The sequence below is a fragment of the Osmerus eperlanus genome, chromosome 1 (assembly GCF_963692335.1).
Source record: "Osmerus eperlanus chromosome 1, fOsmEpe2.1, whole genome shotgun sequence".
Lineage (NCBI taxonomy): Eukaryota > Metazoa > Chordata > Actinopteri > Osmeriformes > Osmeridae > Osmerus > Osmerus eperlanus.
In genome coordinates, this window is record NC_085018.1 from 15249928 (window position 1) to 15318476 (window position 68549).

Below are 68549 nucleotides of genomic sequence, written 5' to 3' on the forward strand. Positions count from 1 at the left end.
CTTCCCATTAATTAAAAAAACTCAAATTATTACTGAATAAACATGTAATTGAAAACTCACACTAGACAGGGATATACATGATAGCAGAGGTCAAGTATCTTACCAAGATGTATGGTGAAACACACATCAATGGGGACAGTATTATGATAAAAAGTAGTTCATTTAGATGGTTCTTTTTATAGAGAAGCTGAACAATGCTGTCATGTGATTACAATTGTAATCAGTCCTGACAAGGTTCATCTAACCAATCTAGGATACATGATTATCAGTAAATAATAAAAGCTCATGCAACAGTGTCACCTCACCTAGCCATCATGTGATGAGGACGAGGTGTATAGAATGGGAGTTGGCAGTGTCTCGGTCACAATCAGGTCAGGTGCATCGGTGGTTGGGTTGGTACTAGACTTTCTGGTTCATTGTTAGACTCGCTAGAGATATCTCGCAGTCAGGTGATAGCCAAGCGCGTCGAGGTTGTCACTGTTTTGACGCTTTAATAAACGGTAAGATGTTCTTCAATACTCAGACTTAATATTCTTCTATAATATTGGATATTTAAATAATTTAGAAAAATGCTGTAAATATATAATTACTAAAGAGGGAACACTTATAAAGGATTTTGGTGAGATTGCGTTTATGAATAAAACTATTCGGTCGAATTCATTATGGGTACAAAACCAGTGGGTCAAGTAATTCATTAATAAACGATGATTCATTAATAAACGATGAACTTGTGTGTTTCATAATCTATTTTTTAGGTTCCTTACAAAGATTCTTCATCAGTTCAGGATTGAGTAGTGTAAAATAGTTTCTAAATGGAGACTAAAGGAGAAGTTAAGGAGACATTTTTCATTGTGACTCGGGGGAAGACTAGGAAAGGTTTCTCCAGAGGATATATTGGCCATGTGGAAGCAGAGACCCAGCACGGGGAGCTGATGGGACTGGTGTATGGAGGTGGCAGCAGTGTCAGCAGCACCAAGAGCCGGGGTGTCGTGAAAAAGGAGGATACTTACCTGCTTTCCCGTCACCAGGCCCAGCTACTGCTGTTTGTGTGTCCCCCCAGCAAGCGCCTAGATCTCCTGTGTAACCCGCAGCTCTTCGCTGCCATCTGTCAGCTGTCACAGGATGACCTGGTGGTACTGAAGCACAAGAAGGCTTACCATCCTGGACTGGTTAAGAACTTGATGCAGATTGGTAGGAAGGAGAACCAAGGAGACCTGCTGATGTTGGGCTTTGAGGTTGAGTTTGTGGTGAGTACTCTAGAAAGCATAATGATATACTGGGTGTCAGGTGAATGCAACATTTACCCCATACATTTATTTACTATAGGAAGAAACAGCATCAGACAGTAATGTGAAGATGCCTCTCTCCCCTCTCCCACTGAAATTGTCCAGATTGTTATCTGTCAAAAAGTTAAACCAAATAGCTTTTCGTAATCCTTGTTCTTGAGAATGCTGCAGGTGATTTTAATACTATACAGTAGTACCCATACTTTTTCAGTGAAACTCCAATCAGCACACCTATTGGGACCTTACACATTTTATTAGAAATTCATGTTTTTAATGCTTCTGAGCAGGACACTGATCAGACGACATCATCTAAGAAGCCTGCCCCTCTACCCCTCTTCAGCGCAGCCGACATTGTCCAGGTTGTTCCTGCCTGTTCCAAAGGGCTTCACTGGAAAGATGTGCCTTTTGATGGTCTGTACATACACATTTATCACCGAGTTATTCAAGTAATGGTTTGTGTCTCTATCAGTAGTCTCTAATCTGTAGAAGTCCCAAATATGTAATGGTATGTTATGTAATTGTTCCCTTCTAGTAAAAATTCATAGAGAGATTATCATCACCTTCTAACAAAACACAGATTGAGAGAGCACCTGTGACTAGATTGCTTGCATACTTGTACAAAAGCACACAAGGGTACATGTACACATCCAGTTAAACTGGCTCATCAAGGATTCATCACATGGTTTAGCGTTTATTGACAGCATGCTCCAAATTCTCATGGGCATAGACTAGTGACAAGAAGACATAGAATCCATATGATGTTTTTCTCTTTTCAACCACTCCTCCCCTCCCCCCCACCCCCAGGTCTGAGCAGAAAGACTGTGTCACGTATCAACTCCATGCCTAACCTAGGGTCTCGTAGGCAACACGTGAAAGAGAGCCAGACAGACCACAAGGTCATGCAAAGCCAAACCCCTAAAGTGTCACATATCCCATTTGAAGTGGGATCCATGGTGGAGGTGATGTCCAACACAGGGATCACTGTGTTTGGGGTGATCCGGTGGATTGGGGCCCCTGAAGGGAAGAAAAGCAATTGGGCAGGTATAGAACTGGTGAGTAAAACCAGTATAAGGGTACTCAACCTGCATTTGTTATTTAACTACTAGTAGTTATAAATTTATATAACATTCAACATTTTGACTTTTTCTTTTCTATAAGGATTATGAGGTGAAAGGATGCTCTGATGGGAAGTATAAGGGACAACAATATTTCTCTTGTAAGGACACCAGTGCTTTGTTTGTACCACTCACAAAGTGCAGCCCTGACAGGAGGTTCTTGTACTCTCCCACTGAAAAGGATATCCTCGGGTCTCCAGATATCTCCCCAGGTTAGGCAGACCTGAGTTCTCGGTCTCTTCTCTTTCACTCTATTTATTTTTCTCCCTTGCTCTTTTGCTTCTCTCTCTCTCTATCTCTCTCTCTCTTTCTCTCATGTTCTCTCCCACACACAAACAGTACACACTGTAAATGTATCTACATTGTAAATACATACAATACCAATTTAGCAGTTCCAAATCAAATTGGTACAGAATAGACAAAGAGGATGGGTTCCTGGATGGGTTCTGCATGTGTTTGTTGCAGTTCCTTCATTGGGGGAAACGGATGCCCCACCTATACCTGAATCTGAGGCCCAATCTTTACTGGTGGGTAAGATGAAGGGGATCCAGGGTCACTTCAACTCCTGCTACCTAGATGTCACTCTTTTCAGGTACACCTGAACCATCCTGAACCGTTCCTCAAATAATACCCAATGAAAGTGGTTATGTTACCACATATAAACAAAACTGAAAGGCTGAAAAAGATATATGGTCTCCCCACAGTCTGTTCAGTTCCTCCAAGACCCTGGACAGTGTCTGCCAAAGTCCAGCTGACACAGAACAACACATATCTCACACTCTCAGGAAAGACATAGTGAACCGTTTACGAAGGTATAGTCCCTTAATGCAAGTGTTGTTTTAAACAGACATTCGGGGATGGGTCTCTCTGTTGAGTGTATTGTGTATTATGTTACGGATCTTTAGTCATAGGGTCTGGGTTTGTGTTATTGTCACCAATATAAGAATGATAATTAAGAGTGGTAACCAACTCTGTCCACAGAGATGGCTTTGTCCCTGCTGATAGCGTGATGAACTTCCGTAAGCAGCTTGGTTGTGACAGCTTTGTAACAGAGGAGAAAGGTACGCTGAGAAATATAACTTATTTAGTTCTTTAACAATTGGTTGTTGTTGTGTATATTTGGCACCAAAGTAGATAATGCTGATTGAACAGTGTTACTTTGACTGCCTCAGACCCTGAAGAGTTCATCACAGTCCTTCTTCAACATGTGCTTTGCATGGAGCCCTTGCTCAAGTTCAGGTCTGAACCCCTCCTCGTTGCTTCTAGTTTTTATTTTCTTCTCTTTCATTGTCTTCCACCTTCTGCCTACCTTTGTCATCTACCTTTTATAAATGGCATAATTAATACATGTGCTTCTCCCTCCTTTTACTGCATTTTAAAAGACTACCTAATGTCTCTCTCTAGACTTTCTACACATTATAAGTTTGCTGTGCAGTTGTTGAACGTGTGCTTTTTTTGGCCTCAGGTCCTGCAGGGGGGTGTCTCAGGATGCTTACACCTTCCAGATAATTCTAGAAAAGGAGCAGGTGGGACAGACACCTACTGTCCAGCAACTTCTGGAGACCTCCTTCCTGTCATGTGATCTTAAATTTGAGGAGGTGGGTGCTACTGGTATTTAAATTCATAGCTCTGTCGACAGAGCTGTATACCTTGTGGACCCCCTAAAAAAATTATTGTGTCATCCTTAACAGTACAGTTACAGTGTCTCCACTTGATGTGCTCCTCAGATCCCATCTTGTCTCATGCTCCAGATGCCAAGGTTTGGAAATAGGTACAAGATGTTTCCCCACATAATCCCCTCAACAGAGCTGGACATCACAGATCTCTTATACAACTGTGAGTTGCACCATTACCCCAGTTTTTTGTCGTTTCTAAATCCAATAGATTTATATAGACACATATCCAATTATTCTTAGGTTGAGAGACTGATATCCTGCGTTTCTTCACAGCACCCAGAGATTGTTTCCTGTGTGGCCGTTTAGCAGAGTATGAGTGTTCCCAGTGTTTACAGGACCGCAGGCTTCAACCAGGAAGAATCAAACAATATTGTGCTACCTGTAAAACACAGGTGGGCAAAATATTTAAACCAGATTTTTACTAACTGTCACATTCAGTGCACACTAACTCATTAAAACACATGAATGACTCTAAGGATGTCCTGTCTCTATACTTATATATTTACTTACATATTTACATTTACTTCAGGTGCACACCCATCCCTCCAGACAAGGTCACTGCCCTAGAGCCCTCACAGTGCCATCAGATGTACCAGCAGATGGCCCTATTCCAAGACATAAGATGCATCTGTTTGCTGTACTTTGCATCCACACGAGCCACTATGTGTCTTTTGTGAAATATGGCCCCAACCCTCGCTCCTGGCTGTTTTTTGACAGCATGGCTGACAGATGTGGTGAGATTGATTGAATTGGCTGTTACAATTTACTATACCAGGGCATTTTAAGAGAAATTATGTATAAGCAAATATATTTTCAACACTGTAAACTCTTCTAATCTTGTGGTTTTATGAAGCAAACAAAAATTGTGCTAATTACAACATACTTACTCTTTAACTGTACCTGACTGTCATATGGCAGTGAGATTGCACTGTGACAAACACGTTGTTTTATCATACCCTATACATATATTTGTTCTTATTTCTCTTTATAGGTGATGACCAGACTGGCTATAACATTCCAGAGATCAGAGCTTGTCCGCAGGTTGGTGATTTCCTGTCTCAGGCAGAGGACAAGCTTGTGTGTGCTGACCCTTCCCAGGCAGGGGAGCCTGTCCGCAGGCTACTTTGTGACTCCTACATGTGTTTATATCAAAGTGAATCCATGGCGCTCCATAGATAAAGCCAGCATAAGAGTGAGACACACAAGTAAGAACTTGGTGTTCTAACAACAGGCCCTAAATAACCTTGTTGGTTGAGTCTGCATGCCTGAAGTAGGTCATCATTACAAGGTTCTGAAAACACTGTTGATAAGCTGGAGAGAGCTAAACTTCCACTGGAAAGGAATGCTTTTATTAATAAAATGAAAATGTCCAGTCATATATTTGACTTGAACATGACTTTGGCAGGACTGAAAGGGTAGTTAGGAGTGATTAGGATATGTTTTCTTTCACATGCCGATACAGATTTTTTCACTGCTAGTATTTTTTATTGTTGCCATATATATTTGATACATTTTTGTACATTCGTTTTATATTGACCGTAATGATTTGTGACAAATTGCTGAAGTGAAATTATCTTTCCATTGAATTAATTAATGAACATGTATGCCTTTATTTTAGATTATTGTAAAGTTAGAGAGGGCTATGTGGAAATCTAAATTGCCTCAAGTTTTATTGTACTCTCTAGATTAATCTTTAATGATCTTTTGGAAAATACAGATTTACAAGAGAAATTTAGATATAGTCAAACAGATTTACACTTAGATATCAATAAAATCTACTTACTGTAAATGGAAGTGGACTCTGAGACTGTGAAGTGAATTTCAACCAAAACCCAAACAATAAAATATATGAGATACTTGTATGGGAGAAGACCTAGTGTTGGCCTACACTACACTGAACGGCAATATTGCACAATACATGGTGAGATTATATTGACTTCCAATCCCCTAGTTTAATATAACAACAGTTCTCTTGCAAAACACACCGACACTTAAGTCACAAAAAAATAGCATATTTTATTGTACAGAACAAATTCACACTTAACAGAAACACACTTTTTTTTTAAAACCTCCTTATTCTGGAGGTTGAAAATGTTTTGAATAACACAACATTGACCACACAATGATCTTCTTTTTTCTCATAAATTCCTAAACATAAAAAGTTGGATCAAGGTCTGTCTATAGGCTTGTAAAAATTGTTGACTGTACATGTATTGCCCTCTTGTGGAAGACGACGTATTCCACTTCCATCACACTCATCCACATTCAAGAATGTCCACTCAGATGTGCGCAGCACCTTGTTTTAATATATAAAACAAAAACACAGAAAATACTTTACTTGAAAATAACTGTAAAATAAAGCATACATTGTAGTATCATCTCATGTTTCTCAACCAATCCTGCTAATCCTCCTAATAAGATTACACAAACACTGATCTGAATGGGTTTTAAAGTGATCTGAACATAGATCTGCCTCCTCATTACTCTAGGACCTGGGACCTATGTACTGCATTGGTTACCTTCACCAAGTAGCCTACTGTAAGACGTTCACAATACAGCTATGCCCCTATCTACCTGTATAGTCAGAGGTGAGAATGATTTGGTAAAAGCCTCAATGTGTTTCATCTTATTTTATCTTGGGAAATACAGATATCCCACATTTAACACATGGGTTTTATGGCAATGAAGAACAGGATAGCCTACAACCCACCTCTATGGGGGTCCCCTCAAGAATAGTAAACAAGGAGTATTTTAACTTGTGGGGATATTTTCTTGATATTTAGAATCAGAATCAGAATCAGAATGGGATTTATTCGCCATGAAAGTTTGCACAGACAAGGAATTTGCTTTGGCAGGAAGGTGCATACAATAAACATATACCTAAAATTTAAATATGTGGACAATCTATACTAAGGGTACATAAACTAGCAGTACTAAGTGGGATTAGAATATAATTAAATATACAATAAAATAAAATATAAGTTGCCGTAAATTACAATATAAAAATACAAATATTACAAAAAATACAAATGTACAAGATACCATTTTGTAATGCAGTGCAAAAAGCAGTGTGTTTTAAGCAAGAAGTCATTAGAGTCAGTGTGGTCCCTTGGCCTTGTTGAAGAGGCCAACAGCGGAAGGGAAGAAACTGTTTTTGTGGCGTGAGGTATTGGTCCTGATGGACCGCAGCCTTCTGCCGGAGGGGAGTGACTGAAACAGGGAGTGTCCAGTGTGGGAGGAGTCGGCCACAATCTTCCTCGCTCGCCTCAGGGTCCTCGAGGTGTGCAGGTCCTCGAGGGTAGGCAGATTGCAGCCAATCACCTTCTCAGCAGTGCGGATGATACACTGCAGTCTGCTCTTGTCCTTGGCAGTGGCAGCAGCGTACCAGACGGTGATGGAGGAGGTGAGGATGGACTCAATGATGGCTGAGTAGAAGTGCACCATCATTGTCTTTGGCAGGTTGAACTTCTTCAGCTGCCAAAGGAAGTACATCCTCTGTTGTGCTTTCTTGATGAGGGAGCTGATGTTCAGTTCCCACTTGAGGTCCTGGGAGAGGATAGTGCCCAGGAAGCGGAAGGACTCCACAGTGTTGACTGGGGAGTCACACAGGGTGATGGGGGTGAGTGGGGCTGTGTTCCTCCTGAAGTCCACAACCATCTCCACTGTCTTAAGAGCATTGAGCTCTAAGTTGTTCTGGCTGCACCAGGTCACCAGGTTGGCCGCTTCCCACCTATAATCAGACTTGTCTCCACCAGAGATGAGCCCAATAAGGGTGGTGTCGTCCGCAAACTTCAGGAGTTTGACGGACGGATGACTGGAGGTGCAACTGTTGGTGTACAGGGAGAAGAGCAGAGGAGAAAGGACGCAGCCCTGAGGTGATCCGGTGCTGATGGACCGGGAGTCAGAGACTTGTGTTCCCAGCTTAACGCACTGCTTCCTGTCAGACAGGAAGTCTGTGATCCACCTGCAGGTGGAATCAGGCACGTTCAGCTGGGAGAGCTTGTCCTGAAGCAGGGCGGGGATGATGGTATTGAAGGCAGAGCTGAAGTCCACAAACAGGATCCTGGCATAGGATGCTGGGGAGTCCAGGTGCTGTAGGGTGAAGTGGAGGGCCATGTTAACTGCATCGTCCACAGACCTGTTGGCTCTGTAGGCAAACTGCAGGGGGTCCAGTAGAGGGTCAGTGATGGATTTAAGGTGTGCCAGCACCAGGCGCTCGAAAGACTTCATTACCACAGAGGTCAGGGCGACGGGTCTGTAGTCATTATGTCCTGTTGGCCTTGGCTTTTTGGGCACAGGGATGATGGTGGAGGACTTGAGACAGGCTGGCACATGACATGTCTCAAGGGAGGTGTTAAAGATGTAGGTAAACACCGGAGACAGCTGGTTTAAAAGGAGTTTAGGAGGATTTAGGGTTAGAGTTAAAAGTATAAAGTGTTGGGATAATGGGATTAGGGTTAGGAGCTAGGATTAGGGTTACATTTTGGGGTTAGGGAAATCTAGATTTTGAATGGGACTGAAGATTTTGTCAGTCCCCACAAGAAGAGCAATAAGCCTAAAACATTCTGTTTGGATTCACAGTGGAAAGAGCTATAGCTTACATTTTGCATAGCCTACGACCATGTCATGTGATTAAGGACTAGCTGTAAGGATAAACCCTGTGGTTGCTGTTAACAATCGAGCTAGATTTTATTTTCAGTAACATTTTCAGATTGTCTGATCTGTTTTTACATAGTAGGCCTATCTTCTGACACGAGTAGTTGGCCTACTGTCCGACGTGGAAAAGCACGTTTTTAAAGGAGGGGTTATGGCGAACTCGTTTTCCCCACCCAGTCACTAACACGAGCATGCGCATTTTGATAAAATTCGGACTTAGTCGGTTACACAATTGTTTCTTTCTTCATTCTGCCTGCATCTCCTCGCCGGCATTTTACCCTACACGTTCCTCACTTTGTTTTTATCAGATACATAATTGGAAATGAGTGGCGATCATTCCCACAACGATAGCCAGGTATAATTTGGAATGGTGTTATGTGATGTTTTTGGCTGTGTAACATAAAACTCTGTGGCTGTTCGATTTGCTATGATAGACTTAGGAAATGTTAGCTAGCTATCGAAGTTAGCAAGAACCAGAACATTAGCTCCGACTACTAGATGGCCATCTCTAGTACCTCGGTTTCCGTTTGACAGTAACTAAATCTAGCTGAGTGACAACCGTATGGATCACGCTAGCTGTATCCTATATTACGGTGACATTTACATGATATGCTTATGTGTTGATATGTTAGCTTTCAAATGCTGTGTACTAGTCTTGCCAGCTTGTGGCGCTATTGTGAGCTAGCCGCTAGCCAATGTTAGAAGTTATCAGTGTCTACAGTAACAAGTGACCAAACATCGTTGTTTGTCCTTGCTTTTGCAGATTGACTACGGCTCTCGGGCGAATGGTAAGAACGTGTGTTAAACTACAAATGTTATTTAAACCAGTTTACAATCTTTCCCAGAACTGACGTGTCTGCACCATTCGTGGTTAGGATAGCATGTGCTAGCTGGCTAGTTCTGTTTAATGCTAACGCTTCTGTTCAGCTAGGACAGAAATGGCGTCCAGAGACTAAGTCCGCTGCCTCCCTCACAAGCGCCTATTGTTCAAAAGACTGGCTCCGAAATTGAATTTAGAAAAAGTATTATGTAGATTTTATTGCAGATTCATAAAGACCCGTAGATGTTTTACATGTATATATACTTCAATTATGCTTGTGGTCGCCTTAACGTGCCACATTCCGGGTCTGAAAGTAAGGGTTTGGGGGTTGAGGACTTAGTCTCTACGCCATTTTCTTTTTCAGTCTAGCGGTCTGAATGTTGAGAATATAGCTGAAGTGCAGATGGCTGTGATATGGAGGCGAAACACGGAGGAGCATTGGTTCAGACATGATTCCCAAGGGTGAAATCAAGATGGCACCTATGCATATTTAGCAATAACTTAAGTTGTTGATATTCATGTGACTGTTACTTACATATTGTAGACATTGTTTGTGTGCAAAAGTGATCAAACATTTTGTTTCCAGATGGAATGTGGTTTTTCATGATTGACGTTTTCTAAATTGCTCATCTTTTAAACTAATTATTCGAATTTGAGCTAGCAAGGTCTTTCCCACATGGCTACTGTGTTAATGCACAACAATGCTAATTTAATTTAAGACTTCACACGATGAAATTTGATCAACTACAACATGCTTACAGACAAAACACAAATTCTCTTTGAGTCCTGTCAAATCAGTTGAAGGTCCAGTGCCTGTTTGGTTGTACTACCGCTGTATTTAGGACACTTGGGAGAGCAGAGATTCTAAATGTATTATTTGTTATTACTTGTTTATTTACTTTTTACATCTTTCTATCCATCACATCTTTGTGTAGTGCTTTCAGATTGCTCAGGTTGGTTCATTTAAGAACTCTATTCCTTCAATGTACAACTATTTGAAATGTTGCTTGTATTGTTGCTTTTTTACTGTAAAATACCTCTGGCCAAGTTGCCCATGCAAACCATTTTGTTAGTGTCAGTGTCACTGTAGCCGAGGCTGTAATAATACAATTTAAATAATAATACAATTTAAATAGATGTAGATTAAGCCTACCTGTTCACATTAAATTATGGCGTTGATGTAAATACCCAGATGAAAATCAAGCTTTTCTCATTGCCATCTAGGTTTCAGGCTTGGGCTACACATATCAGCATTTAAATAATACATAGGCCTATATACTTAAGCTATGCAAAACCGTAGCCTCAACAATATCAAAATAGCCATTATGGCCATCCCAGATATCCCAATTTTAGCTCAAATCAAATTTTAAGTGAGCACTTTCATTGTAGGATGTTACAGCAGAATATTTGAGAGCTCTAATGTTTTATGTCATCTGTTATTTGACGTTGAGACTGCCTAAGACCTAGTTGTTCAGCCCCAGATATACAATTCTAGCATGCACCTTCCAAAATGAGAGGATGGTATAGTATTAAGTTTCTCCAGCCATCATCATTTGACTGTTACATTATGTTAGCAACAATTAAGAGAAATTATTTAGTTATGTCGAGATGGGGATTACTTTCACTAGCTGACAATGTTAAGCTAAGTGGTGACATGGAGAGTGAAGCTTTCTTATATACCACTATCTTTTTATTCCAAGTAATGACCTTTTATACGTGTAATACCTTTTATACAAAACCTTTTATAGGTTTAAGCACTAGGGGGCGTTGTCTTTCAAGTTTTGGGTCATTTAAGTCCAAACCATGAAATGTTTTTGGGGGGTTTTGATAATTAAAAAAAAGGCACATGCATGATAATCCTCAAGTTAATGTAGTTTATTTTGGAACAGGAAAACAATTGTCAATTTTGACACTGCTACACTCAATTACCACTCTGCTTTCCCCCAGATTCTCACAAACATAAAGATAAATATAAGGATAAAGAACACAAACACAAGGACCACAAGAAGGATAAGGAGCGTGAGAAATCCAAGTATGGCAACAGGTATGACTCGACTACCAGGTCTCTTGAGTGGGGGAATGTGGTGAATCAGACTGGTTTGAGTCACCGATGTTTGGGAATACATAATAAATCTCCACATCTATTGGTATAAAGATAAGCTCTTCAACATGGGTATTTTGTGGCCATGTCTCAGAGAAGGGTTGTGTGCATGCCTATCAAAATGCGTATACGGTTGGAGACTGGTATTGCATCGGCATGCGGAAATGGTTATTCATGCGTTTTGACTGGTTTTTAAATGGAATAGTTTCAAACTGATTTCAATTTGTGTTCTTTTCTTTGGGGGGAACTTAGTGACCATAAGGACTCAGACAAGAAACACAAAGAGGAGAGAGTGAAGCACAAAGATGGCAGCACAGACAGACACAAGCACAAGGACAAAGAAAAGAGGAAGGAGGAGAAAGTGAGAGCCCAAATTTTTTTTCATAAGTCATCCCATATTGTGCACGGTGGACTTGGAATGTCAGAACTATCAAGAGTTCCTTTGAGACTTCCTCAAAAGAAAGGTGAATTGGGATCATATGCATTCAGGGTGAACACTTTTGTTCTGAACACATGTTTTGCCTTGCCAGGTAAGGGTTCTTGATGGCAAACCAAAGAAGGAGAAGGAGAATGGCTTTGCCAGGTAAGTTACGTTTCACATGTGTGGCATACAAATTAGTGTCATTTTAGAATTTATGATGAATCCCAATGTTTTGTCATCAGCCCTCCTCGCATTAAATCTGAGCCTGACAGTGATGGCTTCTACCAGTCTCCCAAACATGAAAAGTCTTTGAAGAGAGTGCGGGATGATGACAAGTAAGTAGATCTGAGCATGTCCTCAGTGTTTTATATTCATTCCCCTTTTTAAATGTAATTAGCAGCTCTGTCATTTTTGAGAATGAGGTTTAGAAAGTGATAGTTGAAATCACCAGTGTAATACAATAATCTTAAAGGTTGTCTCTTTTCAGTTCTGAGTTCAAGCCCAAGAAGGTAAAGACTGAAAATGACAGGATGGACAAAAAAGTAAAAAAGAAGAACCAAGAGGATGAGGTTGGTGGAAAACCAGTTGTTCAGAATGCTCAAAACAGAAAGATCTTCAGGCTTTTTTAGATGCTTTGGTCCCCCTTTCATGTCCAGGATATCAAGCCTAAAAAGACAAAAAACAAGAAAGGGGAAGGCGCTAATGGTAAAAAGAAAGCAAAGAAGGAGCCAGAAGAGAAGTGGAAATGGTTAGTTTCAAACATCCTCCAGCTGTCTTGTACAATGGAGCTATTCTCATTGTGTATTTGGTGCCTTTCAGTTCATTTGATGAATGAAATGTGGAGGTTTAGAACACTACTGGACGGACAAAATGATAATTTTCTGTGTTAATTGTCTCCTCACCTCACCCCCTGTGATGGTTCTTTGGAACTATAGGTGGGAGGAAGAGAGATCCACAGATGGCTCCAAGTGGAGGTTTTTGGAACACAAAGGTCCAGTGTTTGCTGCTGCATACGAACCTCTTCCCAGCAAAGTGAAATTTTACTATGATGGTGAGACTAATGTGTTTTTTTCTCCCACTGGTTAAATTTGCTGTTGAGGAGGTTGGAGACTTGCAATGGTGGATGTCAACCATATTTGTCAGCTGCAAATTGGTTTTAATCTTTTTAAATAGGAAAACACATGAAACTTAAGCCAGAGGCAGAGGAGGTAGCTACATTCTTTGCCAAGATGCTGGATCATGAGTATACCACCAAGGATATCTTCAGGAAAAACTTCTTCAAAGACTGGAGAAAGGTATGGTGCACTTAATGACAGTTTTATTAGTCTGAGCACTTTCCAGATCAATTATTTGTCTTTTATTCTTGAATGAATAATTACTGCCATAATGTTAGCTTATCAGGATAACATTTGTCATTGCCACAAGCAGTAATTTACCTCAAGGAATGAATACATGCATTTGAAGACTCTTTTAACCAAATCTGTGTTTCTGTTCCCTCCACAGGAAATGACCTCAGAGGAGAAGTCCAAGATCACAGACCTGAACAAGTGTGAGTTCAATGAAATGGCTGACTACTTCAAGGCTCAATCTGAAGCCAGGAAGCAGATGTCAAAAGAAGAGAAACTAGTAAGTCAAATCATCAACTTTCCTCATACCTTTTTCAAATGTCTGCAATCTTGAAAATGAAATCGGCTCTAATTCTTAAGATACTGTGTATCTTGCAGAAAATCAAAGAGGAAAATGAGCGCCTCCTCCAAGAGTATGGCTTCTGCATCATGGACAACCACAAGGAGAGGATAGCTAACTTCCGCATCGAGCCCCCAGGTCTGTTCCGTGGCCGAGGTGACCACCCCAAGATGGGCATGCTGAAGCGCAGGATCCGACCTCAGGACATAATCATTAACTGTAGCAAGTGAGTTAGATTGTTGAGGCTAAACAGTGTCCTGACAAATCTTTTCTTTCCTGCTTTCACTATGTGCTTGTGGAGAACTGATTTGAGAACATTATCAATGTTTGTCCCCATTAGCCAAGCAGAGGGCAGTAAACCTGGTGAGGAGTAATTATTGGTAGGTTTTGGCCTTTCATTATTCTTTTTCCTCTCCTCCAGGGACTCCAATCATCCCAAACCTCCCCCAGGCACCAAATGGAAGGAACTGCGTCATGATAACAAGGTTACCTGGCTGGTTTCGTGGACAGAGAATATCCAGGGGTCCATCAAGTACATCATGCTGAACCCCAGTTCCAGAATCAAGGTGGGCTGATGGGGCCTTAAGGCATATTGATTCATGTTTAAGGGCCTTATAGACTACATTTGTACTGATCAAACTGAATAATCTACCAGGTTTAGTCATTTCAAGTTCGGAATGTGTTTTCAGTGTTAAAATGTTTGCATTCATGTGTTGGCCTCCAGGGAGAGAAAGACTGGCAGAAATATGAAACAGCCCGTCGGCTGAAGAAATGTGTGGAACGGTTGCGGGCCCAGTACCGTGAGGACTGGAAGTCCAAGGAGATGAGGATTCGACAGAGAGCTGTGGCCCTCTACTTCATTGACAAGGTTTGTTTCCTCCATACAAACATGCGTGCACTGACTGGTTACTTGCTACTTCGTGGTAGATATTTTGAGATCGCTCTAGTTGTAACATGTCGTGTCCTACATTTTCCCAGCTGGCTTTGAGAGCTGGTAACGAGAAGGAGGAAGGAGAGACTGCAGACACGGTGGGCTGCTGCTCCCTCAGGGTAGAGCACATCGTGCTGTCCCCTGAGAAGGACGGACAGGAGTTTGTTGTGGAGTTTGACTTCCTAGGAAAAGACTCCATCCGCTACTACAACAAGGTCCCTGTGGAGAAAAGGGTAAGGAGTTTGGTGGAATAGCTCGACCTTGATTTGCCCATTCTAAATCGGTTCCTGGACAGGTTTAATGTTGTAATTTTTTTAATCCCAGGTTTTCAAAAACCTCCAGCTTTTCATGGAGGGCAAGCAACCAGAAGATGATCTCTTTGACCGCCTTAATGTAAGCTAAACGAGTGCAGTCTCTTAAACACAACCACTCCTAGATATGAAATGGTATTAAAAATATATATCCATAAACATGTCCATCTCAGTGTATATGGCGTTCGATGTTCATTTTATAACTTCCCAGATCCCCATCTGTCCCATTTGACCTTATGAGTGCCATATTTCTATTCTTCCAGACCACAATTCTGAACAAGCACCTTCAGGAATTGATGGATGGACTGACGGCCAAGGTGTTCCGTACCTACAATGCGTCAATCACTCTGCAGCAGCAGCTGAAGGAGCTCACGAGCCGTAAGTCATAGCTGCCATCACTTGACATTCCCAAACATGCATAACTACTAGAGCCCGACCGATAAAGGATTTTTAAGGCTGATACTGATAAAAAATATTTGGTGATTTTTAAAAATCCAATATTCCAGTAGTTATTTGTAGTTTATATTTAGTCACTTTTAGCAGAAGTTCTTATCCTGAGCGACTAAGTACAGGGACATTCCCCGAGGCAAGTAAGGTTAAGTGCCTTCCCAAGGACATAATGTCATTTGATACGGCCGGGAATCGAACCAGCAACCTTCTGATTAATAGCCCGATTCCCTAACTGCTCAGCCATCTGATACTGTTATTATTTCCTCACAAAAATAATATGTAAATGCAGTTTCTGATAAATAAAATGTATAAAAATACAAACTTAATATATGAAACTTAGTCCTTTGAAAAAATAAATAAATGTATCGGCATTTATAATGGCCGATAAATGAATATAAAAAAATATATATATATATATATATATAAAATACAGAGTTTGGAAAATGCCCAATATTGGCCGATAATATCGGCCCGCCGATATATCGGTCAGGCTTTAATGACTACGTATTGCTTACGTTGTCTTGTCCCAAGAATTTCAGTGCCCAGTCTGACTGTGTTGTTCTGTGCACCTGACAATAAAAAAACTGAAAGTTGGATGACAGGACGAATCTGGGTGGGAGAAGAGCAAAACTCGTCTTAAGGGGGGGTAAAAAAAAGTTTAATTAATTTGTTTACCCCCAGCTGATGAGAACGTTCCTGCCAAGATCCTGTCCTATAACAGGGCCAACAGAGCTGTGGCCATCCTTTGTAATCATCAGAGGGCACCACCCAAGACCTTTGAGAAGTCAATGCAGAACCTTCAGACTAAAGTAAGTGTGCTGTGCACATTTGGACTATTCTCTAGGCTCACGATATGTGGACTAAAGTCCCACAATACTTCACTCAAAACATAACGTAGCTTCTCCAGTCTATACAACAGCAATTGACGTTGGTAGCCTGTTTTTTTTTACGTGTGTCTACAGTAACCTAGGTTTTGAATAAACAGTGATGCAGTTGAGTTTGGAGTTTATTTCATGCACTTTTATGAATACTATTCATATACCAGTTATATTCTGATAATATCCATGAATAAAGGATACAACATACTATTGTCTGTGTTGTATTTTAGGATATAAATGCTAAAATAGGCTATAAATGCTAAAATAATTCATAAAATGTAGCCTATGTTCAGTGTTTTTTTTTTTTTTTGTCACATTGCACCCTTTTATTCTCCAATACTGATTTTTTTTTTTTTGGTTCGTTAGATTGATGCCAAGAAGGACCAGCTGTCTGACGCCAAGAGGGAACTGAAGAGCGCCAAGGCCGATGCCAAAGTACGGAGAGACGAGAAGTCCAAAAAGTAAGTAGCAATGGACGATCAAGGGCACCATTATGTATCCTCTGCTGGTGCTACTATAAATGGCTTGTACAGTTAGATGATTCTCCCCTGATGCTCCGCTGCACCTAGATCTGTAGAGACCAAGAAAAAGGCAGTGGAGAGGATAGAGGAACAGCTGATGAAGCTGGAGGTGCAAGCGACGGATCGTGAGGAGAACAAGCAGATTGCCCTGGGTACCTCCAAACTCAACTATCTGGACCCACGGATCTCTGTAGCCTGGTGAGTCAGGACTCAAATCTATCTGGTTCTCCTCCACTTTTATATATTTTGCATGATATGTAAGAAAGTGCAATGGGTGTGTGAAATGTATTTTAATATACCATTAATGAAGTTAAATTCTTCTTGACCTTTAGTAAAACAATTTTATTTAATATTCATCTTCCATTGTCTTCCAAGGTGTAAGAAGTGGGACATCCCAATTGAGAAGATTTACAACAAAACACAGCGTGAGAAGTTTGCCTGGGCTATCGATATGGCAGATGATGACTATGAATTTTAAATCCAGAAGCTGTTTATTTGGTTTCATTGGATACCCATTTTTAGTTTAACAGATTTTACCTGATGGCCAGCCTGATGAGCTGTAGTGAGGAGTGTGAGCTCAAAAAGTGTGGCTGTATAGATGAGTTGAATGCCAGAGGATGATAGTCAGAATGTTCAGGCCATCACAAATGACCTAAGGGGAGGGGGGGGGGGGGGGGTCTGGGCTTAGTCTTAGGATCAGATCTGAAATCAGGTCAGTGATCTATACCCACATAGGAAGGTCAAGCAGTGCTCCAAATGATGACCGACCAGTGGATGATTTTTACCTTTTGGCTCTGCCCCTTCAGACGCAAGATGTCTGAACTTTGAACTTTGTGGTCCTATAGCAACTGTATTCAACAGCAAAAAAATGCTTTGTGTATCATTTGTTCACTTGATCTGTATTTTATCCTCCCATATTAATGAATTCTATATTTTGATAGAAGAAAAAAAAGTAAAATCAATAAATTCCTTAAGTACACCCACGCGCCTTTTGAGGACAAGAAATGTGAGTTTGAGTTGTGGGGAAAAACCATGCAAGCTGTGTTTTTGGGTGAGTGTTTTAAACTGGACTATCGAATTGTAACATGAGGATGCTTGGACTGGCATAGGGAAATAACTTAAACTTCGTCAATAGCCTAAGCAAGCAGAATGTGAATTTCTTGAATTTTCTCTTTTTGTTACAGCTTTCATCAGGGACTTCAGTGTAAATGTGAACCAATCATGATTTGTTTCCCTTGCATTGCCAGCATCCTCTAAATCCTTCTACATAGCATTGTGTCCATCTGGTTTTAACTTAATTATTTCAAATGATTGCTTCATGAGGAAAAAAAATGCCCTTATCTGTTACTTGAAGAAAATGCTTTAAAAAAATGTATTTTAAGTTGGATAATGGAAAATGTTTTTCTTTCAGAAGGTTGTGAGGGATATGAACTTTGCCAAAAAAATAACAATCTGTTACAATTTAGGCAGTTATTTTTAATTGTGTAAAGACTGAGTAAAATGAAACATAACAAGAGTTTTAATGTGAATGATTCATTAATTTTATTCCACTTGTCTAGAAGGGAAGTTGTTCGTAGTGGTAAACTCAACTTCCTGGTCCGTCTCTCCTGTCATAGCCTCCAATCATTTTTGTTTTAGGTTGTATGCTCATTGTAGGTTGAAAATAATAAAATCCTACAACTCGTTTAGAATGTTACGTCTGATTATTTGCTTACTTGACAATGCAAAATTATGCATTTTTTCTTTAATAATTATATTTTGGTAATTTGAAAAATGAATGTTCAGGATAAAACATGTTCTGAAATGTAAAAAAAATATCAAGTCTCATTCCTGAGTTGCAGGCAAATAGAATTCAAACTTTGTTTGGGGTAAGCTTCTACAGGAGAGCCACCAGACTTTGTTTTTGACATTTGCTAGCAGACAGGATTTCTGAAATGGTGCAAAATTCTCAACTTATTTTCATCCAGGCTTTAGGATGAACAGGAACAGGCAAATATGGTCAAAGATAAATAGGCCAAGCAATCCCACCTGAAGCCTATTCATATAATGCTCATGCTCTGCTTGATAAGTGAAGAAATTAGGTCCTTCATACATGAGCACTGGATGTGGGAAATCAGTCAGGAGTGTGTCCAGATTAAACAAGTGTGTAAAGAACATGTTATGCAAAAAAAGTGTTTTACAATTCCAAACTGAGTGTAAAACTGAAAATGTGCTTGCAGTTTTGCAGACTGTGTGCCTCAAGAACCACATTTTGTGTGTAAAAAACAGATCAGTTGATGCAAATCTAGTAATTTGGTATAATTGAATATTGGATAAACACTTGCAAGATGTCAATAAATAAGAAAAACACATCTTGGTTTGTGTTAACTTAGTAAACTTAATGTTTTGCACTGAGCAGTCAAACTGAATACACGTAGGTTAAGCATCTGAAACTGTTCTCTAGCCTGCTGTTTTGCAGGCATTAAATGTTGCACACATCTGAGATTTGTCATAGAAATGAACAGTCACTTATTTGTCATATTGAGTATGTTATATTACAATCTGTATGCATATATTACAAGTATATAGCCAAAGGATGTTTTGTTTTTTAGTACATAAGTGCAAACACAGTTCTCTACCAGCAGATGACAATGTTTCTTACCTAATTTTTTTATAAAATTATTAAATAATTATTACATACATTTTGCTTTTGTCTATGTATGCACTAATTATGCTTAAGTCTATGCTTTTGTGACAATAAAACCAACAGACGTTCTTGATCAGTGAATATTTTGTTTATTCTGTAAAGATTCAGAAGTGTAGAAAGGATGATACAACAGTGCTTTATGATCAAACTATTTCATAAAAGTTAACGTGATCATAACACAGTAAGTCCAGATTCCTTTTTATTTTATTGTCTCAAACCAAAATAAATTGGTAACATTCGACAAGTGCATACACTGCTGGTAGGAGGTCACCTCCAATTTCACTTTGGATGGTATAGCACCGTTCTTAGCTATTTAGCAGCTTCACAAAGATGCAGCTTTGTAGGATTCATGTAGTGACTACGTTTGTACGTTTATATGAACACATGAAAATTCAGTGGAGTGAAACATCTCCACATTTGGCTCTCTAGCTAGCACTGTCAGTGTCCAGGGCTTTAGATCAAATTAACATTTAGATTTTAACAACATTTTCCAGTAATGATATTTAATTTCATTACAGCAAAGTGTTGAACTTTTCCAAGTGTACAGAAGCAGCAAATTCACAGATATAGACCAGCAATAACCATCAATGCACTGGAAACATTGTTGCTCTCAACAGCAAATCAGCTTAAAAAAGCGACGTGAAGGGCGGACTGTCATATCAACACATGGACAAAGCAGAGTAAGGCAACGGTAGCGTGACAGGCTCTCTCTGTTGAGCTTGCAGATGAAGCCAGGGCAGTGTAGAGTATTGATCTTGACAGAACTGTCAATATCTTTACTCGGGCAGTGTGATTTTAGCATTGCTGTCTTCATTAGTGCATTGTATGTATTGTCTCTTGTGAGTAGCTGAACTGTTAAGTGATCACTAACATTTATACAGAGAAGAATAAAAACGTGTATTGATTGCATCTGGACTTACAGTGACTATAGAGGAGTAAATGGAATTGAAAAACCAAATGAAGGAAATAGTAAAATTCAAGGCAGTGCTGAAGTACTGGTTGCTAAAAAAGTCTCACAAAGCCAACAATAACAACTCTATATGACACTTCTTTCTGTCGGGTCAATAAACAAACCGCAATAGTGCATTTTCCATCATATATGTATGTATATCTCCCTCTCCCTAACAGTATCTTCCCTCTACATAATCCCTCAATTCAAGTCAGTTATCCAGTCTGTGTGCATCCTCTTTCTATTTCCGATCCATCTAACTGACCTCATTGTGCACCCACCCCACACAACCAAAAAAGAAGCATGAAGAAAGGCTTTAACATCACAGGACTCAAAGTTGAGAAGTTCTTTCATTTCAGGATGTCAAAAGTAATGCTTGATGGAAGAGGTGGGGATGAGATGGGGGTATTCACAGTTCCAGACGACGGTCCAACGGTTCAGCTACAATCACATCTGCTGTCATAATGAACACACAGACCTTGGCCACAAAGCTGGCCAGCCGAAAACGTCCTGTTCCCACTATATGATTGGATCGCACTGTCACACTTCCAACAGCTCTGTCCTCAGGCGATCCCTTGGGGGGGGGGGAGAAACCAACACATGTGAAACATGTGAAATGGCTGCTCATTATTGTTTTGAGTTTATGTTCATATTGTTTTAATTCACATCGAGGAAATCAAAAACTAGCCCGTTTAAAAGCCATTTCACCACAGACAATTGTCATGATTTATTCACATATATTAGCGTGCTTGCTCAATCTATAATTTAATGTCCCACACTCTGACTCATCTAAAAATAGGTTCTTGAAACAGACCTTTGATTGTTTCAAAGAAGCTACTTAGTTTGAGTAGCCACACCCTCTCTTGCTTCACTTTTCTCTATAAATCACATAAGAACAACTAACAATTATCTTACTTGATTTCTTAATTTTCTTTATAATACACTCTATATAAAACATCTTTAATAGCTATAAAACACAAAGCAATTTAGGGTGATCTGGGAAAGTCCCCAATTGTAACGAGTTTTTCGGAGACTACCACAAGACAGCCAATGTAAAGTTCCAAGTATAAAGTGACTTACCTGTCTTGACTGCCGTCGGTCGCCTCCACAAAGGCCTGCCCAGTGACGGGCTGCTGGTGCTTATCCTCGCTCTCCACCCAGTGCTCCTGCAAAGCTCCTGACTCTACTGTCTGTCCAGCCCTCCCTCTGTCCCCAGTCTCCACCGAGTCCACGAGACTCAGCAGTGGAGTGTATGTGTCTCGCCAGACGCCCCTCTGCACTGTGCTTCGCTGAACAGGCTCTTCGTCAAGCTGCTTGCTCACATCCTCTTTGGCCAGTTTCTTATGAACTGTCTGGGGGTCTTTTAGTGCATCAAGGTCCAGGTCAGTGAAGCTGTTGGCCTCTTTTAAGCCTGCTGGTGGACGCTGGTAGCTCTCTAGCCACTGCAGCTGACCATTCTTGTGGATGTAGCGGCTATCACTGAACCAGCGCACCACCTCTGACTTGGGCAGGCCTGTCATGACGCTCAGCTCTTCATACTGCTGGCTGCTGGGCCAGCGGGTGCTGGAGAACGTCTGTCTGAGAAGGTGCACCTGCTGGGGGCTCTTATTTCCCCATGCGGCTGAGAAGGATGGCTGGGGGGACATGGCGGTCTGAGGACAGTCAGGTTTGAGCTCTGGGGTTGTGGTCTCCAGGCCAGGTGTGATATCAAACTCATTCACCTTCAGCCTCCTCCGGTTTATCTTGATCGGGTCAACTTTAAGCCCTGTTCTAGTCTTGTCCATCTCAACTTCGTCTTCCTTTTTGATAAGCTGCTGTAAAATTGACATACCCTTTATGGGAAACTCCTGAATACATTTGCCCTCCTCTATTATAGATATGCTGCTGCTGTTTTTAGTAATGACGGTGGTGCTGGTGTTGTCATGTTGAGCATTGCTGGCATGATTAAGGTTAGGGACGCTACCATTATTGCTAGTGCTGGAATAGTCACCGCTAACACTGCCATTGTTGGTCTTGTGATGGATACAGTTGTTGGTTTTGTCATCATCAGCCTGTGTTAATGGAAACGTATCCAGGTTACTGACACTAGTATTACTGTGACATATGATGTTAGATTTGCTGGTGTTTATGATCACTTTACTTTTGTTGCTACTAAAACCTTCTAAGATAGATGGTATACTGTCAACGTTACTGTTTTGTCTGCTTTCATTGTCAGATCCGCAATTATTGGTATTACTAACAACAGTTGAGCAACCGACTATGCTGTTGCTTAAGCCGCTGTTGTTCATAGATGTCCTAGTGCCATGTTCTCCACCGTTACTACTACTGGAGAAGTAACTACTAATGCTACTGCTACTACTGCAACTACTGCTGCTACTGTTACTACGGTTGCTGGTGCTCACGACACAACTGCTGCCTCCAGCGATGTCTAACCCCAGGCCAACACTCTTGTCTGTCTCCAGTGTTGGTACAATATTCTTGGTCAGTGCGTGTGATGTTCTGACCACTGTTGGCGGCGTGGCAGGAGCAGTGTACGATACCCTGGTGACCTGTTGGCCGCCTGCCATGCCAGCCTGACTGGCTATGACCCTGGTCTGCCTGCCTAGCACACTACCATGGAGCAGATTGGCCATCTGGTAGTTGGGTCCCACTGGGGTAGGTTGGGCAGTGATAGTGTGATGGCTCACTATGTGATTGGCATGTCTTTGTTTAGAGGGATGCTTTTGTGGTTCTTCTGTCTGGAACACGGTGTTGAACATCTTTCTTTTGGCCTCCTCTATCTCTTCGGGGGACCAGCTGATACCTTGCTTCAGTCTTTGAGCTGTGAACCACAGTTTAATCTGTTCTTCAGGAAAATCAGAGACCACAGTCAAGTAGCAGAGCTCGGCTTTGGATGGGTATGGGAACTTGCCAAAGGAGGTCTTGAGAAAGCTGCTGGTGTCCATGGCAGCATCATAGGTGGGGATGCTGCTAAGCGGGATCATCACCTTTGGAAGGTTCTTGCTGGAATCAGAAGAGGGCAAAGAATAGAGAGAGGGAGTGTTTTTGTGAAAAGGTTGACTGGGCGTTGTTGTTATTACATGAGTGACAGAGGTCTTCGGTACAGCAGGGGAATCAGTAACCCTGAGAGCCCCGTTCTGGAGTTCAGGCACATTTGTCAACATTTTAGGGTCAATCTCCTTCCCAGTGTCTATCCTTCGCACTTCCACAGTGTGGGAGACCACTATCTTCTTGTGCTCCCCCTTGGTCTTCATCATCCTTGCTATAGGTGTTTTAGTAAGGGAGATCCCAGATTCACAAAGGACATCCCCGTTGTCTGTGAACAGGCTTTGCTCCACTGTGGTTATCTGGTCCCTCTTTTTGACATGAAGGGAACCATGGACAGATCCCCGTATCAGCCCAGGGTGGGCTTTTGCATTGTGCAGAGCTAGGGCCTCAAATCGAGCCACTGACACTCCACAGTTCAGGCAGTAGAAGCTGGGCTGAGCCCTGAAGTCTGCATGGCAGTTATGCAGATGGTCCAAAAAGGAATTAAGATCTCTGGACTCAAAGCAGCAGGGTTGACAACTGTATGCTCCCCCTTTATACCATCGGTCTCCACCTTTAGGTCTAGAGGAGTCATGACAGAAATGGCCTGCCGCTTCTCCACTGATACTGAGGATGCTGTCTTCTGGGATTGTGGGTAGGAGCTCGGGTAGACAACCCAGGACGATCTCTTCCCGCACATGTTTGGTTTTGGAGGGGATCATGCAAGGTACAGTTGATTTCCTCTTGCTAGCCATTATGATATTATGAGAAGATGTATTGATTGATTGGTTGTCCAGTATGATAACAGGGGGCTGGTGGTGAGTGGAAAGCTCCTGATCTAGGTTAAGCGTCATGGACGAGCCGCTATTTTACAGTGTTGCTTCATGTTTGCGCTCTTTTCTTGGCACTCCTCTCACATGCTCACCGATGTGTATGAGCAGTTCACTGGGCACCTGTGTGAGAGAGAAGAAAGCAAAGTTAATTGCATAAACATGCATGCTAAATCACATGTAATTTCAACAGACACGGGCCTCTTATTTACCCATATTTCCAAATTGCTACTTTAACTTTCCAATCCTTATAATCAAGCATTCTAAACATAAGCCTCAAATGAAAGAAACACTATTCTGCCAATGAATGCCATCAAGTCACATTTGAAATGATATTTTATAGCATTTTGGAAGATTTCTGGTGATTCACGTACATAATTTAACTGTACAATAAGTATAGCAGGATCATTTATCTTGGTCTCCTACACTCTCCCTGGCTCTATCACCCAATAACATAAAAATCTGTTAAAAAAAAAACAGTTATGAGCCAGTTTGAAGTCATTTCAGGACATAGGTCAACCATGGTCAATGTTTTCCACTTACTCGCATTGTACAGTTTGTAGCTAAATATCTCATATTTTTTCTTTCTCTGGGCACTCTACCATATGCTACAAAGATTCAGAAGAAAAGATATGAAAGAGAAAACAGAGCTCTTCTCTCAACAGTCCGACCTTTCAATGATCCTGACGCACAAACATGCTCACTATGCACATGGTTCCCTTGATCTTTATCTCTTCCTCTTCCTACATGGAATGCCACCAATCGCTTGACAACAAGCTGTTCCCATATAGAGTAATGCTCTCAATTACAGAATAGTGTCACATTCAAATCAACATTCTACTGAGCCTTCAGTGAATCAAAAAGCCTTCACGTTTGTGTTCACCATGACCGTCTGGCTGGTAAATAAAAGATGAACCTGTTCCAGAATGAAAAACCCCAAATGACTGCCCACAGAACATGCTGATCCCAGACAGGCCGTGACGTTGTTTTTGTAACTGCCTCTTTTTTTATTTCTAATGACGGCTGCCTTCCATCTAAAAACAAAACAAAAAAACTAGGTCACCAGCATCTTATGCAGTAATCCCGGTTCACTGCATCCAGACGTGGGCATGTGCTGTATGTTTAGCCGCTGGAGAGGTCATGATACTCTCTGACGGCACACTTGCTTAACCCTGAGTGGGAACAACCAGTTTGTTTCTTGGACCAAGTGAATTCTCACGCAATGCAAAAAAACTGTTAACTGTTTGCATTAAAACCTGACAGAGGTTTTAGAATAGGATGGAATGCAATGTAGTTGTTAGAATGTAATTGTATACTAAGACAATGTAACATTACCACCTCAATTTTCTAGTCTCAAAATATTGTCCCACTTATAGTTTGCTTTTTTCTATATACAAAATAACATGATAGCTATGAAATCCCTCATCCACTGGTCAACTTTAAATTACACATTGTTTCTAACAGGTCCAGGCTGACAATGTAACTGTGTTACTACAGCAAAAGGACAGAAGCACCTGAGAAAAGACTGTAGTGACATCAGACATTGCACAGACATCTCCCCTCCAGACAAACCAAACTTCCTGCATGACAAATATACAGACAGGCCAGAATGTTAGAAAATATTTCATAAAATCCAGGTCACCTATCTAAAGAATAGGGTGCTTTATCTGGCAGGAGAGAGGAGTGATCCGACACTAGACAAGGGCTTCCCAGACAGCAACCATTGAATGGAGCTCTCTGAAAAGAGGGGCTTCGTGTTTCAGCACAGAGGTAGACTACTCAGACTAGCACTGTCCCCAGTGTGTCGTATGTCCTGATACTGGCACCGACTATTGGGCTGAGAGGAAGCTCTTTTCATCTCACTAGACCTAGGGACTAGAATCTGAACTGAGGTAAAGTGACAGCTCTCAGACTCTCTAAACACCCACGCTCATCAAAAGCTTTGCCTTGTACGTATACAAGTATTTCCTTGTGTGCTTAACTTCACATGTGACTTTAGAAGCTTCCAAGTCCTTAATTCTTCATTGTTTGAAATGTAAATGTAAAGTAAAATGTCATTTCATTTGCTGTGCGGTAGATGGGGTCAGATACAGACAGTGTCACCAAAAACTGACATTTAAAAACAAAGACAGGTATTGGTAATGGTGCTTGTCACATGTAAAAAATGAAGGAGAAGAAAGGATGTATGAAGAGATGGGAAAACACAAGGGAGACAGTCAGGGTAAGGTTAGTGTATGATTGATGATGACAGACTGCAATGAGTTTGTTTGAAACTCCACCTAGACATCACAAACATTTTCAGTACTTCAGAGTTATCTGTGTCTTGCAAGGAACTTTAAAGCGTTTCTGTGGATTTCACATAAAACATTTACGGAAATATTTACATGTATTCAACATGGTGGGGCTAGACAGGACAACATGACACATATGAATTATAAAACCTATTTAGAAGAACATCTTCTGCTGAATGTCCATTAAATAGATTAATGTCATGTGAGTGGATCAGCTGGACACCCAAAATATAAGTCAGAGACAGAGAGCAATTACTGCCTAGAACAGGAAAGAGATTTGGAACAATGCTGCCCTATTTCTAAGAGGAATGTGATCCAGTGACGGGAGCTTTATTAACACGACTGACCGTTGACTTGTCATTGTTCCATTCATGTCTGAGTGTCTTGGCAGCATGGACTTGGGTTGGTGGCATGGCTCTGTGTCTTGTCAACAGTAATCATCGGTTAGGGGTACTGAATCATCGCTGACTGTGAAATTATTTGGAGTCATCACTAATCAGGGTCAGTAGCACAGTGCGAATACAGCAGATATGTCGACTGCATCTTGTCTGTCCTTTTGCAAGCCCATCAAATCTGCCTTGGATACAGTGTACATGTGTTTGTGAATGTCTGCTGAGACGCAGGTGTTGGCAGGCCGTCTCCTCCTCACCCCCCTTACCTCCGTGATTGCAGCCTGGTCCGCTGGGAGACCAGTCGGCAGTGCCACTCATGTGTTAACATTGCCATGGCAACTCTGCTCTTCCCCTTGCCCACCACACCACACACAGGAGTCACTTTCCTACACTACACTCTCCGCCCAGACAGATGCACACACTTATACAAAAAAGACAGTTAAATTACACATCCTGGCAGTACAGGTAGAAGTTAGTTCTACATCTTCAGCCTTGCCAGTCTTGGGTTTTAACTGTTTACAGAATTTGAGTTTGGTTCTATTACAGATTAACAACATTCTGTACCTGCCTCATGGTACACTCTTCTCATTAAGGGTTTGTAAAACTCTACAGAGAAATTAGGACATATACTTCACTTTACATATGAATGTCCCATCAGGCCTAAGGACTGAGGGAAGGAATGTTTCTTCTCTTGACTTCCTGAACGCCAGCTCTACTTCTTAGGGTTTCTAATATAAAAATGCCTAAAGAATATACAAACACAAATCTTATCCCTGTTGCTGAACTGAATGAAAGACAAACAGTGTGCGGAAAAATCCTTAGTCTCATGTCCGTGTCGACGAATAACTCTTTCATTTCTGTAGCCAAGACAACAGGCATTGATTTGACAACTTAAAAAGAAAAGGGAAGAAAAATGGCGGCGCACCGTACATTATACTGTCCCACCTAAAATGGCTGACATCACAGCCCCATGTTACTGCCAGAGTCTGGCAAACACCAGCTACTGCTGACCAAACCTTTCTTGCATGGGACAGAGAGAAGCAGGGGCTTTGTCATCACAAGCCCACAACTTCTCACAGCGACAGAAGTTTATTGCAGTTGGAACTATGCAAACAGTCTATGTCAGTAAAGCTTTGGATAGCTTTGGGTCTTGAAAATGTGATACGAACTATGAGAAAGGATGAAAAGCATGGGAAAGTGTGAATGGTAATAGATGGTATGCATACCTATACTTGGGGAAAGCTGTTCAAGAACTACATTGATTTCAAGGTTATTTTGTAAGGATGAGGACTTATGTGTTTTTTTTTAAAGATATGCTTGTTTGCACAGACCTGCTAGGAAATAGATCTGGTTGGCATTAGTAAGCTGATTTTCCTCTCTGAACTTCGGAATGTACACTGGATGTCAGCTAAAACTGCAAATCATGACCATATGACCCTCCTTCGATGAGCTCTGGTGATTAATATAAAACCTAGTGAACTGAAGACATGAAAATATTATTTAACTGGTGATGATAAAAATCAGAACATATAATCCTCATAATGGAATATGCCTGTTACTAAGGAGAACCATGCAAGTATTTTTTTGTGGAGGGTAGGTACTGTCAGCCCATTACAGAGTGTCTGTGTATACAAACACTCTCTGTTATGGCCATAACCAAAAATGTGAGCCATTCCTAATTGCAGGGAGTCAGAATGAAAGGCAATATGTCTGGGGTCCTCATTAGACCAGTTTCGAAAAGAGAGATGGAGGAACGTTCCCAGGGATCCACAAAGGGAACTGACATTCCCCTAGTGTACAGTGAGACACTCCACACGTCACACTCATTGGACCAAGCTTAACTGAGCACACCGTGGAGCCAGGTGATGAAAGGTGGTCTACCTTTGCATTTGCTAGTAAAGAGAGACTTAAAGCAGTACTGCTAAGAGAGCAATCTGTGAGTTCTATGTTAATGATATCAGTTATAGGCATCTTTCAGATTAACGTATTGGATAAGTTACCAGGTATTAGGAAATACTATAAATGACAATATTGTCATTTTTCACTATTTAGTGAAAAGTGAACATGTCCATGGCAGGTCAATGCCAGTGTGAGACCCTCATCAAGTGCTGAGATGTTGGGGTCTAGGTTATTTAATTTAATGGTTGCAAGGCACTAAGGGCGATAGTGGCTGAGGCAGCTTTAGTCACCAGCCTACAACGATTCCTCCTGAATGTCTGTGTCACAGGCTGGCACATGATAGTCAGCATTCCACTAGAATTAATGCATTAATGCCTAGGCAACTAACTGTACCGCAACAATAACATGTGCAACTTGTATAAAATAAGTTATCACTTCAGATGAAGCATTTACGTGCATTTCAGCCTAATTCACAAATAACTCAAGATATCCACTATCATTAAGCTCAGGTAGAAAATGAAAGCAATTTAGTTCCATTATAGCCTACTACTAATACATTCAGTGAATATGCGTGTGTAGGAGGTATTAGCCTATCTAAACAATTCAAACAGAGGGAAGACATTTTCGGATGTAAAAATCTGGACCCACGTCATATTGTCCGGTAAATGTAATAACTCCTTTCAAATATCCGGATATTCTTTGAATAAAACACCTCAACTAGAGACTGTAACCATTGACACGAGATGAAAATCCACCCTGTCCAATACAATTATTTAAAAAAAACGTCACATTGTAGCCCATTCACGAACTATGGGGGTAAAGACGAACGTTAGTCTTCATTGAAACTGTAACAAACTGACAAGTTAACCCGTTCACTTCAGAAGCCTGTTGGCAAACACAGCATCGGTTTACTTGGCATTAAAAACCCAAAGCTCATACTGTAGCCATGGTAGCATTTGAATATTCCCCAAAATCCAAACTCGCACCCCCCACCGTACTGTCGCCATTTTATACATTGGCGACTTCATATAAACTGGCTAGACTACTACAGCACAACATAAAAATTCAATAGCGAGTTACAATTTTAGTAAACAACTTTGAGTCATGTCACCCACACGCGTTGTTCGATTGCCTAAAAGAATAGCCTATGTGGCCTTACCTTGAATGTTGGTCAGGGAAAAATGAAATCCGACATTAATATAGAAAATATTATTTTAATAGCTCCGTTCGTAGCGCTTTGTAAAAAGAAGAGGGTGGGACCTCTCCTCAAGTGAACCCGGTGAACTGGTGTGAACTCGGCAGTGACCACAGCTAGGTAGGCTGTATTACCTCTCTCCTTTCTTAGTGCATGGACAGAAAGCAACTATGGTCGACGGCGCAGGACGAGGCAGCCAAAAATTATACGGTGTATTTCCTATGAACACGTGATTCAAAGCGTCACCCAAAATTCCAAAAACCCTTTCATCTAATTTTTGGAGAGGCGGGGGTCGTGCAGTGGATGCACTTGCATTGGGGAAAATGTCGGGCATGGCAGGGCTATATAGACCTAATCATCAGTGCAGCCGAAACTATATCAACAAATACAAATTAAATAGACAACCGGGTTGGGCCTACTACCTTATGCTGCATGCCCGATTACCCAATTTGCGCAAAATTTGAATATTTATAAACCATATTAAATAGCAGGATTGACTGTAAATAAAGCATTTGACACATAGGCTAGCCTAGCTTATACAAGTTAATAGCCCCCGTGTGTTCCTACATTTTTTGTTCCGATAGTTCTCAGGCCTATAGGGTAGCGTCTATGAAGATATATGATATAGTTTCTATAACAATATATAATACTATAATACTGCCCAAATGATTTAATGTTCATAGTATGAACATTAACATTAAATCATTTGGGCTACATAGCCTGGACTATAATGTCTACCTAACTCAATTCCCAAACGGAATTTGACTGAAAGTAGAATAATTTCCTTTATTCTTGGTCGATCCTTTCATTTGTATTTCCTAGTCTAAGGCTGAGTTTTTTTTCCTTTCGTTTTCCTTAATTCTTGGAAAGACAACCAGCAGCTTGCCTATGTGGAATTAATTGTAACATGCCTACTTCATAATGCGGCTTATAGTCTATCTTTTAATCTCATATAGCTTAATGTAGACTGTTTTTTTCAGTGTATCTGGAATGGGCAGTCTATGTAAAATCTAAGACATTGCCAATAGGTGGCATGGGCTACACACGTAGACTCGGAAAAGGTGGGAGTGGAAGCCTGAAAGCGGTTGTTTGCCTCCAAATTCAAATGTCTGGCCAATGAGTGTAGAGCGTTTACAGAGTGGCAGTCTCAAAGCATATCCAGATATGAGAAGAGCATGCATTTCTGTGACAATTGTAGCCAATAGCCTACAGATATCCGAAGGGCAGGGCTGAATGGGACGCTAAATACAAACTCGCTTTACGACTGTTGGTTGCTACCTGTAGACTGGGCTGTTTTTGAAGCATATGCTATAATAGCAACATTATGGCGCTATCACAGTGTTTGGACGATTCACCTGCAAGGTGGCCCTCTAAACAAGGAAATGATCATAATCTTCAAGAATTTTATAACGAAAGACACCGACTCGCATTGGAAGAGCTCGTTTCAGGAGGGATTGACAACTTTAGGGAATTTCTCATAAAAGAGAGTATTCCCAATTTTTTGTCGGATGACGAGATACGCGGCATTGGTCGCACGGCGGTCGACCCACGGTGTATGTCTATTCACGGAGATGAGATGATTTTCGAGCAGTCGGTACGCAGTTCCATGGACTGTTCATCCGTCACTTATTTCCCCGAGATTTCTGACATTGAGCCTCCTTTATTAGAAATCGGCTGGCCTGCCTTTACCTCGGGTTCCTTCCGCGGAGTCACTCGCGCTGTTGCGCACTTCCAACCCAGCTATGGCGAATGTATTTACAGTTGTAAGGAAGCTGCAAGACGAATGATAAAAAGCGCCAAAGAGGTAGGCTATGACAAAAGACAAAAATGTGTCGTCAATATCATCCTTACAATAGTTCATTAAAAGCATAGACGTACAGTAACGGTCATTTTAACATTGAACATTTGGTTGGCCTGCTAAAGGAAGACAATTAGGCCTATGGGACACTTTTAGTGTGGACACTTAATAGTGGCAAACATAAATATTCACCTCCTAAGTGTAACATACAAGTTATTTGAGTCAACCAAGCCTTAATAATCGTGTAGACTACAGGTTGGGAACTGTTGTCCTAGTTCTCTAACATCCTGGTGAGTTAACATTCCAGCCAATAGGAGATTAGAAATCTTCTAACTGAACTTCTGTTGCAGAAGTTTGAATGTATACCTTGGAGCACTTTAACTGCTCAGGCCTACATCTGAATGTGCCTAAACACGCTTCTGGCAACTATTGGCACATTGCTTTGCATCTTTGAGTGCAGGTGAGGTGTGATGGGTATACGTTTTTTACTCATCAGAGAGAACTATTAAGGCACTTTAGAAAAAACCTCAAAGCAGTGAAAGATTCCTTGCCTGTTTCTGAAAAATGTGTGGCCACCTTTTGCAGAAACTCCCATGGCACCCTCACAATGTGCTTGGTTGTCTTTCATAGAAATGTATTTGCTGACCAAGCATTACAGCTGATAGCTATGGTAACAGACATGACTGCTGGATTTGAGTAATGACATGGAAGTAAAGAACCATATTTGTTTAGCTATGTTTTTACCTTTAAAAAAAAAAACCTTAACAGTGTCTTTGTTGACCATAACAGGTCATTGCCATAGTGACAGACTCCCTCACTGACCTGGACATTTTCAAGGATCTACAGGAAGCATGCACCACACGTAAAGTCCCTGTGTACATCTTACTGGACCAATCATGTGCTCCTGCTTTTCTCAAAATGTGCAGCAACATCAAAGTGCAATTGGAGGAGCTTCGAGTAAGTGGACATGGGTGTAATGTATTGTATATAATGTATATGGGTGTCAGATGGTTGAGCGGTTAGGGAATCGGGCTATTAATCAGAAGGTTGTCGGTTCGATTCCTGCCGTGCAAATTACGTTGTGTCCTTGGGCAAGGCACTTCACCCAACTTGCCTTGGAGGAATGTCCCTGTACTTACTGTAAGTTGCTCTGGATAAGAGCGTCTGCTAAATGACTAAATGTAAATGTTTATTTCAAGAAATCACAAGAATCAACCAATACAACAGATTTTGCTTGTATCAATTATAACAACCAGTGACTATTTTGTAATCTGTACTATTTCATCCTTGTCTTAAAAGCAAATGCGAGTGAGAACCATAACTGGAGGAACATACTTTATGAGATCAGGGGCTAAGATTACTGGAAAAGTTCATGAACGGTTCATGTTGATTGATGGGAACAGAGTGGCGACAGGCTCCTACAGGTAAAGAACCCACTTCCCTCAGTCAAATAATAGATCAGAGTGACATAGCCTAATCATTCATATTCATACTGTAACTTTACTGTACATGCAGGAACAAGTCAGAACATTTTATGTTATTCCCCATATTTTGTGCACTCTAATATTACATTATCTGTTATTATTTGCCGGATTTGTCTATTTACTAGTGTGAGTTAAATTGCATTCTTCTGTGCAGGTTCAACTGGACAGATGGAAAACTGAACAGTAGCAACCTCATTGAGTTGTCTGGCCAGATCACAGAGAATTTTGATGAAGAGTTTCGCATTCTCTATGCCCAGTCCATGCCCATCAGCACCCAGGGCCTTCCCAGTGCCCGCAACAGTGGCATCTATGATCATTTGCTCATCAGACCCCAAATAACCTTGTCCCCTCAGCCTGCCAGGCAGAGGCCTATGGAGTCTGTCTGTCATACCAGCACACCTAGCCGAGCCCCAGTCCCAGTACTGGGGCCCCACCGGGAGCTGACAGAAGAGGGGGCATGTAAGAGCAGTGCGGTATCCAACTCATCCACCATTGGTGAAAACTGGATGGAGCAGCAGCACATGCAGGAAGTCCTAACTGGCAGTATTGTACAATGCTTATCTCCTGATGAAACCCCACCTAACACAGCAATAGATCAGGTAGCATTACCCATCAACCCCCTATGCCATGTCTTCACCCAGACTAGTTGTGTAAAGGTGAACACTGCAGTCCAGACTGACCTGGAGCCCTCCCCACTGCACACTGACTTACCCCACTGCCCCGACAACACAACTGCTGCTCACAGAATCACCTCCATCCAGAAAGAAACTGTCTCCTCATCTGACACCAGCTCTGCCTCCCGTAACCACCCTTCCACCCCACATAGGGTGGTTTATCCTCCTGTACTCCGTCACTGTACAGTGCCCCCTGATGACAATTTGAGGGACTGCTTCCGCAAGCTGACTAAAGAGAGGCAGTACCACTACTCCACCATTCGCTCCAAGCTAGAGCACATGGTGACCATGCTGTCCCATCGCCGTGAACTGGTGGACCTCACCAACATGGCCTTGGGGCCGGGTCTGCACAGAGCACAGAAAGAGTTTGGGCAGAGGCTTGACCCTGGCCTTCTGGTGGATGGTATGGGGACTTGGCCAAGGGCCAGATGTCTACACTAAAAGTACTTGGCTGCAGGGTTCTGTTTGTGGAAGATATGAGGGAAAGATTGATTAATTAGCTTTATATACACTGGAAGTGATTGTTTAATTCACTAACGCTAAGTCACAAAAATACTTTGATAAATACTATGCAATGTGATGTTTGATAAACGCTTGATAAATGTAGTGGAATACATTAAATTCAGCCACATTAGTAAGTGTAACTGTTAGCTACCTTACAAGATACAATAGCTGATTTGCGTACGATGGTACAACTATTTTGTATATCTTTACATTGTTCTTCTTGTATCTTACTATATAGAAAACACTGCCGTATACAGACTGCCAAAACAAATAATTTAGAAATGGAAACACTTGACAACTCTCATACCTAAATTAACTTCATACAGTTATTTGTTCAAGTGAACACAGACAGAGGTATTTCATTGGCATTTCATTTTTCTTCAGGGGTTCTCTGGGTTTTAGTTGACCTATAACATTTTAAATATTGTTTGATCAGTTTAAGGGAAATTTAAAGGATTCAGTCCAGGAAGTTTTGTACTGTTTTTTTATTACCATAAAAGCTTTATTATTTATATTTCTAACATACTTTGTCTTACACAATGGCACTCTTTTGCTCTTGCCTGAACTCCTTCGTACAATGTACAGTACAGTCAGCTGTACCTGTCAATACATACAAATTGTTATTTTGGTAAGATTCTTTAATAAGACTTTTAGATTTCTGAAATATTGTAACCACATATATATATCAACCCATGGTTTGTGACAACAGTCATGAAGATAATATTTGCAGAATGATGCATCTGCATTATTGCACATTTGTGGTTATGTATCTAGAATGTAATTGTGTTATGCCAAAGAGTAAAGGAATGTAAATTCAAATGTATGGATACAGGGCAATAAAACACTTAATAATCTTAAGAAAATTTGTTTTTTATATCTTGATTATTTAAAGAAAATTATTTTGACCTTTTTTCAAACTTGTGAATGCAGTGAGAAAGTGGAATTGTGCCACCATAACACTGGAGTTATTGTAGGTGTGGAGTCTTAGGTCTTGACTGCAGTCTTATTTGAAGACAAAGGTCCCATAACAAGCAAACTAGACCAATGTCTTGGTTTAATTTATGTCCTCCCAAATGTTCTTCTCAGAAGTTAGTTGTAATATTTAACCATCAGGAAGAGTATGTTCCAGCTACAATAGTACATCGCAATAGCTTTTCTTGTCACTGCCTTACTATCACAGCAATATATTTTACTTTGATTAGTTTATGAAGAAATAGTAGGAACAATTAAAAGGAAGAATAAATGCAAAGAATAGTTTTGCCTAAAATGGCGGGTGACAGAGGTGAAAATATAAAGTAAAATACTTTGCTTTGTTACTTTCTCTAACAAACAAACACATTTGGAATATTTTGACAGTCAGTGATCCTGACTGAAGTACGTATGTCTAGTTTATGCTTCTATATTGATAAAGAGATCAGTTCACGTACTCTAGCAACAATACCCTTTGTCTGCCACCAGAGAGAGCCATAACCTTAGCAAATAAAATGGTTGGTCAATGTTTTGTGTTTGGTTTTAACTGATTGCTTTGAAAAGCATGCTGGTAACTATTAACTGCTTAGCAAAAGCAATTTACAGATTTGTCTCGATCAAATTTGATTGATTGTACTTTAGAATACTGAAACTATACAGTATGTTCTGTTTAAGTCTTTTCTAGGATCCCATTTGTGCACTGACTGAGGCTATTGTAGTGCATGCTGGGTAAAGAACTTTTGGCTGTCATAGTAGCTGAAATAAGGTGTAACATTGTCTTCTACCACATATTGAATTAAAAGCTAATTAGATTTGTAACTACAAGTTTGCCATTGTGTATTATCATAGATCACAATTATGGAAATGGGTTTTCACCTTGTAAATGCCTGGTCTACAACCACCTCTAAATCTTGCAAATGTAATCATTTTTTTCAATTGCTAATTTGACAGACCTGGTACATGCGTGCCTGTCATTGCAATATTTTGCCATAACACATCTGCTAGCTGGTACCTTGTTTTATAATAATTGTTTGTTTGTCCTGTCTCAAGAAAAGAGAACAAATACATGTGTGTCAGTGTTTCTGTACTTGTACAGGACATTCCTTAATTCAAATAATAGCACAAAGAATGTACAAAACAGAGGGCAAAAGCCGCTGAAATATCTTAGTCAGCAGTGACAGCACCCTATTCATGTCCATCGACAACAGTGACTAGGAGAAGAAAGACAGCTATATCCACTGCCATTGATGGTTGAATTTGTGTTTATCACCTTGTGGATGTAGGAACTCAATTGATGCCTGAGTGCTAGCTTCCATTGCATTGACTCCCATATTTGCAGCTATATTGATTAGAGGATGATTGATTTAGCAAGAAAGTAGAGGCAGTTGCCTTGCAGTATTCTTATTTAATTCCATCATCTATATGTTAAAATGTTTGAGTTGAAAGTGATTATTCTGTATTTGTAATTATTAGTATCCTTAAACAGGCCTGCATGTATTCATTAATGTCACAGTTTGAAATGGCTCTCTTGACAGTGAACACTTTAATTACTCTAAACATGGGTATTTCAATGAGTTTGGGTAATTGCTTTATCCTCATTGGTCAGATAGAGAGCTATGGTTGTTCCCATAAGCAGCTTGTTCCCATAAGCAAGTCTTTTTACAAACTGAAAAATACACACACACAAACACACATACATTCGTTTAGGCATTTCACTCTCTTGCTATAATGTAAAAAGACTGATAAAACCTGCTTGGTTTGCTGAATTTCACTTGTTGTACTACCCTCCCCGTCATAGTTAATCTTGTTTGCATTGCCATTCCTAGTTTGTTTTCCATGAGGGAGGGCATGGGTAGTCATTGCTTGGAAGAGGGAGGGTTTGGCCTTAGGGCAGAAAACATTGATACAAAATGTTCATGTCATTGGAAAATGAAGTGATCCTAAAACATGTAGTCAGTTTTATGCTGTTGTTCATTGTTTGTTTGAGTTATTTATTGTGTCATGTACAAAATTTTGTCTCAATGAATGTGACACTTTCTGGCCTTAAAATGCTGATGCCACATCTCTGTAGACTAATGCAGGTGGAGGGTATTGTTGATAGCTTCTCTGTGCTAACTGCATACTCATGCACTTAAACTCTGTCCAACAGCATGGCTGCTATTTTTAGACATGTCCAGCTGCTCCTCTGCCTCCTCCCTTAAACCAGTGATTTATAGTACAGGCATACGTGAAACAGCTGTAGTGTTGTGCCACATGCTATGTTTGTCAGAGTAGTGCAACCTACACTGGGTGGGCCTCAATTGTATAACTTGCAAACCAAGAAAAACATGGAGTACCACACAGTTTATACTTGTTTTTGTTGTTGTTCTTCTGATTGGTTGTACACTGCAATTTATGGAAGCATATAACTTGGACTGTTTTTATATAATATTTTCAGGTGGACGTATATCATGTTTGTAAGATATACATTTTTGTACAACATGACATACTTGAACATAATCTATTGGTGACTTTTTATGATAATGTCCTCCTTGTTCTTAGAAAAGATTGCTTATATACTTCCTGTGCTGTTATTATAACGGACGGTAATGGTAAGGACGGTAAGTCTTCGCATTGTTCTAGAATCCCATGTGTTTCACAACACTTCAATTATATAGTTTAGAGTAGATACCTCAACTATAGATACTGTATCTGCAGTCTTGTCCCTAGTTTGGGTTCTATTTTATAAAACCTCTGTCAGTGACCAGGATGCTTAATCATATTGATCACTATCAGTAGACAAAGAAGAACAACAGATAAAATAGTAAACAAACAACTGCTGTCTCAATGCTCCATGGGTTGGGGGGGGGGGGGGTCATGGTGTGTTGATCAGAGATTTTTATTAAATTATTCAAGGAATTGGAAAACCAGACTTACTTTCAGACAAAGTAACGAGTATCAAGCCTGCTGGATGCATTACAAATTACACTTACTCTGGTGTCTATTTCAGCAGCTCTCTATCCATTTATTGATGCATGTTTTCCATTGATCCAGCCATTGATTTGCTATGCAATCCATTACCTATCTGTCTGTTTCAGCAGGCTTTTAAATTATCAGTCAGCTTGAGCTATTAAGGTGAGTGGTAGAGAAGTCCAAAGGTTGGAGATATATCCACTAGAAAACGCTGGTGGGCTCTTAGAGATAAGAAGAAGGGAGTGGGAGAAAGATAGTGTCTTCAAAAGAGGTTTGCATTTTTATTTCACAAACCACAATCATCCTAAGAACGAAGCCAGAGAAAATAACTATAATCATGCGCTATTGCCAACTCTGGTTTACACTGAAATAGTAAGTCAGATCTTCACTGCAAATACACTGTATGCACTATATCTCTTTTTGTGGGTAGTCAACAGTGTGTCAGGAAGAGAACACTGAGCAGGGAATAAACTTTGACCCCTTCTATGAGGGTAGTCGATCCACAGCAGGGTCAAGTGGTGGATTTGCCATTTCGGACGGATTCATGGGTAATGGGATTGATATCATTAGTCCTTAGATGGTCAATTAAATGTTTAATTAACTGAGACTGACATCAGATAATTGAATTATTGACTGTTCTCGCAGTAACATTTGTCTTTAAAATGGTTTAGTGCAGACCTGTCTTAAATCTATGGCCTTTTGTTGTATATGTAGTCCCCTGAGGTGTTGTGACTGATTAAAATGATTGGATTGTCAAGTTATTTTATTATCTTCTTAAATAAAATGATGTACTATGGTGAAGATTTACACACAGATCATCAAGGAGAGGATTTCAATACCTGTGTGTTTTGTTGTTATCATGCTGCATCTTAGTGATATCAGATATCCTTGAGAGTTTACAATTTGTCTGTTCAGAAAACAGCTTACTTACAGCTCAAGGCAAGAGAGAATGGGAATGAAATGCAGTGCTGGTAAAGCACAACTGTTATATATGGTATGAGCATGGCATAATTGTTTTGTACCATTGCTACTCTATTTTAATCTCTGAGTAATGCTCACTGTTCATTGTGTCAGAAAAACTGGAGAAAGTGACGTGTACCTATGTGAAAGAGGTATGCTTACTGACATAAGCTTATAGCTGTGGTCACATAATTTGAATGATAACTATACATGAATTTTTATCTTTTGACACTACTGTTTAATCCTAGATGGCTCAGATCAGCTCCTGTAGATCAAGAAGTAATACTGTCAGCTGCCATGTGGAACTGGAACTTGTTTCCATTCCTGTGGGAAAGTTCATCATGCCCCCTGTCCAGTAGTAACGAAAACAAACACACACACACACACACACACTCACTCCACAAGCACATACAAACTCACACACAGATAAATGCACACAGGCTGTGGAACACAGCCATGCAGGCAGTACCAGCTGACTTCACAGCCCCTATCTGTTGAACTGAAGACTGAGAACCCTGTTACTCATGCTCTGGCCACAGCCCACTGCTGACACTAGATATGCAATACTTAGATAGGGACAGAGATAGGTATGTATATGCGTGTCAAAATAGCTAAGAACTATGAGGAGTTTGGAAACATGAAGAGTGTGGAGGACACATGTGACAATTTAGAAGCCAAAGTACTCTTTAGTCTCTGTCTAAATTCTACAGCCTTTGCACATTTTGCTTTCCGATCCAAGAACTGGAGATATCGATTCAAAATTGTATGATTAAACCTTCCTGCAAACATATCAATGACATTGGTAGTGTCCACTGGGCATGAACAATTTAAATTGGGATTATCCCCTAAGATTGTTTAAAGAGATTTATCACCTAAGAAAGGGAAATGTGACCTGTTTAATGAGGTGTCATGCCAGTCACAGCTACCTGCAGAGTGGAATAAGTGTCATAAGTGGAATAAGTGTCAGGGCTGATTTTCTCTTATCAAGAGATCAGTGAGAGATAAAAAGTTCAGAGGCTGCTCCTATTTCAAACCCTGGTCCTGTGGGAAAGCTTAACGCTCCTGATTTTCATCCTTTACCCAGATTATTTAACTGCCACTTCAAAAGTCTCTGTTGTCTTTGCAGATGGTGTAAGTACAATAATGAGAACAAATAATTTGAAAGCTGAACAATAAAAAATAATTTGAAACCTGTACAAATCAGGCTCTAATGCAAAATGTTTTATGATAATAAATAGTTTCAGCCCACAGTAGCTACATTCAGACATTTTTATATTTATGAATTGTTACTTAGTCACTATTGAAAAACATGTGAGTCAAAACCATTCCTCTGCTAGTTTATATATAGCCCAACATGCCGTTACCCCTGTCACAGAGAGTTATCATGACCTTTTGACCTTTACTCAACCGCACAAAAGGAGACTTTGACCAAACATAAATACTTCAGGTGTTTTTGCCAACATAGCAAAATGCTAACACAAATATGGTAAACAACAGATGATTAGAGCAGATAAATGAACTGTAATATGACCTTTTTGGTCAAGCTTTATAATCACTGTGTTGATCTACTGGTTTGTCACCAAATCACTTTCACAAATACTTTCTGTCTCTCTCCCTCAACATTTGTCAGTCGGTTTGTGTGAAAGTACGGGAGACAGACAGCTTTGACTTTCTCACAACAATGGCATCCTTGAGTTTTACGAACACCTGACAGTTAGGTTTAGGTCATATAGGTTGTAGGGTTACATGTCAGAGGTCATCAAACCTTTATGCACAACACGTTGTGCCTGTTAGTGATGCAGAGCCATTGCTAAGCCACATGTGGGAGTTAGCCTTCCCGTACAAACTAGGTAGTCATTGTCTTTCATCTTTGAACAGGGACATGTTGAGCATGAGCAGTTAAGATGTGTCACTATTTCACGTGATAAAACTGGCCTCTGAAATGTAAAGATGTAGGAAAGGGATTAAAGATTATCTTGTTCTATCATTCATGTTTTGGTTTTCTCCATGTGTTTCTGCTTCTCTGGGAAAATAACAGTCTGTTTAGTTTTTTGTGTTACAATTCCAGAACAAAGTTCCAGAACAAAAAGAAGATAACAACTACATGAGTGTACTGGAATGTAAGGGACACCATTCCCTTAAATAGATCCATTTAAGAAGCTGTGCCAATTAAAACCTCCCATCTATAGATAAACCACAGAACCAAGATGATTTGAGTCTTTGGTTGCTAGTTGTTTTCGTCCTTCTATCTTTAACAATGGTGAGAATACTGGATTATAGAGTGGGTGTGTGAGCAATAGCTGTAAGTGGTCTGTAGGAAACTGCTGAAAATGTAGTGCTGAGCAGTAGTACATGGCTGTCCTTGAAGCCCTCTTGGTTCTTCTGAGAAACATGGGGGAAGACAAATGACACATATTGTTTTCAACAGGACACACCCAATTCCCAGCATTTATGGCATGTGTAATTTCTTTTTAATACTATGGTTTTATGGTTTTACTAGAAATTTTGAAACTAGATGAACATAACTAGTCTAGCATTTACTTACCACAAATCCATGAACTGCAACTGTGTAGTATCATAGTATTATACAGATAAATTAAACATATATCAGATCATTTGGGTTGATTGAGACAGTAGATACATGAGATAGGAGCATCTTCCAACACAATACTATATCAGTTTTGTAGTAAAATATTAGGTTGTGTAACTTGATGATAAAAAAAAAACAATGAGTTATACAAGTTCATATAAGCTATATAAGCTAGTTATACTAACTAAAGTGTATCTTACTCAGATGTAGACTAAGATACGATAATCAGTGCAAGCTATTTCTTCACAATGCACACATTAATATGAATAAATAAATCAAAGGACTGGAATAATTGATCATTTTGCTTGTTACAGTACATATAATTCTTTATATATAAAATGTACACTAAAGATGTTCAGATGTACAGCGTTTTTAGTGACCTAAAAACCATCTTGCCCTCCCTAGCAGGAAAGAATATGCCAGATCATTTTGAAGTATAGTCCAGGTCACAACATAACACGTCTCGCAAAACACAGCAAGAAATATACGTGAGGGGCAGTATATGGCAATTTACTTGCAAATGCATATTACTTTGTAATTGCCTGAACCTTACGAGGAGGACATGTGAGTTATATATTCAGGCTGCACTTCTGTTCTATCGCCAATTTACTGTTGTTAACAGCATTTTTTCACTCCGAATGACAGATGGTAAAAAAAGTTTCCAGTTAGCTTTGAAATTGTGTAACCATTATTTTAAGGAAGTTTACCCTAGATCTGGACTTGCTCAATCAAATCAAATGCTTGCTCTGAAATAGCCTTTGTAGCATAGTATAAATGTGCATGTTGTTGAGAAGGGTAACAATTCACTCAACTAGGTATTTCAACATACAAGACCTCTTACTGTACTCTGGGATTGTGATTTATTCAAACATACACAGACTCTCATAATTACTTTCTCATGTGGTACAGTCATACATGCACACAGTCAACCTGTTTTCTCTCTGAATGTAACATTCTCATCGGCTACATGTTTGTTATCTTTGAGACATGGGGAAAGAGTGTTGTCAGTTTTCAACAACAGCCCGCTTGCCACTGCTGAGCTCCTCAACCAAGATATCTGGATATGAAATTAAAAACACAGAATACAGCAACAAGTGCTGAACTTGCTTTTGAATGTTGAACTTTACAGGTCACACATGTTGGCGTCTGACTGGCCCCAGACTCAGTGTTTTGCTAACACTACTGAGAGACATGTCTATGCCCTATGGAGAGAGAACAAGCAAGGACCCTGGATCCAGGAGCTGTGAAAAGGAAAGAAGCGGTCAGGGGGAAGAACCTGAGTTAACCTCTGTTGCTCATGTTTCTCTAGTACCCTAATGGATGCCTGTCATCATTAAAGACTGAAAGAGGAGGGCGCCTGCCAGCTGCATGACCCCCATAAAACAGAACAGGAAATCCTAGCAGGCAACGAGAGAGATGGGGAAAGGAACTCCTGCCCATCCATTTTTCTCTTCTGCTCTCTATCTGTTATCTCTCTTTCTCACATGACCACACTCTTTGACCTCCAGCGTACTGCTGCTACACTCTGTTTATTAAGCACTATGTGGATTTACTTGTTTCATCCAACAGCTGTGGCACCTCTATGAATAAACAAAAAACAGTGTACTTGTCAGGAAACTTGAAACATTGATAAGAACAGGAATTGGAATGTGTGGAAAGCAACTGTAATTTTTTCACATTTCTTGTTGTGTAGTTACTTCAGAATCTTAATCTTACTTCCCACTTGATACTTACACCCTACATGGAATCAAATGTGATCTCCTTCTATTGTACTCAAGATATTGAGGTTATCACATTTGCAGTTTGTAACCTTTGCTCAGTCATCAAAGTCCACAGTCAGTTAACCCTTGTGCTGCCTTCGGGTCACATGACCCAAAGGTTCATAACGAACCATCGTTGTGTTTACCCAATTTTACCAAACAAAAAACAAATAAAAATAATTTTATTTTAACCTTCGCAATGTGGAGGGTCTGAGACAGCCCGACGGTTAAAAGAAAATGCTTCACTTTGTTTTTGTATGCAGTAAAGTTGTCGCAATACGACGGTGGGTCACAATGACTGATGGGTCAGAATGACCCGAAGATAACACAAGGGTTAAGTGAAAGGACTTTGTCACATCCTTTTAAATAGTGCTTAAAAGAAATGTGACAGGAGCTCTGTCAGAGGGCTTTCTTATCTGATCTTCAAAAACCTGTGCACAAACACGCTGAACACCCATCTTCAGGTATTTTATTGCATCCAATGTGATAGCGGACTAGGTTTATTGTAGCACTGGGGCTATACATTAATCTGGATCATGGGTTCACTCTGCTATGTCCTGATGGAGCTATCATGTGAGCTAGTAATTTACTCGTGGAAACATGACTACAGTCAAAACTGTAGTCATGTCAGTCAAAACTGTCTCGGCCAGATTGAGAAATCTGGCCGAGAAGAGGTGAATTTCTATGTAGAGTCATCAATCTAGGGAAATCTGACTCAATACAAATGTGTGCATGCGTGTACATGAATCAGACTGTGACAACAGCTAGATACAACTGGACATTCTGGGAGGAAACCACAGCCGCCCGAGCTGCATTTTCCTGCACCACACAACCCAACGCTCACACAAAGAGTCACTTGACTGGGCGCTCATATAGGAAGTGAAAGAGGAAGCCCCCCTATCCCATTCTCTATTCCAACCTCTGCTCTGCTGTTCACGTGAATCCACACATATAGACAGGTCGTACACATCAGTCTCAACCATTGCACAATAACAATGGCATGGGGGGAGGGAGGGGGGGAACTGGCTCTGACTGGTTAAGTCCTGCTGTGGGGTCAGATGTCTGTGGACCAATATGAATATAATTGACCATCGTTGCTACATTTTATTATTCTTTTCTAAAAAGATATTAAAGTTTCTACTGGCACGAAGCATCGAAGTAGCACAGCAGCAAATACATAGAACCATTTGTTTTAAGTATGGGGTCAAAAACTTAAGTGTGATGTCGATGATTTTGAGGATGGTGATAATGAAATGTTTTAAAGTTTGAGTCAGGGGCCCCATGTTGCCCCTCACCCTTCCCTCTCTGCCCTGCACTGACGCCCCTGGCTGTGTTCATTGGTGACACTGCAGCGTGGCGGCATGCATTCCTGTGCTTCTGCTCACACAATGGTGCACATCTCTGACATTCCTCTGTCTGTGCCCACTGTCTGAGAAACCAACAGTCCAAACTCACAGCTCCAAGAAGACCGATTTTCTGCCCCTGTCCCCAGTCTCTATCAATATCCAGAAAAAAATATGACGTTTTGTGACATATAAGTCATATTGTATTTAATATTCTGAATGTCAAAAAGCAACTGTGATCATGTTACATCCAGGAGAGATAAATACATGCACATTGTGTGTCCAGTGGCCAGTACAGTGGACTTGTAAAGGTATTCTCATTGATAATTGAGAAGATTTAGAGGTAACAGAGGATCCTCCCCTTTCCTTTCTCTTATTTACTTTCTTACAATCTCCATTTATCTATTCCATTCTCAAATCTCTTATTACCATCTAATTTCCACTCTCTATTCTTATACCCCCAAAAAATGTATCTCAAATCAAATGTATCTGTTTTTATATCCTCTAAATTCTATGCTCTCATTTCTCCCTAGCTCTCTCTCATTTTCTCTCTGCAATACTACAGAAGCAGACACCTTTTCCTCCTGCTGACTCAGTAATCAGCCTGAGGCGGTGTGGGGTGGGGGTGTTGGTGGCCGTGAGGAGGGGGAAGTGCTGGGCTCTCACATCAGGCACACTAGCCTATCACATGCAGAGGAAAAGAGCTGGCTAATCGTTTCTACAATGGCACCCAGAAAGCTGTGTTGCAGGACCACAAACCGCTGTCTCCACTGATAATCTACTCCATGCGTTAAACACAGTGACTGTCGCATGCAGACAGAAAAACGGACTGATGGACACAACATACATACGTGTACACATGTACGCATGCAAATACAGTTACTACAACATACAAGTAGATTTTGTGGGGTGAATAACTTGTATTTTTTATATAGTATATTGTTCTCATATTTTTCCCATGAGACTATTTCAGGACAGAATTCAAGGACATTCAAATTGTGTCTGCTCTGTAGTGATGTAGAAGACGGGTGGAGTGTAGAAAATAATTAGGGAGCCAGTAGTAGCTAATATGGGTTCTTTAGTTATTCCATAGTAGCAAAACAGTAAAGGATCAGTAGTGGTAGAGAGGGGTTGAACCCGGGAAACAGTTGGTTATACACAATTGCTATATTCTATGCAATAGCAGGGTAATACGGAACAAAACATACTCCTTTTTCATGAAAATGTGCAATATAAGTAGTAGATTTACATAATTTCTATGAATTCCTTATCTTAAAAAAACGGATGACCTTCAGTGAATTCTCAGGGAAAGTGCTTTTGCACCTGTGGTCTGTATGTAGGGCTGTTCCACTGAACAGAGGGAAAGGTTGACACTGGCAGGTCAAGAAAGGAGAACCTGCTACAAAGGCTAAAGTTGGAGTCCTTGGTGGCACACCTGCTCTTCTGAAATCTAGGAAGGGCATATAGGAGTACAAGAACAAACAAGAGAGACCATCTGACATGACTAATGCACTTCACAGGCTATAGAGAAATAGAAAGTTGTTTCATTTCTAATGAATCACATTCTATACAGCATGACAAAAGAGTACACCATAATTTGCTGTGGTTGTTGTTTTTCTTTTCCTCAGTTAATGTTCACAGAGATGACCTGTTTGTCAGAGGAAGGGAATTGAGAGGAAGTCTGATTTCCACTCATATTATCTCTGCCACACAGCCTAGCCAGTGAGCCCTCAGTGCTTTCACATGCAGCTGTCCCTCAGGAAGCAGCACTTCATGAAAGTCAAAGATCAGGAAAGAAAAAAGAACCACTCATCCTTTCATTTACATCCAATCAAAAAAGACATGCAATGTATCAAGCTACATGCAATGAAGATTTTTGTTGAAATATTTTTGTTGGACTTTTGGTTAGAAGTGCACCAAACCAATTAGCCAACAGTAAATCGCCTGAAGCTTGACAGAAGCAAATTTCGAAGTGTTCATTTTACACCAGCAGTGTTTATATGAGTCAATCTCATGAGAGTGGACCTACAGTATATAAACACTCAACGAATAAAATGAACACTCCTGGTGTTAACTTAACACTTTGAAATTTGCTATGCTATAAAGATGTTGGCAAACCAGGGATAATGTCTCTAACTATAGGTGTTTGTGACAGAGCATAATGCATAATTTAATAGCACCTTAGGAAATGGGTTTAAAGTTTCAGATAAATACAGCACTCCATGACTGACCTTTTTGGGGTTGTGCAATTGTATTTCAACATTAGATTAGAGTTGAGGAAGTTTACTAATCTTTTTTTTATAATTTCTTCTGTAAAACCTAGAGCTGTATGCATATGTATGTTTAATCAAATTTCTTGATTATATGTACCTTGATGGGCAAATCCAAGTCCTAACTAAACCGTATGAAACACAAACTTGCAGAGAAGATGTAATGGCTTTATTGGTCTGAAGCAGATGAAAACACTTAAAATACAAACAATGATGCCCAATTGCAAGCTACTATTCATTCATATAAAAGCTCTATTTCCTGCGCAATTCACAAAAGTTTTAAAAAGATAGAGAACAAACTAATCTGCCCAGCAGAAATTCTTACAGGGAAACATGATCTATATTTTCAGTGAAAATCAGGCCAAACAGATAAGAGCACTAGATGAAAACATGTAATTGGCTAACAGAAACAATAGGCTACTTTAAAATTATGTTGGTTGATGTCATGAAAAATATACCAGAGAACAGGTTACGGAACGACCAATTTATGCCACAGCAATTCCCGATCTTAATCTAGTCAAAAGCCATTTTCTAAATGGCATACATGACCAGCATGCATGTAACTTTTTTTATCTGGCTTTTACATTTCTTATTGAGCTTAATCACAAAGTATAGCCTATGTCATAGGTCTATATTAATGACGATGTAAGGTTATAAAAGTATTTGTCGTTGAGATCAACACTTCGGCTAGTTAACTTAATCAGTAGGCCTATAATGACATCCTATCTTAAAAAAATTGTTCACATGAAATATTCTGGTGAAGAAGGGTTGTCACTAGTAGACCCTGTTTCATGGTAACCATTTGAACCAGTCAATTTTTCGCATTTGAGTTTGTATGCGTCCCTTTCGCGTGCCAGCCGGTTGAGCTCGTGCTTCAGCTGCTCTACCTGTGTGACAAGACTGGTCTTCTCGTGCTCCAGAACGTGCTTCTGCTGAACACGTTTGTAGCGACATGATTGAGCGTAACCTCGGTTTTTCAAGGTTCTGCGCTTCTGCTTCAGACGCATAACTTCGTCTTTGCTCAGCCCTCTTAAGTGCCGGTTTAACTCCCTAACGGACATGGAGACAAGCTGGTCATCTGAGAAATGGTTCTCTACGTTGAGACGTCTATCGTGGCGATGTGGATGGTGTAGGTGGTGCGCACTGTGGGTAGGTTGCTGAGATAGTGGTGAGTTTGGACATGAGGTATCGATGTCTCCCTCGTGGTGATATTGATTTTGGCAGTGCGTATTTTGCATATCTTGCATCTCAGGGTGACCCGAGAGGGCATCAGGTTGGCGGAGTAGTCCAGAATACTGCTGGCCATGGCCGTTGAGGTGATGTGCTGACCCATATCCTTCAAATTCCGCTTGGAGAGGTTGTTGGTGACCGTTCGGAGTGGATTGGTGGCCATGGACAGTGGTACTGATGAGGGCCTCCACAGCGTCTTCGGGTGTCAGGCCGAAAGTATGAGAATACATTTGCTGAGCGTAACCTCCGCCGGTGGCTATCCAATAATTATCACCAGTGTTATTCCTCTGCTCGCCAGGATTTAGACTTGGTGATGAGGGCACCGAACTGCAAGGTGTACTCTCTGGCGTGGATGAGACGGAGTCAGGTCTCTGAAGCTGGCTGCCCGGCCCAATGAAGGGTCGATCGATCCCCTGCATTGTCTCCTTCTTCACGTCGAACTTAATCAAGTCGAACTCGTTGACAAAATCCATAGGGCTTTTCTGAAGTTCCAAATTGTGCGCTTCGGATGTCATATTATCAAGAATTTGTGTTCCGTGGGGCTTATCCAATAATCACAAAAATAATATTTTTTCATGCAGTATTTCAGTCTTTTAGTTTAAGACACAAGTCGAATAATACGTTTAAAGACCGTGCGGAGTAAAGTACATACAATGTTCAGCAGCGCCTCTATCCAACAAACAAACCACCGATTCCCCGAAATGTAGCTACTTTAATCCTCGAGTTAGACCACATAAGGAAGACTACGGTTTGAGTACGGTACAGGACCCACCGTGCGATATTGCACTGTGTCTATTTTACCAGGAGCGCACTTTCTTCATAAAGCACAGTGATGTCACGCGGTGTAGACTACACCTCCATGCTCCTCTCCAATAAAAACACGCCAAAGATGATTTGCATAAAAGCTGATGTGTGCGTTTTAGTTTCAGGATTTGACCATTTTTCTGAGGTTAAAATGGTGTCCACGGTTTTAGGTTTGCAACGATATTGGCACAGTGTTTGACTCGCCATTCCAACACGTTTTCCTGTTTTAATACATTGTGTAAACAATCATGGTGGGCCTATCATAAAATCCGCGATTATTTAGCACGTTATTTCACTGTAGGCTATTCTTGTCTCTTTATTTCATGTAACAAAGAGGTATATTTATAATTCAGCAATTTATAGAAACAATGTGGATTAGACTAACATTTTGACTAAATTTAAGACAAAGGCCTTTGTATTAACACTACCTTCTCTCCGTTTTCAATTGTTGTCCAAACAACCCCCCATCCACACTTATCCTACGACTAAAGACAGTACACAGCCAGGAAATCTATCTCAAACGTAGGCTATATTGCAAAAGCATGCCATTAACACTATTAACATAATTGTCTCCAGTCCCCATCTATATTAGGCTATGTGGACTGGCTATCATGTATTTTTTATTGAGACTGTAATTATGGTTCTATGCTGACCTCTTGTGTTCAAAATGCAGCCCTTCCAAACAAAAAGGTACAATTGAAGTAAATGGTGAGTTGGGCAATGGAAGTAAACTAAAAGGCTTTACACTTTGCGTTTGTCCATCTAATTCAAATGTAGCCATATGATTGGATATGTTCATTAATTGGCGGCATTTGTATTAATATTGATCCTGACATTTGAGGCAGTTCTTGATTTAATGTTTTTTATGCCTCCAGTTATACATTGTGTTCACAGTGTTACTGATTTAAATAAGGCATCAGGCAAGCTTTCTGAAAATAATTCATGATAATGAATCTTTAAGCAGCAGTTCATAGACACAAATCAGCTTGGCTTTGTTGTTGTGGCAGCCCTCCCTCCAGGTTTTGTGACCTATAGCAGTCTTCTAAACGTCACCTGGATAAGAAACTCCAGGAGGACTTTTTTTTTGTAGCAATGTACAATACATCCTAATTACATCTGTACACCCCCCCCCCTCCCCTCCCCTCCTCATGTGTATACACAACATCTATTCCACATCGCAAGAGGGTGTCATACACTGGGTATTTGGTAAATATAAAAGGCTGGTGACGGTCAGTGGTACACCCAATGTCAGAGTAACATGGACAAAATGGGAAGTAACAAGAACAGAAAAGCTATGGCCAGATTGCACAAGGCTGAAGTTATGATTGCTGGAGAACAACTCAGGTATGCAGGAAAGTGAGAAAGACTAACATGAAATTGTATGTTTGTTAGGAGGGTGGGATGACTAGATGGTTGGGTGAAGTATTGTGACAAAATTAAATAGTTATTTAGTCAGTCAATGGCTTAGAGGATATTGCACATTGAAAACAATTTAAAGCTTAAAATAGACCCAACATCAGTCTATAACCCACAATCTGAAGAGTTAATGTCACTTATTTTCAAGGCTCAGGTTGCATGGTGGAAAGCTAATCAAGGACCGGAGGTACCACCTGCGCACATACCCAAACTGCTTTGTTGCCCAAGAGCTAACTGACTGGCTGGTCAGCCACAAGGAAGCTCCTGATAGAGTCACAGCTATCTGTCTAATGCAACACCTGATGGACCATGACATAGTACATCATGGTAAGGGGTCATGCAAAAAATATTTAACCTCTATGGTATTCTTTAACACTTTAACTACAAACCCATAAACATATTATTCTGATCGGCCTCTCTTACACTCTGTTTTCTTCAGTTTGTGACAAACGTCCTATGTTCAAGGATGCAAAATTGCTGTACCGTTTCCGTAAGGATGATGGCACATTTCCGTTTAACACAGAGGTGAAAGTGTTCATGCGTGGACAAAGGCTATATGAACAGTAAGAGCTCTGTATTGCCCTGCAATATTCTCTATCTGGCAGGGACAGGTGTCCTTGAAGTGTTCTGTTTACAATACTTGGAAAATGTTGTGTGTAGCCATGTCCATAGCATTGCTTTCTCTAAATTAAGTTAACTTATTAGTTGAATTGATGACCTACAAGAAAACCATGTTTATTAAAGGTAGAATCAACCAAACATTCATGAACGTGTGTGCGTGTGTGTATTTCAGTTTAATATCAGGAAGGGACTCCATTTTGCAACTAAGGGAGGAGCGGAGCGTAGCATACCAGCGTTCCTTTCCTGGCTGCCAGCTGATAGACTGGTTGTTAAAGAATGGAGAAACAGAGAGTCGACGCCAGGGTTTGGAACTTTGCCGTGCCCTGCTGGAGCATGGCATCATTCAGCATGGTCAGAAGAGGCCCCTCAACCTTAGACCTCAAATAATTGAATATTGGCCAATTGTATTATTTCCTCTGAACTTACCCTTTATTTTCCTCATGTCACTTGCTCTCTTTCCCCTCATTTATTCTAACGCCAGTGTGTAAGAAGCACAACTTCTTTGACAGTGGGTTACTGTATCAATTCTGCATAAATTTCCGTCGGCGCCGCCGTTTGTCTGAGCTCTTGAATGAAAGCGAAAGAGAGAAAGAAGAGGAGGTTGCAGTGCAAGCACAGGAAGACATCCATGCTGACAGTCCTTTTGTCCTGCGAAACACTCCCCCACTAGAGAACTGTAGTGGATTTCAATCTTGTAAGTGAATTCAACATTATGACCCTGACTGTCACACACCAGTTCTATGTCTAATACATTTAACTTTCCGATGTAGTGCAGAACAGTATGGAGATAAATGCAACACACAATGTTCACCGGGGAAGCTTGAATTCTTTTCAACTTCATCCTACTGGATATTTACCCCCTGCCATTCTGTCCTCTACCACATTTGTGAGATGTAATCCCATATCAGGTAATTTAACCATTCAATATTACCTACCAGATGTCTACAAATGTGATTGACTTGATATCCCTATGTTTAAACTATAACCACACTCTGATAATGTCAGTGCTTAGGAGCAATGTGACATGTGATGACTTGGTGTCTCCTGGTGCACCTTTCATCAAGAAAGTGTTGACGGTGAGCATCCACAGTTTGTAAGTCTATTTTGTCTGGCTTTACTTGAGAAAGTTACATACAATGTCATGTTTTTTTATGTTCTATACCTCAGGTGATGGGTGATGCAGTGGGCTGGGGTTTTGTCGTCAGGGGTATGGCTCCCTGTTATGTTCAAGCAGTTGATCCAGGAAGCCCTGCAGCAGCTGCAGGAGTTAAGGTGACGTAGTTTTAACACAATACACAAACACACATTCATGTCATCTTTCAGTAAACTCACCTGTAATTCTGCCTCTACTTTTAGGTCCGCCAGTTTGTGTGCCGTGTGAATGGACAAAGTGTTCTTAATATGGATTACCATGCAGTTTCAAGACTTGTGATGACTGGACCACAAACAGTTGTGTTAGAGGTCATGGAACCATGGTGATAACACATTATTTTATTATTTTGTAAAATGAATGATATGCTTAAAATTGTGATGTCATATCCATAAAAGCCCATTTTAAGAATAGAATCAAGTATTGAGAAGTTATGTAGGTAGCCTACAGTTGCATTGTAAGCAACTGAGATGTTGAACTAGCATTCTTTTAGTTATTGTTCACCGCACCTGTTTTACGATGTGACAAATAAATACCGACTGTTCCTTGATTTTGACATCAGAAATACAGATAAACGATGCACTTCTGACCCTTGATCTATTGCTGTAGCATACTTTATACACTGAAAGTAAAAATAAATAAAAATATATATGTATGAATTATTAGGGGTGTATTGTGTGTTTTAATGGGTGATAAAGCCTTTCAAATGATAATGGATGGCTATGTGACCGACACGTGGATACTGGTATACTCAGATACTATGAGAACAAATGAGACCATCAGAAAGGAGGCTGGTTGAAACTATGGAGAGCATACCTTCTATACTCTTTGCCTCAACTTCGTAGCAACCCCCTTACTTCCGTCTTTTTCATTTCGCCATTTTGAATTGTGTTGACTACACTCCGCTAGCCACATCTGAGCTAGCTAGTTCGGGTGCAAGCTGATTGTTGTTAAAAGGGAGTTCGCTAGCTAGCTAGCTTTTATAGCTTAGTCTATTGTAACATATAACGCTGGGCCATTGATGCGGTTAAGTCAATATTTAGCTTTATGCCCGACTCTTATACCGACCTAATATTATTTTACTAAGCTATCGTTCGGATAAAACAATTGCAGATGAAAAACCAGACAGCTGCAGTGCCCGCAGCCAGCAGCACCCGGCTCTGTGCTACGTACAAGTAGCTCGTAAGCTAGCTTTATTAGCTAGCTAATAGCTACAGTAAGCGCGAGGGAGTGAATGCAACGTCTGGACAACGGCATCATTAAGTTTATAGCTACAGTTTGTAGTTACAGCTATTGCTAACAAGCCAACATTGAACATTTACACTGGCAATTTGCTATCTACTAGCCACGTAGCTTTTCAAATTGTGTGACAATAAACAACAGGCAGGTGAGTTTCACGATAGATTCCTTGCTACTGTAGCTAAGTTACAAATATGGAAAATGAAAATGGTTAGCTAGTTTAAGCTACTAGTAGCTTGCTTATAACAATTTAATCACGCAAGCCAACTTGTTCCGCCTTTCTACCTTACACCACACATATAAAGATCTAGCTAGTTTTATCCACTAAATTACGTATTTGCCAACTCAGCTGGCTAGCTTTTGATTGTTCATATTTCTTGACTTTAGCTAGCCTAGCTAGCTAAATGCAGCTGCATGTAATACTAGCAATTGGGGGTTGCGACCAGATAGTCTGCTTATTTCAGCCACCTTATTACAAGGCCACGTTCTGTCTACAGCTGTCAAAAGCAACTTAACTTTAGGTTAAGTGAAAAGTATTGATATATTTGAGATAAAGCGTCTCACTTTCACCAATCATTTATCCCTTGCATCTAGAAAGGATGTACCAGCTCCCAGTTAACAACCTCACTAGGTTACGGCGAGCCAGAAAGCAGGTAAAGAAGGCGCTAAGCGACATTGGACTTGAGTATTGCAAGGAACAGGTGGAGGTAAGTATACTTGGATGTTATGTGAAATTCAAATGTCAAGATGCTTCTTTAAGATGCATGACCTACCGCATACTTCCACGATAGTTGGCATCTCTTGGCTAAATACACATGTTCTTTTGTATACTTAAAGTGTCTCCCTTTTTCTCTAGACACAGGACTTCAAAGAGTTTTGCCCAAATGACCTCTATGTTAAGAACACTCTTTGCCTTGACATATGTTCATGGGATCCATCACTTTCTAGGACACAGGTATGATGCAAACGTAGTCAATACATGTTACATGAATAGTGTCTATTGTTGCATACAAATCCTTGTTTGGTTAGATTTTGTGCAACCAGTTGGCAAAATGTTTTTTTCTAATGGTTGACCTGTGGTTGTGTCTTTCAGGAGTATCGGTCAAAGCCTTTCTGTTGCACCGAGTGTTCTTTCTCTTCCAAGTACTACTCAGGCTACAAGAACCACTTCCGCAATGTGCACAGACAGAATTTTGAAAACCGTATCCTCCTCAACTGTCCTTACTGTACCTTCACAGCAAGCAAGAGAACTATGGAGACACACGTCAAGATTTTCCACATACCCAGTTCACCAAGACAAGGACTGGGGACCTACCATGGAACTCCTACAGGACAGAAGGACAGAGTATGGCTTGACAAAGGCAGACAGGGAGACAATGTAGAGAGGGCAATGTACTATTGCAAGAAGTGCACCTACAGGGACCCTCTTTACAATGTTGTGCGAAGGCACATCTACAGGGAACATTTCCAGCATGTGGTCTCACCCTATGTTGCCATGGTGTCAGAGTCATCACTCAAAAATGGTGCTAACACTGTCAACGGCAACAACATCCTTTGTAAGAGATGCCAGTTTTCCACTCGTAGTTATGAAGCACTAGTGCAGCATGTTGTAGAGTATCATGAACGGATTGGCTCTCAGGTGACAACTATGATTGGGCATGCAAACATTGTGGTGTCCAGATCACAAGCATACTCTGGGATGTCACAAAAGGGTTCAATGATATCTGCAGGGGGTCGTGGACTGACATCTGAGCAGCTTAGCCACATGATGGGGTCCCATATCAAGCAAGGACCTTCTGGACTGAAGAATGTAACATCCCAGTCCTCCATTCCTGGCCACCAGGTGCGTGTCACTGTTCCTGGAAGCAACGGTTTAGGAGAGGGCCCAGGAATGCAGACACCTGTCACTACCACCAGCCTAAGCACAGCCCAGACACAGAAGTGGAAGATCTGCACTGTTTGCAACGAGCTCTTCCCTGAAAATCTCTACAGTGCTCATTTTGAAAAAGCACATAAAGCAAAAAAGGTATGGGCTATGGCCAAGTACATCATGAAGATCCACAATTTTACCAGCAAGTGTTTGCTTTGCAATCGATATCTGCCTAGTGATACACTGCTTAATCATATGCTGATCCACGGGCTGTCCTGCCCACAGTGCCATGCATCCTTCAACAATGTGGAAAAAATGCTGGAGCATGTAGGATTGACTCATCCTGATGACTTTGTTGGACCGCCTGCTGCCTCCCCACTAACCTTTGACCTCACCATCAAACAGGATAAGCCCAAGAACATTCAGCTTATCGTTATCACTTTCAATATGAAGGAGCCTGTATCTGCCCAGGAGCAGTCTTTGGCTGCCCATGCTTCAAATGCTGTCTCAGCCTCTGTGAAGAACTTCCCCTCAAAGATGGCTGAGAGAAAGAATGATCTACTTTCCAGAAGTATGTCTCAGGCCACTGGGTCTAATAACAAAGAGGTTGGGAAAACCTTGTGCCCACTGTGTTTCACCATCCTTAAAGGTCCCATCTCAGATGCTTTAGCTCAGCATCTTAGAGAACGTCACCAGGTGCTCCAAACAATGCACCCGGTTGAGAAAAAGATGACATACAAATGCATACACTGCCTGGGTGTCTACACAAGTAACATGGTGGCCTCAACAATCACTCTGCACCTTGTGCAATGCAGAGCTGTAGGAAGGTCCCAGAAGGGCCAAGGCATAAAGTCTGCCTTGACGCTGAACTCCTCTGGGGCTGGGTTTCTAAAACGTCAGCTACCTGTTCAGACCACACCTGACCCTAAGAGGATGAAGATGAATGATGAAGTTGCATATTCCCCCACCACTGCAGGGAAGCTGGGAGAATCTGTTGATCTGGTGTTGGATCCAAGGAGCTATGAGCACAAGACTTATGAAGATCGAAAAGCCTTCCTCACTACCTACTTTAACCAGCGCCCCTACCTATCTTCACATGAGGAAGAGAAGCTGTCTGCAAGCCTTTGGCTGTGGAGGTCGGACATTGCCAGCCACTTTGCCAACAGAAGGAGGACCTGTGAGAGGGAATGTGAGACCCGAAAAGTGTCTGTTTTACTTGGCTTCGACATGCAGGCCCTAAATAAACTCAAGCACGACATGAAATTTGTGGAAATTACAAAGCCACCAGGCACCTCAGTGGTAAGATCAAACGTGGGCTTCAAGTCTGCACCAAAAACAGACCAAAGCAAGCAACTTGAGACAATTAACTGTACCCTTAAGCTGAGTGCCTACACACAGCCTATATCCATTGACTCAGACAGTGAACCAGAACAAGAAGATAACGCTACTGAGAATGGGGAAATGGACACAAAGCAGCATGCTGTCAGATCCCATGAGAAAACAAACCTATTGGAGGGAAACTCCTCTGCAGTCATTGATGGACCTTCAAGGGAGGATATGAATACCTTGCAAGAGGCAAAGTCAAATGCTTGGGTGACTCTCTGTTAGTATCTTTAGAGCTGCTCCTGCTTCACAAGGAGTCTGCAGGTCAGATTGAGAGATGAGCATTTGGTGGGCAGGAATTTATTAGTCCTTTATTTAGTCCTTGAATAGGAGGAAAACCTCCAAGGGAACCAAGACATTTACAGTTTGGACTGATACGGTTAGAGATCAAATACTGTAATTCCCCCAGATCGGACCTTTTAATATCAGTGTTTGAAGAAACCATTGTGCTCTGCAGCACTGAGAATGCTGAAACGTATAACCAGGCTTAATAACTGTGCAACACAGTATGGCGTCTGTAATTAACATTGGTTGTGTGATATTGTATATTTAGATCATGCATACATTGTCTGTTACCCATTGGTATGTCTCACAAAGATTCATGTGAAGAATAACAACAACAAAAACATGACCTTTCCCTCTTCACAATTTTCCGTCTTCAATGATGAGAGCAGGAACTGTGTATAATATTGTCATTTCACATTTAGAAATTGTAGATTAGATGACAATTGCTTATGTCAATGTTTAAATAAATTGGTTTGATAAAACAATTTGACTGCCAAGTTCTATGTTAAGCACACAAAACATACATTGAATACATAATACCAGAGTGAAGAATGTAAACATAATATGGAAATATAATGTGGAGATGTGTCAGTGACATTTCTACAAACCCATAATAATAAAAGAAAAGCTATGGGGTTATTTTATTCCATTCAGACAAAGAAGAATGTTAAATAATGTAGATAATCGTTTTATATAATTTATTATAATTTAAAAATAACATATTGGAACAGGGAACTGTTAGACTAAACTGATAACCTTTTATCGTATAATTAATGTCTAAACATTACAATTACAAATTTGTACCACGAAACAGTAGCCTACAAAGTAGACTGAGAAATGTTAACTTTAAATGGAACAACACAAAATCAATAAGATAAAACAAACGGAAATAAGTAAGTAAAAGGGTGGTAGTGGTTCATCAAAAATGAAAAAAATGTATGTTTTTGTAAATTCTCAAGGCTTGTTTAGTTTATGGGCTACATTTCACTTACCGGTAGGACCGTCGACGCTATTTTTATTTATTTTTTTACTTCCGTTGTACCTTACCTTTGATTGGTAGAACTAAGTTGAAGGCGGTATATCCCACTACGTGCTGCGTCCAATGGCCGGCGTGAAAACTAGCCTTTTTCACTGACTCAATTTAGCTTATCGATGGTGCAAATATGTCTATATTGTATACGATTTTATGCACAAGATTCAACTTCTTAGAAATGCGGTATCGTTATTTTGAATGACTGTAGGTACGGTATTTATTTTTACTGTTGTGAAAAGACTGAGTATCTGCTTATATCTTATGAAAATTGCTATGGAGATGGAAACTAGCTAGCTAGCCTCTACAACTAGTATTCTGACTGCACGATATAGGAAGCTGTCAACAGCACAGCAGAAAGCTAGCTAGCGAACTTGCTAGCTAATAATGGTCTTTTGAACTATATTTTATAGCGAGGTGTGCATAATTCATTGGAATATAAGTTCTCTGTCGAATGTATTACGTCTGTTAATCACACAAAATAGCACTTGTTTCTGCAATGTAAAGTTTTCAATTTTCTCTGGGTGTTCTGTGTTAAAATAAGCGAATGGTAATGTTCACAGATAGGTATATAGCTTTATAATTTCTAGTAGGTGCTTTAAGTTGGTTAACTATTTTAAGAAAGGCCAAAATGGAAATATCATGCGCAGTCTGTTTAGCAAGACGAGCTAATAAATATCATCTATAATTTAAGCTATAGGGATGGTTACTAGCCCTGGCATGGCAAACGAGTGTACATAGAAGCTATAGTGCCTTGATTGCACAAGAAACATTTCTATGTAAAAAAAAAAAAAAAGAAAGCACAAAAAATAAAACAAGGATATTCCACTTGTTTAGATGGTATGTTTCTATTTATAATTCTAGCACTGAAAAACGGCCTGATTAGCTACTGGAAGTTGTAATGTGATTAAGCTTGTTATTGTTAAGCTTCATTGTTAACCTTTTAAACCAACAACATTGACATTAAAGCTGCTATGAAATTGTGCAATGCTGACCATTTTGTTTCCATTGTCTCCATCTACAGCCCAAGGAAAACACAGTCAGACGACAATTCGGTCATCCCAAATAGTGTGAAGCATGGCACGAGAGTCCTGGAAACGTTGTTAGGACGGACAGTCAATGGGAGAGGAGGGCACATAAGTTGGAAACGATGTCTTACAGTAACCGTGAGCTGGTGGTGTTCTTCATAAGCTATAAACTTTCACAGAGGAATTATCCTATTTCTCAGTTGGCACTGGAAGATGCCAGTGAACGGACTAATGTTGACAAGACCAATGTCTCCCCAGTTAATGGATCTGAAAATGACCGAAATTGCATAGGCAGTCTGGGGATATCTTCATCTCCACAGGGGGGTATAGAGGCGGTTAAAGCAGCTCTTAGAGACTCTGCAGATGAGTTTGAATTGCGTTACACCAGAGCCTTCAATGATCTCTCTTCTCAACTGCATATCACCCCTGCCACAGCATACCATAGCTTTGAAAGTGTAATGAACGAGGTGTTCAGGGACGGCGTCAACTGGGGACGTGTAGTAGGCCTGTTTGCTTTTGGTGGTGCTCTTTGTGCTGAGTGTGTCGAGAAGGATATGAGTCACCTGGTAGCGCGTATTGCAGATTGGATGACCACCTACCTGGACAACCACATCCAGCCATGGATACAGAGACAGGGTGGATGGGTGAGTTAAGCAGTTTTTTTTTCAAGTAATTGGATGCATACACAATGGATGTGCTATAATGGGCTCTTATTAATGACTTTGATTTCATGTCCTGGCCAGGACCGATTTGCTGACATTTTCGGCAGGGATGCTGCTGCTGAGGTTCGACGTTCCCAGGAGAACCTAAGAAGATGGCTGCTAGTAGGGGCGATACTGCTTGCAGGAGTGTTGGTCGGCTCTCTCATTGCAAAGAAACATCATTGAAGTGGAAAAGCTGCACCCAGTTAACCCTCAGTACATTTAAACGCTAAATTGGCATAAAATAGAACGGAATAGTTTATGTTTACATTAGCCCAGTCTGCTTGTGCACTGACCAGAATCCTGATTCCTAGCCCTGGCTGAAGAAGCTTTTGGGCTGATACATGTAGCTTGGTGAGTTATTTTACTTCTCACCTTTATTCGTCTTGTCCTGCAATTTTCTCACATTTCCAAGTTACCTGTAACATAACATTTTATAATATTGTTTCTATATTGTTATTGCTTTGTTTTGATTTTATGGACAGTGGTGTTGCACTCAAAACAGTAGATGCTGTAAATGGACCTGATAAGCTAAGAGTGAGTGGGATATTTACAGTGGTTGTGATAAGAGACTGTTTGTGTTCTTTTTATTATGTTAGCGTGTTATCAACCATACCCGAGGAGCAATTTTAAGAATGTGTTTCAAATGGACATTTGAATTATACTCAGCATTCCAAAAGATTATAATTACTTTGCCTCTTTAAGTTCATTCACATCGTACAACTGATTTATTTTGCCATTTTCTAATGTTAAATTCCATCTTGCTGTACTTGATTACGGGCATGCCTAAATAATAAAACATATTTATGTTTTTATTGTTTTAAATTATTTGATGGTTGATTATGAATTGGACAGAGTGCATATTTACAATATTAGTACATTTTAAATTTTGAATAATTCAGATAGACGAATAGGGAGTGTTTCTGTTTCACCTTATCTAATCAGTATGCCTTAATCAGGGTGTGTAATTGTTAATCAGGTTTCAAGGATATTGATTGATGTAGAAATACAGATCGTTATCGCGTTACAGAGGTGTGATTTAGAAGTTTATCACATGGATACAAATGTTGTTCTTATTGCTGCAGTCTTATAGTCTCCCATTGGGGGGCGATGTGTACAGTATAAACTGAGTGATTGTTTTCACCAACCTATTCAAGTCCAGAATGACCTTTTTAATCTTTTTAATTATATGATCCTGCCTAATTTATTGGATACAATGCATTTTTGCATGGTATATGATATGTCAAGATTAAGTTAGAAGTAGGCAGGAGTACTTTAACTTCTAAGACTTCCATTAAGTGGAGCCAATGATCCATATTTCCACATGGTGTTACTATTTCCCCTCCTAAGACAACTATTTTGCAGAGAAGGAATGAACCAGCGTTATAATTTTTTGGGCAACAGTTTCTTTTATCAGATAATAATGGGATAAGTTATTTCCCTATCACCAAATCATGAGAATGTTTATTACAGTTTTTCTCCATTGCTTTGGCTCAATTCTTGAAACAGAAATGACATTCTTAAAGCTCTAAGTGCATTTGGCAAAATAGCCTATATGGTTCAGCACAAATACATAGATCACCTTCAAAAGGTCATATCTCACCCAAAACAGTTAACTCATGCTTCAAAACCAAATCATTTTCTCATATAAATAGTCAGTGCCCCCAAAATGAAAAGTTCCTTCTCGATTGCTTTGGCCCATCTCTCGAGAAAAGAGAGGACATTCTCAAAGCTTTAAATACATTTGCCAAAATAACCTAGATGGTTCAGCAAAACACCATGGCACACCTGCAAAGGGGTCATCTTTCTCCTAAAACAGACAACTCATCAGTCAAAACTAAATCCTTTTCTCATACAAATAGTCAGTGCCCCCAAAATGAAAAGTCCCTTTGGCATTGTGTAAACGCTGCAGGTCAAAATGATTAGATGTTTTGTCAGTATGGCAGTGGACCTTAAAAATATCCCTCATGTGCACTGTGCTACAGTTACTGTAGTAGATGTTTTCTTTTCAGAATACTATGTGTTTTCAATCTACCCAGACGCTCCCATGTTACCCCGCTCCTCATCTCCCTCCACTGGCTTCCCATCACGTCCCGTATCAGATTCAAGACCCTGGTACTGACCTTCAGAGTGGTGAATGGGACTGCACCCGACTACATCAAGTCTCTCCTCCAGCCTTACACCCCCACCCGCCACCTACGGTCTTCTTCTGACAACCGTGTGATGGTCCCACCTCTCAAGATCGCCCACTCCCAACCCAAGCTCTTCTCCTGTCTGGCAGCCCAATGGTGGAATCACCTCCCCACCTCCACCTTCAAGAACTGTTTCTTCCCATTGGCACTTATTTGCTTTTCACAATGTATGCTTCATGTTTTGGCTACCCACAATGTTTTTGGGGCTACCTCATTGTTTATGATCATTGACCTTATGCACTTTTGTAAATTTCTCTCTTGGAAGTCGCTTTGGATAAAAGCGTCTGCTAAATGAATAAATATAAAATGTAAATGTGTATCAAAAAGAAAAAAGATTACAGTAATTCAAGAGTAGCCTACAAGGTTTCACATCACATACTGCACTCACACTGCTTTGGAAATTGTTACTGTAATTGCCATACATTGTGGTTACTGTAACATGAAATGTGTACAGCACAATATAATGTCATACAATAAGCACATCAAAACTAACATTATGTTATGTTATGTACAACCTACACTACCAACACGTACAGTAAGAAAGTAAAGCAAAGCTGGAGTTTCACTTGTTGTCGTCCTCACTCTCCTGCTCATCCTCACGCTCCTGTCTGTCTGGCCACAGATTTCATCGACATCACATCGGATGTTCTCCCTTGCGATGCAACAGGGGAAGAATCATTGTGCATGCCGCAACCATCCCCTACACTGATCTGCTGTGACATCATCACAAGCAGCATCCATTGCCTGGAGCAGGGACCTCTGGTTTTGAGCCCAATGCTCATAGACCCTCCACCTACATGCAGAAACTCCTCGATAGGATTGAGGAATGGGGAGTAAGGTGATAAGAGCACCATCAGCATTCTTGGATGGGCAGTGAACCCTGATGAATGGGCCACGGTGGAAGCTTACATTGTCCCACACAATGACAAATGTAAGCAAGTGAGGCCCTACCAAACCCCTCTCATGTAGATGGATAAGATCAGAGTGCAGGTGGTCCAAGAACACCAGGTGCTTCTGGGTATTGTATGGGCCAAGACTGGGAATGTGGGTGAATACACCATTCTCTGAAATGGCAGCACACATGGTGATGTTGCCCCCGAGCTGGCCTGGGACAAGCTCGGGTTAGTAAACTTCTAGTTGCACCTGACAATGACTGTAACCAGTTGATCCAAGAGATCCATATTACAGTATATACCATGATGTTTTCATGGTATTATGTGCCTGAAAGATTTTGACAGTGGAGTGAACTATTGTGCAGGTGATGATGTACACAAGGAAATTATGCCAATATGTTTCGCAGCGAATAACCACTTGACTGAGAAGCAACAGTCAGTTTAGACCATCAAGATATATAGACAATAGAGGGCCGTGTGAGCAGACTTGACTGAGTTTGTGGTTGCCTGTCCATCCTTGTCCTTTGTTACCGTTTCCCCAGAATATGTCAGGTTGTATAAGTAGATAAGACATGTTAAAAGTCAAAAAGCTCACCAGCTTTTTGTTGTATCTATTTTTTATAAAGTCATACTTTTTCCCTATAGAAAAGCTTAGAAACAGAGTCAACTGAGTTGTGTTCTCCCTTATCAGTATGCTTGCAAGGGAGAACTTTGAAGAGGTATGGTTCTTCTAGTTATAGGAAAAAAGAAATAAAAATCACTGATATCGCATGAAGATAGTTGATGAAATTCCCATTATATAGAGAGAAATCAGTATTTGCCATGTTTCTCATCAGTAGGTTGTGTTTTTTATTAAATGACAACACCGAAATCCTAATATTGGACAAATTTGGGCAGTATCTGTTATATGTTTCTCGGTAGTTGTCTCATGATTATATATTATGTCCAGATGCTCCCTATAGACCTGTAATATATAATGCAAGGATTAGCTAACACAACTATGCAACAAGAAAACCTTTTATTGAAATCCTACAACAGTAGCACACGTGTATGCTAGAGTGAACACCAGAGTAACCTTCTGTCCTTCCTCCCAGGGCTGTGGTGGGAGCCAAGTCCAAGTGCTCACCCCATGCAAACTCCACATTGAAAGACCCAGGAGTTTGCTGCTCATCCAAGCAGCAAACAGATAGTTCCCCATTTGGGAATTGAACCCAGTACCTTCTTGATGTGAGGCAACAGTGCAAGGCACTGCAACACCGTACCACTAAAATAAGTGTTAGCATGTAGCTATGAAGGTTTTACTGGATTGGTACACACAACGTGAAATAGCACAACATGTTAGAAATAAACTGTTCAGGCGATAGTAGTTGAAAAGAAATACACTGTATGTACATACTGTGATTGTAAATAGCAAGGCCGTAGCCATGGAGTCAACATTGGCTACGGCCAATGTTGACTCCACATTTACATGTGGAGTCATTTTTTAATTTTTTTATTATAATTAAAAAACATTTTTTAACATTTTTTAATTATAATTTCGGACAGCATGCGTGGTTGCCTGTCGTAGCGTAGCACATTTATATTTTTCTATCAATATATTGGGGGGGACATTTTGACCAGATTTGAATATTGGGGGGGGTTGTGTCCCCCCCCCCCCCCCCCAATATGTACTATGATTACGGCCTTGATAAATAGGTAGAAACATTTACAAAACGTATCGGTTCCATTTTATGGATTGTACTTGAAGTGGTTAACAAGTAGATATGCTACAATGTTTTTTGCACTGGTGTACATGAGGAACATGTTAACTATATCATATAGACACAATATTGTTTGGCTAATTTTCTTTTACAAGATATGAATATCTACAGTGTGCATTTGGTGAATTAGTACCTGTGTGCAGCTCCACCAAGAGCATGACTGAAAGGATGTGTATGTGTGTGTCTTTTTGGCAGTAGGCGGGTGGTTTGCAGTCTGTGACTGCAATGATAAGTTATCAGTTGTCCAACAGCCACTGTACTGTTCAACTCCATAGTCCCACTCCCAAACCATTGACTAGAGGAAAAAACACTTCAGCCCAACTTGGTGGACAACTTGCTGGACATTTAGCTGTCATCGTAGCCTTTGGAGATTTCACTATTGTTTTTAGATGGACAGTATTGTTTTTCACAAAGATATATGAAAAACGTTATTTGATAATCTCTGCACAGATTTTACAGTGAAAAAGTGACTGAACTACGTTTCAGTATTGTAGAATTAAATCATCCCAAGTCATCTTTCTAAGCACATTTTTAATGATCTTTCAAATCACACAATGTACCTGAGAATTTAGTTTTACACAAAATACACCATACAGTCGTCCATTGGAAATAATGCCCTTCATTTGCATGTGTGTGTGTGTGTGTGTGTGTGTAATGGGAGGGGAGGAGTGGGAGGGCTGAATGCAGTTGACGGTTGTTGACCTAGCCGAAGTGACACATAAATCTAATTTTAGACAAGTACAGCAGTTGAGTTGAATGCTTTGCCACTTTCCAAAATGGGAGATTTGCATGGCTTCTGTACCCAATACACTTTCACTGTCAGATTCCCTACCTGTCTGTCGAGCCTTGACAAAGACATATTATACCTTGGTTGGTGAGAACACAATGCCACTATAGTGGAGCCAGTAATTGGAGCCTTTCGTATGTGTTATTCTACAGAAACATTATGCCATTGCACCATGCTTTACAAAAATTGTCATAAAAATTGCAATTATGGTTTGAAACAGAAATATATTTATAAAATGAATATTACAGATCCGTGTTCCATCACCCTTAGCATTATCACAGTAGAGCTGGAGAAAATCCAACAAGACTGTCATGAATGTATCAACTGTATGAAACTGAATTTAATTACTTACAAAATATTCAATAAAAGTGTGTCTCTTTTGATCTAGTGAAATTTCCACACTTGGACATTGTCAACATCACACAAATACATTTTGAACTATACAAATATAAATAAATAATTATTTGAAAGAAGTTACTACTTAAGGGATTTGTGTGGAAGTTTCTGCCTCTGAGTGAGGGCGTAGTTTATCATGGGCTGGGTCCCTGTTAGTATTAAACCAACGTTGGCACTATGCTAGTGTTGGGGTGGTGGGAGTAGGGAAAGGTGGCAGAGGGATGCAGGGAAGAATGTGGGGGGATCAGGTGAGGGGTGTGACTATAAGCAAGCAGAGACCCTGGGCCTAGTGAGAAAGGCCCACCATGCTCATCCAGGGGAGAAGGCTGGGGGAAGTCAGAGTAATGCTCCATTATGCCATTTTTCTTGCCTTTCTTGTTCTTGTTGGAAACTTTGCGATTCCGTGTCTGGATGCCATCTTTCTTCATGGTTAGGGGTCTGTTGACCTGTGCAGAAGGTAAACTTTTAGCCTTACAGCTCATGTCATACTTATGAAAGTGTTATTATCTTAGGGCATTAAAAGTTTTGGGGGTTTCCGTCCAGTCAGACATTGATATTCCCACTGACACTGATAGACTCACATTGTGCAGTTTGAAGTAGAGTCCACAGGCATTGCACACTGGCTCCCCGCTTGCATTGCGTCTCCACAGTGTCGTTGTACTGGTGTGACAGTTGGCACAAAGTGTCCCTGCCCTCTTGCTCACAATCTAAAACAGAGATACTTAAAAATAAGTATACGGTTTGTGATACATCAAACTTATAGCCTCTAATTTTTATTGATTTAGTTGTGTATAAATTGTGTAGATTTTGTATTTTTAGTTTGTTTAGGAATATTTGAATTCAGTATCTATGCCCAACAAATGTACGCATTGATAGGAGACCGTCCTATCCTACCTATCCTGTCATTTCATACCAGTCTTTTCTTGGGCCTGATCAGTGGTCGGTTCTGTCCATTCATCTTATGATAAAGTCCACAGGCATTACAAAGATAGTGTCCGGTCCCATCACGACGCCATAGGGGGGTTGCAGTAGCTCCACAGTTAACACACTCTCTGGCCTCTGCCCCAAGTCACAAGCACACACAGTAATGGGTGATGACGTTTTTGATAAACAGTAAATTGGAGAAACATTTTACTATAGATATAGAGTGGGTTGAGACAGACTGGTCATCATGGAGGTTTAGCATACACATGCTCACCTGGTGGAGACAGTCTCATCTTATTGCGCAGTTTTGGGGAGTAGGAAGAGGAACTCATCCATGCTCCTGGGGAGGAGTATAGAGCAGCTGTGCTGTAGTCCTGTGAAGAGTTCACATATGAGCCATAGGGACCCAGCATGTGTGGATGGGAGTGGGGAGACGAGGGGTATGCATCCCCTGCAGCAGAAGTCAGATTTAGAAAACTGCCCCCACTACCTCCCATAGGGCTTAAACGCTCAGTCTTCAGGGCCTCCTGAAGCCTGGGACTCTCCTTGGCCTCCCTCCCCAGAGAAGAGTATCCATCTCTGGAGGTGGTAAAAGAGGATGTGGCACTAGAGGTGTAAAGAGAGGTTGGGTTGTGTGGATGCAAGGGAGTCTTGGTGAAAGGGTTGTTTGTCCAGGTGGGGGGTGATGGGTTATAAGGAGAGCTTAGAGAGTGGTTGCCAGACCCATCCAGCCATTGGAGGTTACTTAGGAGAGAGGGTGAGGTGTACACCTGACGAACTGTAAGATAATTGGACAAAAAAGGTCAAAAATTAATTTCCTATATAATAACAACTACCTTCACAACAACAAAAATAGATAGAGACTACTAAATTGAAACATGGATGTATGAACATATTTAATACAGAAAGGAAATCAAATGAACCTGAGTTGTGTCTATAGGCTGCTGGGGCTCTGCTGAGGTTAGGAGGTGAGAAGTAGGACAGACTGCTGTAGTCAGTGTCTGGGTTAGAGAAGAAGGATTCCCCTTCCTCTCCTGTCGGTGGCAGACCTGGTTCTGAGAGACCGGCCAGTGGATCCGATCTGATCAAAGCAGGGGACACCCAGTGGGAAGGCTCAGCGGAATTCTCCATGTTGACGGGGTCAGATATGTGAAGTCTGGAACAAAGAAGAACAGGAGAAATCAACCCCTCTCAATATTAGGCATCAGATGCATCCGATGCATCAAATGCTTTAAAGAAAAGTGCAGAGACATATTAAGATAATGATTAACATGTTTTAGGGTCATGTCTCATGTTTCAGTTGCAAAATATTTTGACATTGAGGTTCATTTGAATGCCAATCTTAAGAACATCACAGTGCAGTTCTCTTTTTTGTATTCAACAGAAGACCCAGGGTACAAGACCAGTTACAGTGA

At 40.6% G+C, this 68549-nt stretch overlaps 9 protein-coding genes and 1 long non-coding RNA gene across 17 annotated transcripts in view; 6 read left to right on the plus strand and 4 right to left on the minus strand.

The window, feature by feature from the left end:
* The first annotated feature begins 375 nt into the window (after positions 1 to 375).
* On the plus strand, positions 376 to 6107 carry cyldb (cylindromatosis (turban tumor syndrome), b). The gene is made up of 14 exons (XM_062462850.1): positions 376 to 500; positions 756 to 1247; positions 1574 to 1697; positions 2091 to 2338; positions 2445 to 2613; positions 2867 to 2993; positions 3106 to 3213; positions 3383 to 3462; positions 3574 to 3640; positions 3867 to 3999; positions 4129 to 4237; positions 4351 to 4469; positions 4607 to 4811; positions 5069 to 6107. Exons 2-14 carry the CDS (start codon positions 813 to 815, stop codon positions 5254 to 5256), a joined length of 2112 nt encoding a protein of 703 aa, XP_062318834.1. The 5' UTR covers positions 376 to 500; positions 756 to 812; the 3' UTR covers positions 5257 to 6107.
* A 2841-nt stretch (positions 6108 to 8948) lies between these two features.
* On the plus strand, positions 8949 to 18535 carry top1a (DNA topoisomerase Ia). Of its 4 annotated transcripts, none has more exons than XM_062462859.1 (22): positions 8966 to 9088; positions 9497 to 9521; positions 10489 to 10506; positions 11501 to 11597; positions 11907 to 12015; positions 12185 to 12237; positions 12318 to 12410; positions 12548 to 12644; positions 12732 to 12823; positions 13011 to 13126; positions 13249 to 13370; positions 13579 to 13701; positions 13800 to 13987; positions 14183 to 14327; positions 14486 to 14629; positions 14740 to 14925; positions 15017 to 15085; positions 15267 to 15381; positions 16135 to 16262; positions 16698 to 16792; positions 16901 to 17050; positions 17228 to 18535. In XM_062462859.1, exons 1-22 carry the CDS (start codon positions 9056 to 9058, stop codon positions 17328 to 17330), a joined length of 2301 nt encoding a protein of 766 aa, XP_062318843.1. In that variant the 5' UTR covers positions 8966 to 9055; the 3' UTR covers positions 17331 to 18535. The 4 variants fall into 4 exon arrangements, with proteins under 4 accessions (XP_062318860.1, XP_062318865.1, XP_062318843.1 ...); XM_062462868.1 differs by having other exon boundaries at positions 8967 to 9088; positions 12563 to 12644; XM_062462876.1 differs by lacking the exon at positions 10489 to 10506 and having other exon boundaries at positions 8949 to 9088.
* Positions 18536 to 19611: 1076 nt separating this feature from the next.
* Positions 19612 to 30291, minus strand: zhx3a (zinc fingers and homeoboxes 3a). The gene is made up of 3 exons (XM_062462882.1): positions 30086 to 30291; positions 21568 to 24467; positions 19612 to 21061 (listed from the first exon to the last, which is right to left on the minus strand). The coding sequence occupies exons 2-3, from the start codon at positions 24366 to 24368 to the stop codon at positions 21028 to 21030; spliced, it is 2835 nt and encodes a 944-aa protein (XP_062318866.1). The 5' UTR covers positions 24369 to 24467; positions 30086 to 30291; the 3' UTR covers positions 19612 to 21027.
* Positions 30292 to 31273: 982 nt separating this feature from the next.
* fam83d (family with sequence similarity 83 member D) lies at positions 31274 to 34924 on the plus strand. Its single transcript, XM_062462883.1, has 4 exons — positions 31274 to 31925; positions 32709 to 32876; positions 33219 to 33343; positions 33558 to 34924. Exons 1-4 carry the CDS (start codon positions 31446 to 31448, stop codon positions 34516 to 34518), a joined length of 1734 nt encoding a protein of 577 aa, XP_062318867.1. The 5' UTR covers positions 31274 to 31445; the 3' UTR covers positions 34519 to 34924.
* Positions 34925 to 43060: 8136 nt separating this feature from the next.
* On the minus strand, positions 43061 to 53624 carry LOC134021862 (uncharacterized). The gene is made up of 3 exons (XR_009930586.1): positions 53463 to 53624; positions 52659 to 52754; positions 43061 to 43293 (listed from the first exon to the last, which is right to left on the minus strand). It is a non-coding gene; the product is annotated as an uncharacterized LOC134021862 (long non-coding RNA).
* Positions 47580 to 49459, minus strand: mafbb (v-maf avian musculoaponeurotic fibrosarcoma oncogene homolog Bb). The gene has a single exon (XM_062462884.1). It carries the CDS (start codon positions 49168 to 49170, stop codon positions 48166 to 48168), a length of 1005 nt encoding a protein of 334 aa, XP_062318868.1. The 5' UTR covers positions 49171 to 49459; the 3' UTR covers positions 47580 to 48165.
* Positions 50580 to 53309, plus strand: si:dkeyp-97e7.9 (DEP domain-containing mTOR-interacting protein). The gene is made up of 9 exons (XM_062462911.1): positions 50580 to 50803; positions 51024 to 51202; positions 51315 to 51438; positions 51669 to 51847; positions 51978 to 52190; positions 52267 to 52404; positions 52502 to 52572; positions 52664 to 52768; positions 52853 to 53309. The coding sequence occupies exons 1-9, from the start codon at positions 50718 to 50720 to the stop codon at positions 52973 to 52975; spliced, it is 1218 nt and encodes a 405-aa protein (XP_062318895.1). The 5' UTR covers positions 50580 to 50717; the 3' UTR covers positions 52976 to 53309.
* adnpa (activity-dependent neuroprotector homeobox a) lies at positions 53418 to 57908 on the plus strand. 2 transcript variants are annotated; one of them, XM_062462891.1, is made up of 4 exons: positions 53418 to 54033; positions 54480 to 54592; positions 54748 to 54840; positions 54979 to 57908. In XM_062462891.1, the coding sequence occupies exons 2-4, from the start codon at positions 54485 to 54487 to the stop codon at positions 57361 to 57363; spliced, it is 2586 nt and encodes an 861-aa protein (XP_062318875.1). In that variant the 5' UTR covers positions 53418 to 54033; positions 54480 to 54484; the 3' UTR covers positions 57364 to 57908. The 2 variants fall into 2 exon arrangements, with proteins under 2 accessions (XP_062318875.1, XP_062318881.1); XM_062462897.1 differs by having other exon boundaries at positions 54484 to 54592.
* Positions 57909 to 58501: 593 nt separating this feature from the next.
* Positions 58502 to 61409, plus strand: LOC134021847 (bcl-2-like protein 1). Of its 2 annotated transcripts, none has more exons than XM_062462933.1 (3): positions 58502 to 58660; positions 59478 to 60125; positions 60225 to 61409. In XM_062462933.1, the coding sequence occupies exons 2-3, from the start codon at positions 59604 to 59606 to the stop codon at positions 60366 to 60368; spliced, it is 666 nt and encodes a 221-aa protein (XP_062318917.1). In that variant the 5' UTR covers positions 58502 to 58660; positions 59478 to 59603; the 3' UTR covers positions 60369 to 61409. The 2 variants fall into 2 exon arrangements, with proteins under 2 accessions (XP_062318917.1, XP_062318908.1); XM_062462924.1 differs by having other exon boundaries at positions 58505 to 58664.
* Positions 61410 to 65543: 4134 nt separating this feature from the next.
* Positions 65544 to 68549, minus strand: part of gata1a (GATA binding protein 1a) — a 4280-nt gene continuing 1274 nt past the window's right edge. The window contains exons 2-6 of one of the 3 annotated variants that reach the window (XM_062462958.1): positions 68184 to 68290; positions 67409 to 67912; positions 67124 to 67269; positions 66792 to 66917; positions 65544 to 66656 (exon numbers count right to left, since the gene is read on the minus strand). In XM_062462958.1, coding sequence (XP_062318942.1) covers positions 66369 to 66656; positions 66792 to 66917; positions 67124 to 67269; positions 67409 to 67912; positions 68184 to 68265 — 1146 coding nt within the window. In that variant the 5' untranslated portion in view covers positions 68266 to 68290 and the 3' untranslated portion in view covers positions 65544 to 66368. Of the gene's footprint in view, positions 66657 to 66791; positions 66918 to 67123; positions 67270 to 67408; positions 67913 to 68057; positions 68291 to 68549 lie in introns of all 3 variants that reach the window. The other 2 variants (XM_062462951.1, XM_062462966.1) reach the window with 2 other exon arrangements.

Coding starts and splice junctions, on each gene's coding strand:
- mafbb (XM_062462884.1), bottom strand. CDS start 49,170: ATGACATCCGAAGCGCACAATTTGGAACTTCAGAAAAGCCCTATGGAT.
- zhx3a (XM_062462882.1), bottom strand. CDS start 24,368: ATGACGCTTAACCTAGATCAGGAGCTTTCCACTCACCACCAGCCCCCT. Junction 21,062..21,567: donor ACCGACGGCAGTCAAGACAG/GTAAGTCACTTT, acceptor CCCCCCCCCAAG/GGATCGCCTGAGGACAGAGC.
- cyldb (XM_062462850.1), top strand. CDS start 813: ATGGAGACTAAAGGAGAAGTTAAGGAGACATTTTTCATTGTGACTCGG. Junction 2,994..3,105: donor CTAGATGTCACTCTTTTCAG/GTACACCTGAAC, acceptor GTCTCCCCACAG/TCTGTTCAGTTCCTCCAAGA. Junction 4,000..4,128: donor GTGATCTTAAATTTGAGGAG/GTGGGTGCTACT, acceptor TGTGCTCCTCAG/ATCCCATCTTGTCTCATGCT.
- si:dkeyp-97e7.9 (XM_062462911.1), top strand. CDS start 50,718: ATGGACAAAATGGGAAGTAACAAGAACAGAAAAGCTATGGCCAGATTG. Junction 51,848..51,977: donor GCATGGCATCATTCAGCATG/GTCAGAAGAGGC, acceptor TTCTAACGCCAG/TGTGTAAGAAGCACAACTTC. Junction 52,191..52,266: donor CTGTAGTGGATTTCAATCTT/GTAAGTGAATTC, acceptor TTTCCGATGTAG/TGCAGAACAGTATGGAGATA.
- top1a (XM_062462859.1), top strand. CDS start 9,056: ATGAGTGGCGATCATTCCCACAACGATAGCCAG. Junction 11,598..11,906: donor AAATCCAAGTATGGCAACAG/GTATGACTCGAC, acceptor GGGGGAACTTAG/TGACCATAAGGACTCAGACA. Junction 15,086..15,266: donor ATCTCTTTGACCGCCTTAAT/GTAAGCTAAACG, acceptor CTATTCTTCCAG/ACCACAATTCTGAACAAGCA.
- LOC134021847 (XM_062462933.1), top strand. CDS start 59,604: ATGTCTTACAGTAACCGTGAGCTGGTGGTGTTCTTCATAAGCTATAAA. Junction 60,126..60,224: donor TACAGAGACAGGGTGGATGG/GTGAGTTAAGCA, acceptor TGTCCTGGCCAG/GACCGATTTGCTGACATTTT.
- adnpa (XM_062462891.1), top strand. CDS start 54,485: ATGTACCAGCTCCCAGTTAACAACCTCACTAGGTTACGGCGAGCCAGA. Junction 54,593..54,747: donor ATTGCAAGGAACAGGTGGAG/GTAAGTATACTT, acceptor CTCTAGACACAG/GACTTCAAAGAGTTTTGCCC. Junction 54,841..54,978: donor CATCACTTTCTAGGACACAG/GTATGATGCAAA, acceptor TGTGTCTTTCAG/GAGTATCGGTCAAAGCCTTT.
- fam83d (XM_062462883.1), top strand. CDS start 31,446: ATGGCGCTATCACAGTGTTTGGACGATTCACCTGCAAGGTGGCCCTCT. Junction 31,926..32,708: donor TGATAAAAAGCGCCAAAGAG/GTAGGCTATGAC, acceptor TGACCATAACAG/GTCATTGCCATAGTGACAGA. Junction 33,344..33,557: donor GTGGCGACAGGCTCCTACAG/GTAAAGAACCCA, acceptor TCTTCTGTGCAG/GTTCAACTGGACAGATGGAA.